The sequence below is a fragment of the Plecotus auritus genome, assembly GCF_963455305.1.
Source record: "Plecotus auritus genome assembly, chromosome: 3".
In the NCBI taxonomy this organism is placed as follows: domain Eukaryota; kingdom Metazoa; phylum Chordata; class Mammalia; order Chiroptera; family Vespertilionidae; genus Plecotus; species Plecotus auritus.
Genome location: NC_137772.1, coordinates 188,462,121 through 188,523,068, shown reverse-complemented (window position 1 = coordinate 188,523,068; position 60,948 = coordinate 188,462,121). Strand labels below are relative to the sequence as shown.

The 60,948-nt window shown below is 40.3% G+C and overlaps 1 protein-coding gene across 5 annotated transcripts; it reads right to left on the bottom strand.

The window, feature by feature from the left end:
* Positions 1-653: 653 nt before the first annotated feature.
* On the bottom strand, positions 654-41,717 carry CAPRIN2 (caprin family member 2). 5 transcript variants are annotated; one of them, XM_080660934.1, is made up of 19 exons: positions 41,533-41,717; positions 40,216-40,478; positions 37,965-38,027; positions 33,797-33,883; positions 28,717-28,955; positions 26,505-26,587; positions 24,348-24,509; positions 23,055-23,098; positions 21,449-22,126; positions 18,270-18,392; positions 17,001-17,082; positions 15,669-15,724; positions 12,713-12,817; positions 11,294-11,440; positions 7,930-8,098; positions 5,699-5,881; positions 4,840-4,940; positions 2,819-2,882; positions 654-1,575 (listed from the first exon to the last, which is right to left on the bottom strand). In XM_080660934.1, exons 2-19 carry the CDS (start codon positions 40,462-40,464, stop codon positions 1,007-1,009), a joined length of 3,204 nt encoding a protein of 1,067 aa, XP_080517060.1. In that variant the 5' UTR covers positions 40,465-40,478; positions 41,533-41,717; the 3' UTR covers positions 654-1,006. The 5 variants fall into 5 exon arrangements, with proteins under 5 accessions (XP_080517060.1, XP_080517063.1, XP_080517061.1 ...); XM_080660937.1 differs by having other exon boundaries at positions 4,840-4,924; XM_080660935.1 differs by having other exon boundaries at positions 5,699-5,878.
* Positions 41,718-60,948: the final 19,231 nt, after the last annotated feature.

The window sequence follows — 60,948 nt, the reverse complement described above, 5'->3', positions numbered from 1 at the left end:
CGGGTATCTTTCCCTTCCCAGGGTCTCCCCACACACTGGGGAATGCTGCCACTGCCCAAACAAATATTTTGCTCTTCAGATTGAGAATCCACTAGAAAGCATAAACCTACTAATGGTGGACCAGTAGTACCTGTGTATCTCCTGTTACATCTTAAATTATTATACATGTATTAGGTACTTGAAAATAACTAAAGGATAGCACATGCCCTACTGCAAGATAGCTTCAAGGAAAATACATTATTTAATCAATGGAAAACAGAAAAAAAAATTTTGATGACATGTACAATATCAGAGAAAAATAGCTCTAAAAGGAACTGTCATATATAAAAGGCTTCTTTTTAATTTTTTTTATTACTTTCAGAGAGGAAGGAAGAGGGAGAGAGACAGAAACATCAATGATGAGAGAGAATCATTGATCAGCTGCTTCCTGCACGCCCCACATTGGCGACCGAGTCCACAACCTGAGCATATGCCCTGACTGGGAATCGAACCATGACCTCCTGGTTCATAGGTCAATGCTCAATCACTGAGCATCATTTTCACATAATATGAACCCATAAATACCCTTATTCAAGAGTGACCAATGATGAATACTAAAAATTAAATATTTTACCTCTCAACTAAATGTTTAATCAAATAAGAACACCGAGGGTGCATGTAACTTTTTTATTGAGGCACAACAAGGCATTAGAACTTGCCAGAACTTGAGGCAGTCAGTTTAGTAAGCTGAACTTTAATACAGTTAAGGGCTAAGTGCAAACAAGATACATTCACAGCTTGACTAGCAAGGCTACATCACAATTTATAAAGTGCCAGATTAGTGCTAATTGTCCTTCAGCTTGAAACTTTTCACTTTGGGGAGGAAAACAAAAATAAAGACCTCCTCCTTCCTCTAGGAATGAAAACATCTCCCTAAACCAATTAGTCACAAGGTCAAGGACTACCTTTCCTTTAATCCCACTAATATTAGAACACCATTCTTTTGTTGTCAATTGTGCATTGACTTTCAATCTTGATAAAGAAGGTAGCCAGAAAATGTAGAATATTTCCAACTACTTCCATAAATGGCTCCCCTGTGCAAACGTAACCATATCTGGTCTCCCTGGAAGAGCTGAAGAATCGCGTGATTGCTAGCGGTTTCATGGTCTGGAGCACCGTCATTGGCATAGGCAGACACCAAGACCTCTTCGTTCTTCATGAGGTTAACATACAGTGGCACATTCACTGCCAGCTTTAGCATGTGAAAAATGAAAACATAAGTGCCATTCACCGGGCAATTAAATCTACCCAGCTGAAGATCAAACGTTTCTCCCAAGTTGTTCAGAAGAAGATCAAACACAATAGGTTGGTCTAAAGTTCCCGGGGCGAGATTAGAGGTCCTGGCTGCTGAGAAGGCAACACGCATCTGCTGAGGCAGGGGATAGACGTGTACCGGCAGTATGGTGGCGGCTGGATTTGTCACGGGCACGTCCACGGGGGTCATGCTGCGGGAGTCTCCTTGTCCAGAGTCACCACTGTTAAAGGTTTCGTTGTCTCTTTCTGGGCTGCTCACCTGAGAAGAATCGCTCCACCCTGCTGTTTTATTAGCAACAGTGAGTTTCACATAATGAAGCAGTTAGCTTTGAACACAGTATTTAACATTAGTCGGCTACTGAAACACAGAGATGGATACATTTTATAGTAAATTCCAAAACAAGAGCAATGAAGTATAGCTACAGTATGCTTTTCAAGGTTTTTCTGGCACTAGGCTTTTATACCACTAAGATTAAAAAAATATGGCTCCCTAAAGCTTGGATAACTTACCTAGTTAAGATTATTAGCAAAGTCTAAAACCTAGGTTTGAACATTCTCTTTGCTTCTTTATCTTTCTCTCATAATTCTCACTGTTCTAAATTCCTCAGTGATAAACCTACTCAACGTTTCTGATGTAGGAACACTCAAGAAAACTGAGATTGCATAAGAGAACCAACTTTTAGAACTACTAGCCATTCAAGGATATTTTGGTATGGTGCCATAATGAATGCTTGTTCTTTATTTCCAAGTTAATGTGGTATTGTGAAATGTTTTAAGCACTGTAAAAACACTGCTCACGTGTAAGGCAAAGGCAATGCAAATACTGGCTACTTTCTTTTTTTTTAAAAAAAAAAAAAAAAAAAAAAAAACTGTTTTCCTGTGACAAAGCCAGTTAATCTTTAGTAACTCTTGATTTTCTCGGTTACACTGAATCTTTAAATAGTACTGTCCACATTATTTAAAAGTATCACGAGTTTCCGCTTTTGTTTCAAGTCTTAATTATGTATCTTAATTTTAAGTTGCTTATTTCCTATCTTTACTCCTATCTATCAATGTAGTGGAACTAGAGTATTTGCAAGTGCCCATTATTACAAGAACCATCTTCCTGAATCATTCCATGAAACAATTTGAAGTCGGCACTGTGAATACACAGGATGGGACAGAAGTAAAGTTTACAGTTGTTTGTATGGAAAATGATACAATAAAATACCAAAATAAAATCTGTGTTTCTCATACTCACAACTGTAAACCTGCTTTTGCTCCACCCTGTATATCTAAGGTTAAATTATGCTCTGGTGTCAAGAAAACTGACACACACACACACACACACTTACACTTTTAATTAAATTGAAAACTGATTTCCACAGCCTTTCTAAGTAGTCTAATATCTCTCTCAGGTCTCCAGTACTACGACATAAGCAAACTGAAAACCACAAGATAAATGCTTTAAACAGTGTATTTGGGGAGAACGTGACGGAGGATGAGGTAGTTTGGGCAAATAAACTACTCAGTTAATTATCCTTACCTCTTGAATTTGCCCGAGGACCACCAGATGTCCCTCCGCGCTTGTAACACTGCTGGAAATTTTCCTAAAATGGCATCAAAAATGTAAGACAGTAATTAGCTATTACCCAGGATGACTGGCTGGTCATTCTCTAAGATTAAAGTCCTCTTAGCCCTTTATCTGGCCTTCTCCAGCAACCGAAGAGGCTCAGATGTCTCCAAACACAAAAAAATAAAAATAAAAAAGTAACAATGGCAACAGTAGAAATACTTGCTTCATCTGTTAATGAACCTGACCAATTGGATAAGTTATTACTTTTTTTAAAAAAAATTTTTTTTACTGATTTGAGGGGAGGAGGGAGGAAAAAGAGAAGCATCGATTTATTGTTCCTCTTATTTATGCATTCATTGGTTGATTCTTATATGTGCCCTGACCAGAGATTGAACCCACAACCTTGGCATATAGGATACTTATAGGTCCTCTATAAGTATCATAACCAACTGAGCTACCCAGCCAGGACCTACACTGAGTGGCCAGATTATTATGATCTCTGAACGCATAATAATCTGGCCACTCAGTGTGTGTGTGTATATATATAGAGAGAGAGAGGCCCGGTGCACGAATTTGTGCGTGGGTGGGGTCGAGCCAGCCTGGCCAGGGGGAGGGGACATGGGCGGTTGGCCAGCCTGCCTGCTGGTCGAACTCCTGGTCAAGGGGACAATTTGCATATTAGCCTTTTATTATATAGGATATACACTGAGTGGCCAGATTATTATGCATTTAGAGATCATAATAATCTGGCCACTCAGTGTAGATAGGCTAATACTTGCAAAAACTATAAAGCATCTAGAGAACGCTATTTAAAAGGTACAATGCTAGGTAATGAGAGAAATTAAAAAATATGGCATGGTCTGCCCTGGCTGGTGTGGCTCAGTTGGTTGGGCATTGTCCTGTACACCAAAAGGTTACTGGTTGAAGTCCTGGTCAGGGCACATGCCCAGGTTGCAGGCTCCATCCCCGGCTGGGGGCAATGCAGGGGCAGCCAATTGATGCTTTGTTCTCACATCAATGTTTTTTTTCTCACTCTCCCTTCCTCTCTAAAAAATCTTTATTTAAAAAAATATATGGTATGATCCTCTGTCCCTCATCTCAAAAAAAAAAAAAAAGAAGATAATAAAGGAATAACACAGACTATTTAAATCTTGCTCTATTTATAAAACAAACTGTAAAGGTAATTACAAAGTATGTTAGGGCTTTGTTTTGTCTTGACAGGTGAATTGATACGAATTATATTATATAAATGTATTAGTCCCTGAAATGTAATCTATTATCTTCAAGAAAAAAAAATGTTCAAGAGGCAACATTTCAAACTACCTAGGTATGGTAAAGTCTGCCTCCATACAACCCATAAAAAGAATACTTATGCCCTACCCAGTTTGGCTCTGTGGTTGAGCATCGACCTATGAACTAAGAGATCATGGTTCGATTCCCGGTCAGGACACACACCCAGGTTGCGGGTTCAATCCCCAGTGCGGGGAGGTGGCGGGAGGGGCGGGGGGCAGCTAATCAATGATTCTCTCTCATCATTGATGTTTCTATCTCTCTCTCTCCCTTCCTCTTGGAAATCAAATTTTTTTAAGACTTTGCTATACTTGATATCTAGAAAGTTAAATTTAAGGCCATATAGTAAAGTTAAAATCATGGGTTTCAGAGTTAAGAAATTTGCATTCTAATCTTAGTTCTACTGTTTACTCGCTGAGTGACCTTAGATGAGTTATTTAACTTGTTTCTGAACCCCCATTTCTCTGATAGGGTGGAAGAGTAAATGAGTTAATACAAACAACATGATTAATACAATCCTTCAAACATTCCAAGTTGACATTTATGGGTTATTAAGAAAGCTTCCAACTTAACTCGTAACACTACTTACAAGTTAAAACTAAGAGTGCCTTATACAAAAAATATTATGACTGCACTATAATTTAATCACCAGCTTAGCATCAACATCTGTACTACTATTCAACTATGACAACTATTCTTACCCTTTGGGAATAAGGTGCTCCAGGATACTCTCTAGCTTGGAATTGTAGCTGGCTATAATTTCCATTGGAAACTGAAGGAGGTCCTCTATAAGTATCAAAACCTAGTAAATAAACAACTTCCATAAAATTATGAGCAAACTTACACTAAACTTTTAAGTAGTCTAACTGTATACCATTTTAAAAGTAAAGCTGATCCTATAATGCCAACATTCAATTTATGCCTTCATTAAGCAAACTCTATTAATATTGCTTTCCACAATAAGACACACATTTATAAAACATCGCTGACTTCTAATAAGCCAACTGCAGAAATTTGCTATTGCTAGAATGCAGGTGGGGGTGGAAATAGTGGTAAGGTAAGTAGGTAGTTAAAGCTTCTGTGTAGAGTACTTTGCTAACACCAAGCATGACTGGAATACTTGGAACTACATCTACAACTAAAAAGAATATCACTTGTACAGTCTCAAAGTTTACGTTTTTATCTGTGGCATACTCTGATACACAAATCACTAGAAAATGGGCTTTGTCTAATTATGACACATTTTGAGCAATCAAATCAATTAACAGAAGAAAAAATTTTTCAAGTATGAAAATCAAAATTCATTCCTGCGGGGGGAAAAGATGCTCAACCTTGCACTTCAGTAAATAACAGGATGAATCTGCCTTTCGTACAAAAAGTTCTCTGCTATAGAGAATAGGGATATTAAATACTGTATTTTGCAGAAATAGGAACTTATTTACTAGTACTACATTATAAATAACAACTACAAAAAGAAACAGGTAAAGTAAAAAATAGTTTGAGTCAAGTAAATACATAGACAAAATAATTCAGTATAATTCAGTGTTATCCAGAGCATACCTTTATAACCTCCCGGGGACCGATACGTATTGGTTAGCAATCTCCCACCACGAGTGCATCCTCTAACAGATCCCCGGCTACTGACGAACGGCTGAGAGGGCCTGGGAAACACATTCGTCTGTGCTGGGTAAAAGGCAAGGCTACCATTGCTTACGTGAATAGTTCCATCAGGATAACTTGCTGCTTAAAGAGACAGTTTTAAAGTCCAAGGGTTAAACTGTAATAAAGATTCAATATTCTTTATACTAAAAAGTCACTATATATCAAAACCTTTAATACAATGTTCTCCCTTTAAAAAAAATGCAGGTGTTATGTATGTGTGAAATCTCTCTATATATACAGGGTGGGGCAAAGGTAGGTGCACAGTTGTTCATATGGAAAATACAATAATCAATAAATAATAATACAAGAATAAACTCTGTGTTTCATGTACGCACAACTGTAAACCTACTTTCCATATATATATATATATATATATATATATATATATATATATATATATATATATATATATATATATAAAAGGCTAAGCAACCATCCAACCATCCAACTGGTAGCTATGATGTGCAATGGCCATCAGGGGGCAGACGCTCCAATCGGTAGCTATGATGTGCACTGACCACCAGGGGGCAGATGCTCAATGCGGAGCTGCTGAGCTGTGGTGACTTGGCAGTGGTGGTTCTCGGGAGACACACCCCGGAACCAGAGAGGAGGGAGCCGGAGTTCGGGTGCATCACCCAAGGACCGCCCTCTCACAATCAGGGACCCCTAGGGGGATGTCAAAGAGCCAGTTTCGGCCTGATCCTCGCAGGCCAGGCCAAGGGACCCCACCTGCCGGAGGGACCCCGCTCACTCCACAGATGCCCTTCAAGCCGCAGCGCAGCCCCAGGTGCAGCCGAATGGGGAGGGACCAGGGAGGGACCATGGGAGGTTGGCTCCAGGGCATGTCCGGCCCGTCTAGCCCAGTCCCGCCCCTCCAGCCACCTTCTAATTAATTTCCTTTCAATGTGCGCAAATCTGTGCACCAGGGCACTAGTATTTAAATAGAACATTATTCAGCCTTAGAAAGGAAGGAAATTCTGACACATTCTACAACATGGAAGAACCTTGACATTATACTGAGTGAAACAGGCCAATCACAAAAAGACAAGTACAGTGATAGCACTTACATAAGGTAAGTACCCAGAGTAGTCAAATTCATACAACAGAGTAGAACGGTGGTTGCCAGCATTTGGAAGGAAAGGGGAATGATGAGTTAGTGTTAGATGAGTACAGAGTTTCAGTTGGAGAAGATGAAAGTCCTAGATATGAAAGATGGTGATGGCTGCACAACAATCTGAATGTACTTAATGCCACAGAACTCAATACATAAAAATGGTTAAAATGATAAATGTTATGTTATATATATATTTACCACAGTTAAAGAAAAAAAAAAAAAGCTAACTATTCCAGATCAGGGAGTAAAAGAAAATGAATGTTCATCACTATTGTAACTGAGAAGGCACATGACAAAAATATCCTCTCAGTAAATTACCTGCCCTATGTTTTCACAGTACAGGTGAGAACAGAATGAGGTCATTTGTGGCTAAGTCCAGGGATTTACATTTACTACCTCTGTGACCAGGTCCCCAAAAAACACAGTTCATCTGCTCAGGTTTAAGTTTTAGAAGACTCACCAGGGGTCTGAAATACCAACACTAAAAATTTATAAGTACTTCTTAAAATAGGAAATAACTACAAAGTTGCTTATTTTTTCATGATTTACAATAGCATGAAAGATCAAAATAATCTCTCATCTCTAAGCAAACAGTAGAATAAGCATACTAAGTTATATTGTCATATTAACCAATGCTTTTATTATAAGACAAAAGGAGAGAGAGAAGGCCAAATTTTTTTCTGTGCTAAAAGAGTCAACAGAATGGTTTCAAACCCTTCATAAAAACAACTGGACAATGCCCTCTCTACCTCAACCACTGTCTATGGCAACCAAAGCAATCAGATTTTAAAATATGAGCCTATATATTCAACTAAGTCAACTATCTAATTTTCACTTCTACAAAAGTTAAAAGGGTGAACTTAACAGAGGAAAAAGCATCAAATATTTGCCAACACTTGAACATGTAAAGTGATAATGCTTACTACTCGGGAAAGAACCGCTAAAGTATCACTACAGAGTTGCTTTCCAATTAGCTGTCATCTAAGTCTTCAAATACCATACACCAAGGTCTTACCAGTCTCTTGAGAAAGAACAGTTTGTTCCACGTGGATGGATGGCAGTTGGCACTGGAGTGGTGTTTGTGTACTTGCTGTAGTAAAACTTTGATTGTAGCCAGGTGAATAGGGGGATTCTTTTATTTCTTGTTCTTTCCGTGGAGGCAGAGGTGCATTAACATTAAATACCTTAAAAGACAGGGGTATGCTGAGTCATTTGTGAAGTGTCATAAAAAATAATTAAGAGTGGCATCCAGCAAAACTCTGCAACATTCAAAAGCTTCTAATTAATGGCAAAGGACTTGAATAAACATTTCTCCAAAGAAGATTCATGACCAATAAGCACATTAAAAAATGCTCAACATCATTAGTTATTAGGGAAATAGAAATCAAAATTACACTGAGATACTACTTCATCATACCCATTAGGATGGCTATTGTTTTTAAAAAATAGAAAATCCAAGTGTTGGCAAGGTTGTGGTCAAGTTGGAATCCTTGTGTGTTGCTAATAGGAATGTAAAATGGGGCGGCCACTGTAGAAAGCAGTATGGTGGTTCTTCAAAAAGCTAAACATAGAATTATCATGTGATCCAATAATTCTACTTCTAGACATATACCCAAAAGAATGGAAAGCAGAGGTTCAAGTAGATATTTGTACACCAATGTTCATAGCAGCACTATTTATAACTAGAGGCCCAGTGCACGAATTCATGCACCAGTGGGGTCCCTTGGCCTGGCCTGCAGGATTGGGCTGAAACTGGCTCTCCGACATCTTCGAGGGGTCCCAGATTGCGAGAGGGCACAGGCCAGGCTGAGGGACCCCACTGGTGCGTGATCAGGGCCAGAGAGGGACGCGGGAGGTTGGCTAGCTGGGGAGGGACCACGGGAGGGCTCTAGGGTGTGTCCAGCCTCAAGTCCCAATCAGCCAGACCCCAGCAGCAAGCTAACCTACTGGTCGGAGCGTCTGCCCCCTGGTGGTCAGTGCACATCATAGCGACTGGTCAACCAGACGACTGTCTGCCCCCTGGTGGTCAGTGCATGCCATAGTGAGCTGTTGAGCGGCCTTAGCATATCATTAGCATATTACACTTTGATTGGTTGAACGGACGACCAGACGACTGGACTCTTAGCATATTAGGCTTCTATTATATAGGAAGAATACCCAAAAGGTGGGAACAACCGGAGTGCCCATCAACAGATGAACTGATAAACAAAATGTGGTATATACAAACAGTGGAATATTATTTAGCCATAAAAATGAATGAAATTCTGATCCATGCTATAACATGGATGAACCTTGAAAGCATTATGCTAAGTGAAACAAGCAAGATACAAAGGACAAATATTGGGATTCTACTTATGTGAAGTGCCTAGAATAGGTAAATTCAGAGAAATAGAAAGTGGACTAGAGGTGACCAGGGGCTTGGAAGAGGGAGAAATAAGGCATTATTGAGTCTGTTTGGATGATGAAAAAATTCTAGAAATAGACAGTGATGATGGTTGTACAATACTATGGCTGTACTTAATGCCATTGAAGTATATACTTAAAAATGGTTAAAACAGTAAATTTTATGTCATGCATATTTTACCATAGTAAAAACAAAAACTTCTATTTGATTGCTGACAGAATTTAAACCCAAGTACAAAAGTTAATCTTCCTGCTACTATGCTATCATAATACTACTCACTGAGAATGAAAGCTATATAGGGGGAAAGTGGTACTCTTTCAAAAACTATAAAGATGAATGAAAAAAAATCTGCAATGTACTGAATTTCTATCATGTGGCAGGCCATGACCTATCCAGACTCTGACCATTGTCTTTAATAAATAGCACTTCTATTACTTTCTAGCCTCCTTATCCTGCTCCATTTTTCCTCACAACACATAGCACCTGATGCATATTATATATATACTTTTCTCTCCAGCCCCCCACCTTCTTAAAAAAACAAAACGAAATGTTAAGATTCTTGACCACAAAGACTTGTCTCTTTTTCATTGTTATAACCCCAGAAACTGGCTCCATAAAATACCTGTTTTTTAATGAATGAATGAGTGAACGAATGAACAAACGAATACCAATTTGTACTAGATAGAATTCAAACAGGTGGAGAAAACAGATTGGCATGAGCAAAAAGGTATTGTGGCAAGAATGTACAAGGCAAGCGCAGAGGACTAGTCTGACAGGTTATACCAGACTTCGGAAGTTATTGAGTGTCGGACAAAGGACTTTCCATTTCATTCTGTAATGGACCACTGTTTGCTTTTAATTAAGAATAGGAAAAAGTCTGTAAAACCAATGTGGCAATTCTATGCAAGATGGGCTGACAGGGAAAGAGAGAAAGCAAAGAAACTAAGCTGTTCTGAGTGGCCACGCAGGAAGTAATAAGATCAGTGAATTCAGGTCTCTGAATTCACCAGCCTATCTCCCTGCATTGTGCCTATTTTCCATTGCCACTCCACTGGCCCCACTACTGTCACTCAAAGTACCTGGAATGGGACATTAAGCACTATCAGGAAAGGTACTTACTGCCTACGACTTTTTGTGGGGGTTTTTTCTAAAACTGTTTTATACTACTCTGTGTTTAAAGAATATAGAAACCTAGTTGTAATGGTACTATAAAAATTTTTAGATCACAATTTGTAATTTGTGATCCAAAATACCACACATATCTGAATAATTCTCTAAAAACTTACACATGAGATCAAGATTAAATCAAATGAAAGTTTCAACAATGAGAGAACAACCAGGTATGTGTCCTCTGTGTCTGGTTTTGATGCAATGGAATATCACTAGTGTGATATTAGAAATAGTATAGGCCCGGCCAGTGTAGCTCAGTGGTTGAGCATCCATCCATCCATTGAACAGGTCACGGTTCAATTCCTGGTCAGGGCAATGACCAGAGTGCAGGCTCCATCCCTAGGAAAAGGCATGCAAGAGGCAGCCAATCAATGTCTCTCTCTCATCATTGATGTTTCTGTCTCTCTCTCCCTCTCACTTCCTCCCTCTGAAATCAATAAAAACATTTTTAAATAAAAATAAAAATATGTTTTAAAAAAAGAAATGGTTAATATTATTCAGATGTTCATACAAAATTATGTTTCTCACTCACACCGTTCATTTGTTTTCTAGGGGTCCTCAGCTTTGCCTGCTACTAATTTTCACACGGGGCAATGCTCCTATAAAACACGCATCAAAATTCTTGAGGTTTTCCTCTACCAACACAAACAATATTCCCACCGGACAAATATAAATTCTACCAGCTGGAATAAGAGTAACCCAATGGCAGATTTATTCACATGGTAACCAATAAGAGATGTAAGAGAAACAATGGCTTTTTAACAGGAATAATGAATTGCAATCATCATTCATGGTTCATACTCACTGTCTGCATGGCTTGAAAGGGCGCTGTACCAATGGTTACTGAGCTACTACTTGCGGGAGGTGACGGGAAGCCCTGTTCAGGGCCCTTTGACATGGGAGGGTTTGGAGAAGCCAGTGAAGATGGCTGTTTGCTTGGGGGAACTGCTGCCTGGGGAGGAGAAATGCAGCATCAGCCAATCACCTACCGTATAGCAAGCAGTTCACATACCCTAAACCCAGACTAGCGTAAGTCAGCAAGTTCTACAGGATGACAACTGGACACAGGAATGCAAAAGAATAGCTTCTGCTTACAATTTCAAACCTCATCTGCTGAGGATGCACAATAGCGTCTGCTTTACCCAGCTTGCTGACGAAGCGAAAGAGTCTCACCAATAATCAGTCTAACAGATGAGGGCTGAGCTTTTCAGGAGTATCTAGTCCTTTTCAAACCCTGAAATGGTATTTTCCATTAAGTTAAGAGTCTAAATTATATCAAATTCATACAGTAGAATTAGGCTTTAGAAAACCTTGGGTTACTTCCTGAGTTAGTTGTTAACATTTTCCTATTTAAAAATTATCTTTTTTAACACTAGCAATTTGGACAGCTGCCTAACAGAATCAAGCTTGAACTAATTTAAATAAATCTTATCTAAGGGAAGGCTTAAAAAATTACCAAAATTCAGTCCCAATGAGGTTCTGAAGCAGAAAGCTATGACTTGCTTGGTAACAAATACTTTCTCTTCTTAAAACGAGGAAGCAAGTAATTTCAATTTAGACGAAGTCAGTACCACAAAAACTAAAGTTCACCTATATTTTCTTATATTCTGTAAAAAATATACAGTCTTATATAATAGTTAAAAAACACATACACAATGAAACCTAAGAGTTGATATATTAATACAAACAAAAAAACCAAAATCTTGCTATATCTATTTTAAGGATTTACTGAAACTATTAGCAAAAAAAAAAAAAAAAAATTCACTTTAGAATTGAAAGCACAAATATTATAAAATACTTTAGACAAAATTAGGCAAGAGAATGTAAACCATTCCAAATGAATAAATGCTAATAGCATCACTATAAAGTTATTGAGTGTTCACAGTTTTATGAATAAAAATATTTTTCTTCTTTGAATTTCTTCAATATAAATATGGCGAGGAAACTTGACCTAATCCTAAAACTTTTCATCTTTTTTAACACTAGCAATTTGGACAAATTTATTGCATCTGATAAAGCAAGCCTCTAGTACACCTACTTTATAGCAAAGCCACAATAAAGTTACCTGTGTAAGTTTCAGGACCACAACATCTACAGAAAGCAATACGGTAGTACAGTATAAATGTTAAATTGTTCAATGGGTCGTGCCTGTAATTCACAAAATAAGCTGGTTCTGCTATTCTCCAAGACAGAAAAGAAATCAAGACAATTAGTCTCTCATTACCTCAGGGGTCTCTGAAGGCATAAACTCTGTTTCAGATCCCGAAGAAGCCTGATCGGTAGTAACCAAGCAAGCACTTGAGTTACTGGTAACCGGAGAAACAGCAGCCTGGACACAGGAAGACATAAAACTTTATAAAAAGGCACATTTTGTTCACATTATATTTCTTGGGCCTTGGGCTTCCTAATGTTATTGTTATTGAGAGCTCATTAATGCTAAATACTTCACACTCTCTAACATTTAATCCAACAGTAAGCTTTTAGTTTTGTTTGTTTACTATTCTTTTAGAGATCACCCAAGACTTTTAACATAAATCCTTGATTAAAATTTCAATATGAATAAGTACTTTTCCCACTTTCTGGATAGTGTGAGGACTTTGAACACTACTATCCTCATTTTATCAGGCAGAGGCAAAGAAAGATTAAGTCATTTACCCAAGATCACACAAAATTAAGTGGCAGAGCTGAGATTCAAACCCAAGCAGTCAGCTACATTGCCTCTCCAGGCCTCGTCACCAAAGGACACATCTAATCCCATCTTCACTTATCAAGATTCTTGGCCCTGGAAACTTGGGGCTAGATTTTCACTCTGGCACTCAATAGCAATTCACTGGAAGGTGAGCTCAGGGCGCATTTAACACTCTAGGCATAGCTCTGCCAGGGATCACAGTAACTATATTTTTACTCTGAGTACTCTCAGGGTCTTAAAGAGGTAGCTAGGAATATAAATAGAAAGGATAAACTCTGTATAAATCACAATGGCATCAAAATTCTTTTTTTTTTTTTAAATAAATCTTTATTCAGATTATTACAATTATTACATCAAAATTCTAACAAAAAATTAAAGCTAATAATATTTATAAAATAAAAATTAGGAAAAAGCATAGTAGCAACTAAGGCTGTGACAACTGTAACCAATAAAAAACTAATAGAGTGGCTAGGAATTCTATGGTACAACAGGTATTAGATATAATGGAGAGAGACCCACAAGGTCTTAAGTATCAGTGAATCCACTCTTTTTTTTTTTTTAATGTATTTTATTGATTTTTTACAGAGAGGAAAGGAGAGGGATAGAGAGCTAGAAACATCAATGAGAGAGAAACATCGATTCAGCTGCCTCTTGCACACTCCCCATTGGGGATGTGCCCACAACCAAGGCACATGCCCTTGACCGGAATCGAACCCGGGACCCTTGAGTCTGCAGGCTGACGCTCTATCCACTGAGCCAAACCGGTTAGGGCTCCACTCCTTTTATCTAAATGCATTGATGCAGTTCTCAGAAGCCCAAGCAATAAAATGAGTGAATTGGAAACTAATTAATGGTAACCAATATCAAACCATTTATGGTTCAGTGACCTTCTAGAAGGAGTCACCATGATATAACACTTCTTGTGAAGGAGATGGGGGCCAAGTTTACAAAAAACCTTACGGAAAAAAAGATTTAATATCCTTTACAACATTTTATATAACTAAATAAATAGGTACAATTCGGATCTGGCCAAAATATTAGAACTATTATGAGACTGGAGAGTTTCTAAAATGGGGCCATTCTTCTGGCCCTCTCCTAGAAACTGCCCTAAGTAAGTGGGACTGACTATGGTGGAGACATAACGAGGCTCTAGCCACAGAAAGATTCACAGATGCTAAGTGAAGGCGACTCACTTAGTTAAGATTTAAAAGACTCAAATTTTAGTTAAAATGTTCACTTAATAAAAAAGATAAACATTTTTGTATTAGTATTTATTTAGAAATTATGGCAATTCTTAATTCCAAATTATTGCTCTTTAAGTACACCAGCTGAAGGTCATTTTAAGTATTGATGAGTAAACATAATGTTACAGACCAGAATTATTACACCAGGCCAGTGGCTTTCCAAAAAAAAAAAAAAAAAGTAATTAATTTGTTAATTGGACCCTAATAGCTGAACAGATAAAATGGAGCTCATTAGTTACAGCAGCGACTGGGGTGAGAGACCTTGCCCAACAAACACATTTTGAAAATTGAGCCATACCTTATTAAAATAAATATAAACCACTGTAACACTGTAAGCAAATGATATTATTTTCTCAGAAGTTTTTGAGAAGAAAGACAATTATTGACCCACCTGGTTAAAATATTTAACATACTGTCAAAGTAGCTACTATCAAGAAAATTGCCAATAAGGCTTTCAGAGGGATCCAGAAAAAATATTTTTAACAGATAATGACCAGAAAACTTGAGCTTACCATTGATGGAAATGCAATGTGGCATTTACAGACCTCAGTGATCTGGTCCCTTTATATCTCTAAGTGTGTTCTGTTAAAATTAGTTCCTCAGAATGTTAACTATTTGGGGGAAGGAGCAATGGCTAGCCAAGAATTTTTAAAAATCAGTTTCTTTCTTTAGACCCTTTACTATGCTGATATATTAAGTTACTTAGGTAGCTCAGTAGCAAAGGAAAATGCCCAGACGAGGTACCTCTGGATTCTTCAGGTGTGCTCTTTCCTTACTAAGTCAACTAGCTTTCTCCATTATAATTTACCAGGAGCCCAGCGCATGATTCGAAATTGCGCGGCGCCACTCACCCTCAAGTCGGTGGTCTGGCCCTGCCTCCCTCTCCAGCCCTTGAAGCAGCCACAGCCACTGCCCTCCCCCAGCGCAGGTGCTCGGAGGCCCCTGCCACCCCACCCCCGATGCTGTGCGCACAACCTCCTCCTGTCTGGTTGACCCATTATGGTGTCCCAGTTAATTAGCATATTTCTCTATTTTATATATATATATACACATACATATGTATGTATATATGTATGTATATATGTCTTCCCATGGTCATTAGGGAATCTTTTGAGGACTAGTTGTACTTATCTAAAAACTAGACATGTATATTAGAATCACTAAGTCTGCTCACTCTTGCCAAAGTAAAAGTTTTTTTCCCTGAATAACAAAGAAGAGTAAATGAAAGATTAATTTGGAAAAGTTACCTGTAATGGCTCTTGAAGAAAATCATTTTGACTGGTTAGATTTTGTTCTGTAGTTGCTGCAGAGAGTGAAATCAACAGTAAACCACTGAGGGAGGAGAAAAGTTTATGCATATAAACTGGGTGGAAACTAAAGTTTATACTTTACAAAAAAACAAAAAAAATAAAAACAAAACAGTAGCTGAAAAGACTAGGTCTCAAGTCCATGAGTTTTCTATTAGGGCGCTACAAAGAGTCAGAGAAAATGTAGAGAAGGAGAATACTAGTTCTATCTATGATACATAATATTTCAAGGTTAAATGGGCAAAAGCAGCATATCAAAGCCTCCAAACGAACAGAAATACAACTTTTAAAAACAGTTGGCTCAGTGGTTGAGTGTCAACCTGTGAACCAGGAGGTCACGGTTCGATTTCCCATGGGTCAGTGCATATGCCCAGTGTGGGGCATGCAGGAGGCAGCCCATCAATGATTCTCTCTCATCACTGATGTTTCCATCTCTTTCTCCCTCTCTTCCTCTCTGAAATCAATAAAAAATATTTTTTAAAAAGAATGCTTATAAAAATAAATAAATAAATAAAAATAACAGGTAGTAGTAATCTGAAAAGATAAAATCTGAGCTATCATGAATAGTAATTAATTTATTCATGTAAGTTTCAAGTTTCAAAGTAAATCTTAGCTGGGTCATCTGTCTCTTGAGGGTTGTTGTTTTTTCCTCTTTGATCATGCATATTAATGTACTTTTCAGTTACCTGGTTTCAGTTTGGTTTTTCCTTGTTAATGTCCATCAGTTTTGTTAATTACTCTAGTTTTTCCTTACTTCAGCCAGGAATTGCTGTATAATCTTACTACAGCTGGGCCATGTCTTTGATTACATCACCCTTCCCCTGAGATAAACTAGTGTAGAGCAACAGGCCTAAAGTTGGAAGCATCAGACCAGATTCAAATCTAGGCTCCATCATTAATTACTACGTTACTCAGTATACTAATTATCACTGAGGCAAGTTCACTCATAGTCAGCACCCAAGAGCCTCAATGCTAGATTTATACAGTTGAAAGGAGTCAAGCAAGTTGTAGTGAGAATTCACTCCAAGAACAGAAAAAAACTGTAAAAACAGCTACTGTGCATTTCCATTCACCCATCTGGAGACTTCCTCTAAAATGCAAATATCCTAATGGGAATTTACCCATAAGTAACCAATAATATATGGATACTTAGAATAAATTAACACATGGACAGAGATTAACCCTTAAGATATCTAGAATAAAATTGCTTGTAAAAGAAATAAATGCTAGACCTACAGCTCTTTGTTCCAAGTCTCAAGAATGATTACATACCTGCTGGGCTCCCTGGCATAACAGAAGGTGGCTGTGAGGATGGAATTGCACTTGAAGGTTTGTCAAAATCCAGAACAGATTCCTAAAGCCAAGTTTTTAAATAATGAATAGAAACAAAGGTTATTCATTTAAGAGCTATTGCCATTAAATGATTCATGATGTTGTCCATAGCTTATTAGGTATAGGAATCTAGCTAATAACTATCTCAAAAGGTTAGTAACTTAAGACTTTACAGAAGCAGAAATTAAGAGTTAAAATGAAAAACTAAAGTAATTGTCAAACTTTAAAACTGTGTCAAGTTTTAAAACTACAAGAGTAATTCTAAGGCCTGCCTTGGAAAAAAAACTCCTGACTTGAGGTCTTAAACAAAGGCATTAATCCTATAGAGACCGAACCCTCATTTTTATTATACCCAAACAATTAGAGGGTCTAATTATTTTGTCTCAACCACTAAACTAGCTCCTGGCATTAAATACTTTCATGATGAGAAGCCATTCTCTCCTGCCATCTGCCTCTCTTGGTTCTCCTAGAAATGTTTCCAACATATTGAATACTTAAGTTACACACTTATAGTGATCATTTTAGTTCTTTAATTTATCTTTAGATAATATGAAGGATAAGCAATTCCCCCATTGTACAAATAAGTAGAGGGGTGGAAGCGAAATAACTTGCCATAGATTCTACAGCTGGTAAACTGGTAGAAGTGGGATTTAAACACGGACCTAATTCCAAGCTCAAGATCTTTTTACTGCACAAGACTACCTTATTTGTCTACTTCATCCCTCAGTAATATCACACTATTCTGAAATTCTGCAAGAGTCTGTATGACACAATTTAACATTTAACTATTGGCTTAACACATGTTCACATTCTTATACAATTGGCATCTAAACTCCTTAAAGGCAATGAATGTCTTATGATTTTCTCTACACAAGGGCTCTTACCAGAATACCAAGCATAGAGTAGGTTCTCACAATCTCAGTGGAAACTACTGGTGATCTATAGGTGTAAAAAGCACCGTACGCTTTTTACATGTTTAATTCATTTTGTAACAACAAACAGAAATAGAAACTATTATCCTTATTTTTTAAAGGAAACTGAGGCAGTAACTTGCCTAAACTCTCAGAGCTAGGAAGTGGCAGAGCCAGGATTCGTATTCATTCCCGAACACCAGAATCTCTGCTCTTAACAACTTGGTTATAATGCTGCGGGTCAGAAGTGAGTAGCCCCATGAATATAATTTAAGATTCATTCAATAATGACTCATACTTGCATAAAGTTACAGGTTCCTTGAATTTGGGTCATCAGATCCTGCAGTTTTTCTTTCCTCAATACTGGATCCTTTGGAAGGGGAGAGGAAGAACCTACAGGCTGATGCATGGGCTTAGGCACCTACAAGACAAACCCATAAAGTATTAAGAGTAAAATTCAACTTCGATAACCTAATTTAGGAATCTTGGCCTGTCATTACATCTAAATGAAATCAAAACACATAGCAATGCTCATTTATCATATTTATCTCAGGTAAAAAATTTCCACCTAAATGCATTTTCTAAATAATTTAATCAAACTTTAAACACTTCCCCCACCCCCTTCAGAATAACTTTAATGGAAATCTTTCTAAAACATCCTCTTCTTAAAGAGAAGACCCAAGGCCTGGCTGAGGTGGCTCAGTGGTTGAGCGTCAACCTGTGAACCAGGAGGGCACAGTTCGATTCCGGTCGAGGCACATGCCTGGGTTTTGGGCTCTATCCCCAGTGTGGGGTGTGCAGGAGGCAGCCGATCAATGATTCTCTCTCATCACTGATGTTTCTCTCTCTCCCTCTCCCTTCCTCTCTGAAATCAATAAAAATATTTAAAAATTAAAATAAAGAGAAGACCCAAAATAACAGGGCTTGATAGGAAGTTTCTTTCATTGTGGACTTCAGTTACTGTATGTCTTCTAGGCCAAGATGCCACTGGCTCTAAGACACACCAATGATTTTTCTCCTGTGGAAAAAATTACTACTACTACATTAAATATACATCCCATTTTTAAGATGTATCTGATTTCAGAAACACGAATATGTAAAAATATACACATATATCCTAGAATTGAGGAAATACACTATTATGTTTTGTTAAAAAGTAAGTATACTTTGAGGGGCTAATGGTGTTTATAAGGTGGTTAACCCTCATGCTAAATTGCTTCAGATTGCTGCACACCCTGAATTAAACCTGTTTATAGTTACTTCTTAGAGCTGTCAGCATGCCTCTCCCTTCCAGCACCCCTTCTCCAACTTTTAATGTATTCGGTAGTCACACAGCTCAAGTGATCAAAGTATCCCCTAAAATAAGAGTTAATAGACCCTAAGTGAATGAATGAAAAGCTCCTTTAGGAATCAAGTATGAGCATTAGTGTTTAATTTCATGTTATCTAGTCTTTTGTCTTTGAACCCTATTTTGCCCTTCACTGTACTTACTCATGTTCTAGACAGCTGAGCTTGCAAGACAGATACAGAGACAAATATTGAATTATACACAGAGGTGTCCTGTCAGCCACTGAGAGACCTTGCAACTTCAGTATAATGCTGTGCCATAAAAACAAATTAAATCAGTTCTGACCTTTACAATAAACACCCCTGATTTCAAATTATTCTGCAAATGTCATGGTATCAATATTCTGGTATGGTAAAGGCTCAGCACTGCTATATCCAGTGGAATTTTAAGTTGGGTGTTTTAAATCAGCATTGAGGTATAAAACTGGGGTTTTTTTTAATATATTTTTATTGATTTCAGAGAGAAAAGGAGAGGGAGAGAAAGACAGAAACATCAATGATGAGAGAGGATCATTGATCGGCTGCCTCCTGCACACCCCACAGTGGGGATTGAGCCTGCAACCCGGGCATGTGCCTTTGACCAGGAATCAAACCTGGACCTCCTGGTTCATAGGTTGACGCTCAACCACTGAGCCACGCTGGCTGGGGGAAAAAAACTGGGTTTTTAAATATAAGTTTCTCAAAATTACATATTACAATTACTGTGTGTGATATCTGGTTAGGGAAATAACACTATCAATCTTTTGCAAGGTCAGAAAGACGGGAAAATTAATATTAGCACCTGAAGAAAGAGGAAGAGAGGAGAGCAAAAGGAGACAAGTAAACTCTAAAATTTCCTTCACAGGTAGGACGGAGGTAGGGGTAATTTATTTATAGAATGCAATGCTTTGATTTCCCCAAGCAAAATGTTTTTCACACCATTGGAGGACCAAAGGTTTATCCGAAAACTTTTGGCTAAAATGGCACAAAGTGTAAGGAACACTACTAGAGAGGAAGAACACTGGGAGGATAAAACGTTCACACTGCTTAGCAAACAAGGTGGGACCAAGTTTGCATTTAAATAGTAGAACATAAATTATAATTTAATAAAAATATAACACTAACTAGCACTGTATAAAAGGATTATACATCGTAAGTCTTATTTTCCTTTCTCCAACTAGAGGATATCTCCAACCACCATGGACCTTCTTCAAAGAGTACGGACTAATCTGAGTGACTACAAATGAGTGAAAGAGAAACAAGAGAACACAGAAAAATATAACTTCTGTCAGAAAGTCACCCATGGACCAGGTCAGTGGTCGGCAAACTCATTAGTCAACAGAGCCAAATATCAACAGTACAACGATGAAATTTCTTTTGAGAGCCAAATTTTTTAAACTTAAACTTCTTCTAACGCCACTTCTTCAAAATAGACTCGCCCAGGCCATGGTATTTTGTGGAAGAGCCACACTCAAGAGGCCAAAAAGCCGCATGTGGCTCGCGAGCCGCAGTTTGCCGACCACGGGACCAAGTGAAAGATAACAGGTCTCCCACCTGGGACATGCATTTACATCTCTCACTTGTTCACATTATGGTCTTGTCTCAACTATCCACTATTTTGATGTCGTATCATGTCATTAAATTTTTGGCATTAAAACAGCATTTCCAGCCCTGGCTGGTTTGGCTCAGTGGATGGAGCATCTGCCTGTGGACTGAGGGGTCCTGGGTTCACTTCCGGTCAAGGGCATGTACCTTGGTTTCAGGCATATCCCCAGTGGGGGGTGTGCAGGAGGCTGCTGGTTGATGTTTCTCTCTCATCGATGTTTCTAACTCTCTATCCCTCTCCCTTCCTCTCTGTAAAAAATCAATAAAATATATATATTAAAAAAAAAATAAAACAAAACAGTATTTCCTCATTGTGGAAATTTCATCTCAGGTTAGGCTCAACAGACTGACTAGGTCTACTTCCAATTTTCAAGGGAAAACAATAAATTACACATTAAAGAGTTAAGTGAAATACTGTACACATTAATTTAACATGGGTTTTGTTGATTTTTCTTTTTTTTTTTTTAAGAAAACTGAAGTTATCATTACCACAACTCCTTATTTATGTCTACATTGCCAGGCACAGGCTGACAGAGATCAACTCACATCTTTGGGTTCTGCATTAAACTTCCTGGGCAGGAGCTGGTCATTTGGTCTGAGGCTTCCTGCAGCTACCCCCCAGGACTTTGGAGGAATCTGTGATTGTGGTGTTAAAGGGTGTTTTGGATGCTCCACATTGTTTTCCCAGGATTTGGGAGTCTCTGCCTGTCTTGCATCCTGTTCTTCACACATGGGAGTGGTCCATGACTTGCTGAGGTCCTGTTCACTCTGCAGGGAAGGTGTCCAAGACTTTGCAGTTTGCTTCTTTGGATCCTGTTCTTTCTGCAGTTGAACTGGCCAAGGCTTTGGTGTCTCCTGTTTCTTTTGTTCCTCTTGAACGTATCCTGTTTTGGGTTTGGGAGTTTCTTGCTTCCACTGGCTAGGAGTTAGCTTGGGTTTAGAGACATCCTGCTTCTTCTGTTCTTCCTGCAGAGTGGACCTGAGCTTGGCCATCTCTTGCTTCCTCTGTCCTGAGGAAACCGCAGGCCTTGCCAGCTCCTGCTGCTTAACAGAAGACTCCCAGGACTGGAAGGATTCCTGTTTCTTCTCCTCACCAGCTGGTTCAGTAAGCTTATCCCAACATTTGGGGAGATTTGGTTTTCTAGCATAATCTGCTTCCCAAGATTGCTCTTCATGCTGTTTGCTTGAATAATCTACTTCTGCGATGTAGCGTCTGTTAAGAAACTAGACCAGAGGAAAAAATGTGCTCAGTCACTAAATGTATATAAGACCTTGAGGGGAATAGTGAACTCTCTTAGTATCCCTATGTCCATTGGTCTGAACCACTCTATTTACAGGAAATTTCTATTCTTATTCTACTTGAAAAGACTGCCCTACTTTTTTGTCCATTCCTTTCCCGTCTCAATTAACAGGAATACAAACTCTGATATGTGAAAAGTAATCTATATTTGACTGGTAGAGTCAGAATAACCTTGATAAAAGAGCCTGAATCAAGTAAATGTGGCACCACAGTGTGCAGTTCTTAGCCGTCTTAGGTGAGTCAAATATAGATCGCTACTTTGGAAACATCAAAGTTTATATTTCTGACTACCCACCTGACACCCTTAAATATAAAGGCAGAGGACAGTCCAACTAAGCAAAGTTATATTGTTTAACCTTAAGCCTTATGTTTCTTAAATTACTAGACTTTTATTTTCATTATGTATCCATCAATACTGTGATGTTGCCTCTTCCATTCTTTCTAGTTTCTATGAATTTCAATGTCCCTTCGAAAAGAACAAATACCCTCTTCTATTACTAATCTGAGTAAATTTTGGAGAGAGCAAAATTCTACCCATTTTTAAATTCTAACACAAGGGCCAACAACAATAACAGCTAACACAAGCAGTTATTGTGTGCCAGGCCAAATTCTAAGTAACGTAGCTGACTCCTGTAATCCTCACAATAACCACATGAGGCAGGCATTACTAGCATCCCCACCTTATGCATAAGGATAACAGACATAAATATCTTGCCCAAAGTCACTAGGCTAGTAAACTGCAGAGCCAGAATTCAAGCTTAAGTAGTATACCTCCAGGGCAGGAATTTCCAACCACAATGCTACACAAAAGCTCAAAAACCAAAATCAGCAAATTACCTTTCACTACCTTACCTCTTGTGGTTGTATCTCTGGCTGTGTAAATTCCATAAGAGACTCTGGGAAGATAAAAGAAATATAGGTACACTATATGTTTTCAGACAGATTACAACTAGTTCATTCTAGCAACATATTTCAGAGGAGTTATTTAAAAAAAAGATAGTAAAATTAAGTATATTCATAGCAGGAGTAACTCTATTGTTTGTTAGTCAAAAGCTTCTGGTCCGAGGCTAGCTGAAGCTAATAGCTCGCCTCATTAAGGTCCTTTTCTAAAGTCAAGATACAGTTAAAAACGGATTTCTGATGGAAAACAAGACTATCTCCTCTTACCCACAAACACAGCTTATTTCAAGCTGGAATTACAGTTCCAGTATCCATGGGGTAATAATTAATCATCTCAGCTTGAAATATAGCCCTTAAAGGCCTCCTACAAGCCAGTTTAAGATCAGGAGGAGGGTGAGGGAGTGAAGATACTGAAGCACTGGATTTCATATTAGAAACTATGAGGAAGTGGCTTCCAGAACCCTGCCTGGACTACCTCCTTAGAGGTGATATTTCTTATATATATTTTTAATTGATTTTAGAGAGGAAGAGAGAGAGAGAAACAATAATGGTGAGAGAGAATCATTGAGTGATCGCCTGCTGCATGCCCCTTGCTGGGGATAGAGCCCGCAACCCCAGCATGTGCCCTGACCAGGAATCAGACCGTGACATCCAGGTTCATAGGTCGATGCTCAACCACTGAGTCACGCCAGCCAGGCAGAAGTGATATTTCTTAAATAAATCCAGCTTCAACAAACAAAAGCAAAAGTACCATTTACTCAAAGTATTTCTTTCCCAAGTAAAGTGGAATTTTGAAGAGCATATTTCCCTGATTGGAATTATTATATTTATTTGGGTACTTTTTTCCTTGATCAATATGTTAACCTTAGGTTATTTACACTCTTATTCTACTCCAGTATTGGATTGTACTATAACTTACATTTTAAACAATTTCAAATGAAATTATCCTACTACTAGTTTAACAAAGCGATTCAAACTTCATTATGTCTCATTTTAACAGTGCACGCTCTTGTAACAAAGTGTAACTTAACATTTCTAGTAAGGTTCACTCTTAATAGAAGGTAAATTATGGTAATAAAGCCTAGTGATATTTCCTAAAGTGAGGTTTATCCTGCAACAAGTAAAGATTTCCATGCATGTACACACTAACAAATTAAAACATGGCAATCATTTCACAGTGATTTGTCTCATATTTGGGCATTAAGGATGCAACCACTATACAGAATTTCAGAAAGCACAACAAACCTGACTCTCTGACAGATTCAGTCTTCAATAACTGTTTTCTCTTCTCTGATTTTATTTCTTCCTCCAGTGATACTTCTTTTTCCTGAGCATTTTTTGGAACTGGGATACTTTCAAAATAGCCCGAGTTCAGCAATTTAGACAGTAGATCTTTCATATGTTTGTCTAAGAAAAAGTGATGAAGATTTAGTTATCATATAACCTAAAAGGTCATGGGAAATTATTTGGAATAGAAATCCTAACATAATTTTATCCTATAGTGTCACTACAACATTCTACTTTAGAGGGGATTCATAGAACTAATCAGTACCATGAAAAATAAATATGCAGACCATCTTTATGTCAGGCTCAATCAATATAAATTTTAACAATCAGAATCCCAAAATTGAGCAAGTCACTTAAGTTTCTCTGGGTCTCCATTTCCACTATGTGAAAAATGACTGAAAATCAGAGGTCCTTATCAAAATCTCAAATATGTTCCAAAAATACACATTATTCCCTGAGCTTAAGGAAAAGTCATTTTCCCCATCTGCTTCCAAGATATCATAACTAGCAATTACTCTACCTTCCCCAAGTCATGAAGGCTTTATAGAAGTAAAAGCTCCTCAAACATAACCATTAGGAAACCCTATCTTGGACAATCTCTAAAAGATTTTTAAACTACAGAATTCCATGATTAAGACTTTACTCGAGTTGTGCTTTATGTCACTCCTAGCACATCACCCTTTGATGATCAAGAAAAATCTTAAAATGATGTTAAAGTCACTTCATTTTTAATACCCACTAAAATCGTAATTACCAAATTAAGCTGAGTTCCCATACTTGATTTGGGTCTATTATTCCTTTCATAGGAGTACTATGACATAGATTTTTGTCTTTCTTTAAAAGAAAATCAACTTTGAAATATAATTTACAAACAAAAAATTCATCCACTTGAAGTGCACAGAAAGTCATGTTATTTCTGGTATTTCCACCAGAACAATGATATAGAACATTTTTATCAACTCAAAAAGTTCCTTCATATCCCTCTTTTAATCAACCCCCTTCCCCGCTCCCTGGCAACCACTGACCTGCTCTCATTCTAGTTATGTCTTTTCTAGAATTTCATATAAATGGAATCATATAATATGTGCTCATTTTTTATCTGGCTTATTTCACTCAACATAATTATTCTTAGATTCACCCATGCTGTTGCATATATGAATACTTCATTTCACTTTTTATTGCTGAGTAGATTCCACTGTATGGATATGCCACATTTTGTTTATCAATTATCAGCTGATGTACATCTGGGCTGTGTTCAGTTTGGAGCTATTATGAATAAAGCTGGTATGAACATTCATGTACAAATACTTATGCGAACATGTTTTCCGTTCTCTTGGGTATTAAAAGTATAACTGCTTTGTTATATAGTAAGTGTATACTTAATTTTATTTTTAAAAACTGCCGATTTTTCAAAGTATTTGTATCATTTTGCATTCTAACCAAGAAATAAATTTCTGTGATCAAAACTTGCAAGGACTTAGAAAGTTTGTGACAGGTATACATACTTAAGAGTATTTTTAAAAAGGAAGCAACCACTATTAACAAAAATGTTTGCTAGCTTCGAATGAGTTTTCATTATCGTAAGCTAGGACTTCATGTCTGGCCATTTGTATTTGGGCATTGGGCCAACATCTATTTAAGAAGCCAAAAGAACTCTTTCTCTCCAGCTCATTTCCAGATCAATAGACAACAATACATCAGTAGACTATGTAGCCAAACCATTCATAGGCAAATCTGGTAGATAAGTCTTGATATTAACAATGTGTAGATTTAAAATTCTTAAATAGAACAGGTACAACTATTCAGAATAGAGAACCGAACTCCAAAAGGGTCAGGCTAGTGTTAAAGCTAGCACTAGACCCTGGTTAGCTCTTGTCCCCAAATCACAGTGACTTTCCACTTGAAAACTCTCCCTAGGTTTCGTTTTAATGAGTGCAATTATACAAAAGCTGCTTTTAGCAGAACTAAACAAAGAGATCATTCTCCCCATGAGTATAGTATTGCAGACAAGTAAGTTCTGATGGACTGACGCAGTTTCAGCCCTCAATATCATTCTAAACGTCTAGACATAAAGTTTAGAATTTACTGCAAAAGTCCAGAGTAGAGAAAACTCACATGTCGTTCCTACCACTGCTTTCTCACTACCTTCCAAAAGGTCCCAAAAGTACAAGGATGACTGCTCCATCTGGTCTTCAACACTGATAAGGAAAAGCAGCAGCAGAACAAAGTGGCTTTAGAGATACATATATATCCTATATAATAAAATGCTAATATGCAAATCAACCAAACGGCAGAATGACTGGTCACTATGACATGCACTGACCACCAGGGGGCAGACGCTCAATGCAGGATCTGCCCTTCAGTGGTCAGTGCGCTCCCACGGGGGGAGCACCGCTCAGCCAGAAGCCGGGCTCATGGCTAGCAAGCACAGCTGCGGTGGCGGGAGCCTCTCCAGCCTCCACAGCAGTGCTGAGCAGGCCTAAGCTGGCAGGCGGACATCCCCCGAGGGCTCCTGGACTGTGAGAGGACATAGGCCAGGCTGAGGGACCCCCCCCACAAGTGCATGAATGTCATGCACCGGCGTTCTAGTATATATATATGGAGCAGTGCAATTTATACAATTAACCCATAAACAGTCAAGACATTCACTGTGCGTTTTATCTTTTTACTCTTTGGAAAATGGAAACTTTACAAAAAATAACTAACTGCCCATTTATGGTTTTCTACTGTAAGTACTTTTCCTCAAAACAACCAAAATAAGGATTTTTACCAAATACAGCTATTAAGCAATAATCCAAAAAGAGCTTAAAATTGTCAATGCCATAGCATTCATTATCAAGCCTATGTCCTACATGAAAGAACATTGAAATAAAAATATTAAGAGCTGTATTTAGCCAAAACCGGTTTTGCTCAGTGGATAGAGCGTCAGCCTGCGGACTGAAAGGTCCCAGGTTCGATTCCGGTCAAGGGCATGTACCTTGGTTGTGGGCGCGTCCCCAGTGGGGGGTGTGCAGGAGGCAGCTGATTGATGTTTCTCTCTCATCAATGTTTCTAACTCTCTATCCCTCTCCCTTCCTCTCTGTAAAAAATCAATAAAATATATTTAAAAAAAAAAAAAGAGCTGTATTTAACTTTAAAGAGAGCAGCTTATATTTCAAATTATAATCACTTGCATTTCACATATTAAAGTAAGCTACGTTCCCTGAACCCACCAAAGTGAAGAAGGAGAAAGAAGACAACAAACAGGGAATGATGATGGAGTAGACTATCAGAATAGGAATAAAAATATATATATCTATGTGGCTGTCTATAGGTAATTGAGTTTTGTTAGGTTTCCTGATACAAGTTTGATTTCCAATAGCAGTTGAAATTTAACTCTTATTTAGATACAGACTATTCCAATGCTGTGTCTAGCTAGCACGGCTAACAGACACAACATTAGAATAGCCTATATCTAACAAAGAAAGGCTTAGAGAGCTGTTCATTAGCTAATTTACTCCTTCAAAGCAAGAATAGAAAATGGATAACTGTGGGGGGGCGGGGGACAGGGGTAGGAGGGGCGGAGACTGAGCGGCCTCCATTTGCTGGTTTAGGATTCTGAATTATCAGGTTTGTTTCTCAGTATTTATTCGCAGCACAAAAACACCAAATAATTCTCCCTTTAAAATGTTAATGATACTGGTCAAGTTAAATTTTATTTACCTCCACTTTAAGTAAAGCAGTAAAAAGGCAAAGACTCTCAGGTAATACAACAGCCTGAGATAATTACCAAAAAAAAATACCAAAAACAATTTTAAGAAAATGCAGAACTGCCCTGACCGGTTTGGCTCAGTGGACAGAGTGTCGGCCTGCGGACTGAAGGGTCCCAGGTTTGATTCTGGTCAAGGGCATGTACCTTGGTTGTGGGCACATCCCCAGTAGGGGGCGTGCAGGAGGAAGCTGATGGATGTTTCTCTCTCATGGATGTTTCTAACTCTCTATCCCTCTCCCTTCCTCTCTGCAAAAGAATCAATAAAATATATTTTAAGAAAAAGAATATGCAGAACTAGTATTATGGTTAACACTTGCACAAGGTTAAAACTTGGTGATTGGTCATTACTTTTTAAAATCCGTGTTACAATAAAGAAGTAGGTTAATAAGGTCATTCAAATTCACTTTCCTCCTAATAGTCTATCAACCCTGTCAGAGTCTAGGCAGGCCAACATTTCCCTTGTTCAATCAAATTAATGTTTTCCTAATTACTACATACATGTATTTTTTATATTTACAAAAGCTAGACTAACAGTGTTATGTGTTCTATTTCAGAAAAATATTTTCATTAGCTTACCTCAGACTTTCATTTCTTTCAGGGCAGGTCAGTTTTGAAAATTTAATGAGGTAGTCAAGTTCTTTTAAAGGCAAATACACTGCACCATTCAAGCCCTCCTTCAAGTCCTTCTGTACATGTTCCTGTGTCAAGTTCTGTAATACATACTGAACCTGGAGGATGGTGCAGAGTTTTTTCTTCTCAGCCTCAAGTTTTAGCATGTGCTCCCTTCTCTGGGCCTTCTTCTGAGCTTTAAGTAGCTGTTAAAACAAATGCTAATTAAAATTGACTATTCCCAGAGACTTGAGATTAGAAGATAAAACTCATATACAGGGTGGCAAAAGTAAGTTTATAGTTGTGAGTACCCAAAACACAGAGTTTATTCTTGTATTATTTATTTATATTACAACTACAAACCTATTTGTACCCAGCCGTGGATGTAACACTGACTGTGAAACTGATACATTCATTTAACCCTGCTTCCTCCTTCAGCTGAAGAAGTCCCAGAGTAATAAACTGGTTTGTCTCAGGTAGCCAGAGCCCAGGGAGTCCAGATTATCCGCCTCCAACTCCAGGCTCTATCTAGTACCTCCAATCTCACCATAATGAGAAGCAAGCACCCACCGCTGATATCCGCATCAATCCAAGGTTTTACTTTTCCATATTTGGTATTATCAAGCCTTCTTAGACCAAATATTTTAAGAAAATGCTTCACTCTGTTTTGGGTTATTTTTTTAATCTCATGTTCCAAGAGAAGAATATTTAAACTATAATAGTCAGTTTTCAACCAACCAAAGACAACCAACTGGCTAAAGCATGAGGAATTGAAAGCCAAACAGAAATAAAAGCCTACCAAATGTAATGGGGCGGGGGGGGGGGGGGGGGGGGAACAGCCACAGCCACAGCCAACAGGCTTGTTTTAAAAGTAAAGAGATATTTTCAGAATTGTGTGCCAGTCTTGATGGAGCTTGTATCTTCCAATATTTAGCTGACAAAACACATATGGAAAATTATTGTCTACTCTAAAGCTCAGAACTGCAACACCTTAAAGTCTGACATAATACATGGCTTCCCATTAAAAAAAAAAAATAACACAACAAACAATAAAAAGAACTATCTATTTCCACTAAGAAACCTGAAAGTTCTTTTCTTCCCATAGTTGTTTTTCTGGTTGTAATGTTTACTTCATGTTGGGTATTTTCCAAGATATGAAGATCAAGAGAACAACTAAAGTCTAAAAACTTTCTCCTATAGGTGGGTTAAATTATTTTGATATAGCATCAGTATTTAAAACTCTACAATAGAAATGTGTATGTTCATAAATCCTAACCGATAAAGACTGAGGAAAAAAACTCAGCAAAAGTATTCATCAGGGCATTATTAATTAACTTTCTAGAAGTTATGAAAGCAACTTAATAAACTTGACTTGTGCTACTCTCAGGGACAGGAGACAAGGGATGAAGATAAAAGTTTGAGAATGAGGCACAGGCTGGTTGGGGTTAATGGGTAAGGGCATTTTCTTCAGGATGGCAAAGGCTCAGAAAATCTTTCCCAAGACTTCAATTTGGACTCACTGCAATACTAATTAGCCAAACTACTACAGTAGTTTCCGTTTCTGCTTGAGAGGAGGAAAAAATATGGAGATGCAAGTCGAACTATCCAAGTCTCATGATGACACAGTCTCATGATGATGTAGGGAAAGGCAATTGATGCCAAGGGCATCTTCAAGATGGTATCACAAGATAACCTCAGATCTCTAGTTAGCCATCTCCCAAGGTTGGATTAGGTGTTCTTATGGGTTCATGCTCCCCTGAACTTCCTCTGTCCAAGTATCTATTACATTAAATGGTTATCTTTTTATTTATTTGCCATTCCCCCTCCCTCCCTTGGGCTTCAACTCCATGATTATATGTCCGCTGTTCACCAATATGTCACCAGTGCCCAGGACAGAGCTGGACACATGACAGACTTCATACATTTGCTGAGTCAATCAAGTATCAAGTAAGAAAGCATGTTGTCTCCTAGATTATAATCAGATGCTCCTGTCACAAACATCACTGACAACAGCCTATTTCTCCTTATTTATATAGAAGCTAAGAAGTCAGGTTACATCATCTTCTCTTCTTCCAGTGGGGGACTGGTTGGAAATATGAAGAAGTATAAACTGCTATCAACCAACAGACTTGAATAATCAAATTCATTTTCTGAACCATGATGCAAAAAGATAAATCCCCAGCAAGGGACAGAGCTCCTATCACGCAGACTAAGAGAGGTGTGGCTGGGCTGAAGGGAACGAAGAAAATGTTACACAAGCTGCAAAACTGGCTATCACAGAAGAGATTTGACCAAAGAAACACTTTAGTAAAAGAAGAGCCCAATAATTATTGGGCTGGAAGGTACTGACAAGCACTTCTAGGGTCATGATTCATTAAGGCACACTCCCAAGTACTTTTTAGCACCTCACCCATAGTGCAAATAAAGAAAAATAATCTCACACATAACAAAATCTGGCGGTTTGGAAGCAAGCCGTGGGCAAACTATGACCCGCGGGCCAGATCCGGCCCGTTCGGCTGTTCTATCCGGCCCACGGAGCCGAAAGAGCGGAAGGTTCTCTTGCTCTCCCCTCCGCTCCTTCACCAGCAGCAGTGTTAACATGGCAACGTCAGGAAACACGGCCGCAGCTCCTTCTTCTGAGTGGGCGGATTTATATCTGCCCATTCAGTAGAAGGAACAACCTCTCAATCTTCCAGAGGCTCCTTGTAATGCCCGCAGACGCGTCCCCCGACATCACCCTGGGAATGCGTAGACACGTTATCGTGGTGATGTAGGGAGACACGCCCCTGGAGAGCACAGTATCAGAGCATTAGCTAAAAAGGAGACCAACAACACTGTTCCCACTGAAGTTGATGTTTTAAAGACCAAAAACCTTTCAACCCAGTCTACATTGCCATCTACATCTACGTCCCGGGCATAATTTGGAAGTTGCACTAAAGAAAATGTTTAATTTACTGTTTACACATTTTGTTCTTTTCTATTTGTTTTAGTTTTAAATTATTTTATTATATTTAAGTTTAATTTGAAAGGCTTTTGTACCTTTCCTTTGTTAGGCAATTTTATTTTGCCTTTTCCATCTTCAATATAAGGTATGTTATTGTGCTATGATTCCTCCATTTTTTTGAAGTTTCAAATTATAATAATTAGTGTTTACATTCTTCTTGTTAAAATGTTTGAAATGAATAAAACTATTGAAATAAAAAAAAAAAGACCGTACCCTTTTATGTAATGATGTTTACTTTGAATTTATATTAGTTCACACAAACACTCCATCCATGCTTTTGTTCCGGCCCTCCGGTCCAGTTTAAGAACGCATTGTGGCCCTCGAGTCAAAAAGTTTGCCCACCCCTGCTCTAGACCATAGCAGCGGAAAAACAAGTGAATATACAGGTACCATATCTACAAAAGTAAAGAACACAGTTTTTAAGAGTGAAAAGTATTAGAGCTTTACCTTCACTCTACCACTTCCTGGCCATATGACTTTGAAGAAGTTCCTTTTGTTCTGATTCTCAGATTTCTTATCTGAAAAATGGGGGCAACTTATATCTACTTCCCGGGTTGCTGTAAAAACAAGTGGATTTTTGTAGGTGCCTGGCACATGGAAAGTGTTTTTTTAAAAAAAGATTTATATCTAAAAACAAAAAACCATATATTGAAAAAATAAACTCCTGTATGGAAAATTAAAATTTGATAGGGTAACTCTGAGTAAAGAGTGTCAATGGAGAATTTTTAAGTATTAAAAGTACACTTCCAACCATCCAAACAGAAGGTTGATATGAATGATCGTTTTAGAGTAAAATGGACCAAAACTAAATAAACCTAACATATTTGGGGGTGGAGGGAGTGGAGAATCGATCATACAAGAAAACAAATTGACTTAAAAGTATTGTATCTAAAATAGACTATAAATATTTAATAACTGTGGAATTAACAGTAATTACTAAAATGAAGTGACTCATGAGTAACAATGAGTTAAAATATGTTGTGGTTGACAAAAAGAGCTAATATCATCTTAGGCTTACATTAACAGAAATATCCAGAAAACAGAAGGTAGTGGCTCTACACTAGGCTATTTTAGACTTACACACTACCTCTGAGAGTTAATGAAGGTAGACATCCAGAAGAGAGAACTCCGGACTATGTTACAAGGATTTAGATGGTAGATGTCTTCAGCCTCGAAAGTATGCTTTGGGGTTTTGGCAGGTTTTTTTCTGGAGGGGCAGGGTATGCTGGTAGTTGATGCCAGAGAAATGGAGAAGAGAATTTCAGTTCACCGTACAAGAAGAAAATAACCAAAAATAGAAGAGACTATCTTATGCGGTATGCTCCCCAACACAGAAATGAATTTAAAAAAAAAAAAATTTCAATTGTTAGAACATGATCTTACAAGTGCCTTTTCACTAAGATTCTAAAACAATGAAGAATACTCCATTAATGAATGCTTAAGATTTCACATTAATTACTGATTCAATTTGCCAGAGATAAAAGAGAGAAACTAACAGGTGAGACCAGACTAACTCTAACATGAATCTTAAGTCTTCCTGATAATAACTGCCCTGGTCTCCAGAAAAGGCTATCAATTCCATGTTTCCTAATACATTAAGTAATGCTGACCTTAAAAGTCTATCATGTATAAATGTACAGGCCTATATTCTAAAATATATTTAATAAATGTACCCATAAAAATAGTTTTTATTCCCTTCTCAGTGATTTCTATGGTTCCACAGTGAAATAATACACATTAATTAGATAACTAATACTTTATCCACAGTGTCTCACATTCAGATGTCATTATGTTCTCTGGAGCAGCGGTCACCAACCTTTCGGACCTCACAGACCACCAGTGATCCGCGGACCACCAGTTGGCAACCACTGCTCCAGAGGCTCCAGAAATCTGAAAACACGAGTTCTGGAGTAGCTATGCTCAACCCACATCCACACTAAAATATCAGCAGGAATGAGATGGATGGTAACGAAGTACCATCAGCAGACCCTGACATTTCTTCCAGATCAGTGGTGGAACTGGTTTTAAGGAAAACATACTCACATCTTGGCTCAGTCCCGAGAAGGTTTTCTGAAGCTCCTTGGCAAATTCTAAGTTATGTAGCACTTCTTCATATTTCTCAACTGCTTCCTACCAAATAGGAGAAGAAAACACCAATTCTGTGAACTTCTGCGTACACATATGTCAAAATAAGTGTTCCTTAAAAACATAAGAGGAGATTTAAGGCTTTATGGATTAGACATTTACTATATCTAATTTAAAAAGTAGAAAGAGTATTTAGAAGGTATATAAAGTTAAATTTAAAAATTCAAATTTTATACTAGAAATCTGAGCCATAATAATAATGTTGATGATATCTATAAAGTCAGAGAGACTTGGGGTTTTAAGAGCACTGAGCCAACAGGATTCCTGTCAATATTCATTTTACTACTCAAATATATTACACAAGTAGCAAAACTAGGATCACACAGATAAATAAGAAACTTCAAGGAATGTATATTATGGTAGAAGAGACTTGTAAACAATTACCTATGACAGGCAAAATTAAGTAAGATTGTTACAGAAATACTGCAAATTAAAAGAGACAATTTTCTTAAAGATTTCACAGATGAATAAAGATGCTAATTAGAGGAGGTTTTTCATAGGACTTAAACTTAAATCCATATGGAAAAACTAAGAGCCAATATGAAACAGAAAAAGAAATATGTCCGACCAGAGAAAGATCTATAATAATAAGAGCATAATATGCTAATTAGACCAGACAGCCTAATGACCTTCCAGACGTCATTCCGGATGTCCTTCCGGATAAAGCTGCGGTGACGGGGGCTGAGGCAGAGGTGGTTAGGGGCGATCCGGCAGGCAGGCAAGCAGTTAAAGGCGATCAGGCAGGCAGGCGAGTGGTTAGGGGCAATCAGGCAGGCAGAGTGGTTAGGGGCAATCAAGCAGGCAGGCAGAGTGGTTAGAGGCAATCAGGCAGGCAGGCAGGCAGGTGAGTGGTTAGGAGCCAGCGGTCCCAGATTGCAAGAGGGTGCAGGCTGGGCTGAGGGACCTCTCCCATTCTCCCCCCCGATGCACGAATTTCGTGCACCAGGCCTCTAGTATATTATAAAGCCTCCATAATCAAAATAGCATAGTACTCCCTTTCTAGATATGTATCTAAAAGAAATGAAGACATTATGTCCACATAAAGATGTATATGCAAATTTATATAGCAGCATTATTTATTATAGCCCAAAATAAAACTAATCCAAATATCCAGCAACTGGTAAGTGAATAAACAAAAATGTGGTATAAAACATACAAAGAAATACTCGTCAGCAATTTTAAAAAAATGAAAATACAGGCTCTAACATGGATGAACCTCAAAAACATAATGCTAAGAGAAATATCAATGTGAGGGAGAAACATGGATTGCTTGCCTCCTGTAAGTGCCCTGACCAGGGGTCGAGCCCACAGCCTGCCATATGCCCTGACCGGGAATCAAACCTACAAACCTTTCAGTGCATGAGATGACACTCAACCAATTGAGCCACACTGGCCAGCGCATAAACATAGGTTTAATTATAATAAATTATAATTATAATAAATGTGCTACTCAAGTAAGGAAATGTTGATAGTGAAGGAGGCTGTGCAAACATGGGGTCAGGGGTATATGAATTTCTCTATACTTTCTGCTCAATTTTATTATGAGCCTATAACTGCTCAAAAAACAGTCTATTTTTTTTAAGGAAGAAGCAAAAATAAAGGCCCCGTAAGTATTTATATTAAACTAAGTTATATAGAAAATGGATAAAGAGAAGGCAGGAAGAAGAACATGTGTTTGTTTACATAGGCTTAAAGGAACTCTGAAGAGACATATAAGAATCTATTAGCAGTTATTATTTTATAAAATGAAAACTGAACAGAGGAAGGACAGGGTGAATAAAAACTGCATCTTTTTTTAATCTTTCCTAATTTCTGAACTATGTAAATTAGTACCAATTTTAAAACCTAAACTTAGAGCTTCTTAATACTACACTACTGACAGCTATTTTCTGAGAGGTCAGATTATAGGTTTTTCTTCTTCTGACTTACCTGCATTTTCTAAATCTCTACCTTAAATATACAATGCTTGTATGAGATATTATTTCTCAAAAGTAACACAAGTCATATGCTTAATCACATCTAGAAACCTAATATTCAATCATCTTATATTTAGTAAATCTATCTATAATAATAAAAGTGTAATATGCTAATTAGGCCGGATGTCTTTCGGATGTCATTCCGGACGTCCTTCCTGACCAAGCCAGGGCCGGAGGGAAGCCAGCCTGGGTCCTGGGTGCCTGCCGGCAGCCAGAGGATGGAAGCCCAGGTCCCGGGTGCCGGAGGGAAGCCGGTGCCAGCAGCCGGGGGAAGGAAGGCCTACTCTTGCATCAATTTTCATGCATCGGGCCTCTAGTATGTAATAATCCACATGCCTACATGCCTACTATATTCTACACACTATCCTAAGTACTAGGAAAACAGCAGTGAACAGACAAAATTTCTAATGGAAATTACACTGTAAGGGAAGGGCAGACAAACAAAACTTTACAGCCTGTCAGAGAAGTACCTCTATGAAGAAAACTTAAGAAAGGAAAGTAGCTAAGGAATGTGAATGGGAAAACAGAGGTATCGTGTTGTCAAGACAGGCTTACTGGATGACCTTCCAACCAAAAGCAGAGGAGGGTGGGAACTGAGCTCCCCATCCTTACCCCCAATAGTTAGACATCTGGGCGGGGGGTTGGGGGGAATATCCCAGGAAGAAGGAACAACACATGGAAAAGCCCTGAGGCCGATGGGTGCCTGGGATGTCTGAGGAACAGCAAGAAGGCCGGTGTAACTGGGTTGAAGGTAACAAGGGAGAGAAGGATGGGAAATGCAATAGATGTAAAAGGAAGCAGGGAGCCTATTTTATAGGGCTTTGCAGGCCACAGCAAGGACACGCTGACACCCTGATGGGAACCAATGGGGACTTTTGAGCAGAGGAATGACCATCTGACCTGCATGTGAACAGGATTACTGGAGCTATGATACTGAGAAGAGACTTGGAGAGAGAGGGCAGGACAGAAAAACCTGTAAGGAAGCTATTACAGTAATGCAGCTGAAAGATGGTGTGGTTTGGACCAGGATAACAGAAGCAGAATTTATGAAAAATGGTCATTCCCTAAATTTATTTTGAAGAACTGATCAAACTTGCTAATGGGCTAGATGTAAAATATAAAGAGAAAGATGAAAAATTCTCCAGGGTTTTCTGGCAACTCCATCCTTCTAGTCCATCAAGCCATTAACTGACACAGCTAAGATAAAGGAGATCTGGATTTTGGCGGGCAGGGTAAAATCCGATGTCAAATAGGCAACTGGACAAAGAAATCTAGAGTTCACAAAACTAATCTATTGGCAAATATAAAATTGGCAGTTGGCAGCATACTTCTCAAAAGAGAAATCAAAGTTAATATTATAGAACAACAAGTGGTTATAAAGATGGTAAGAATTATTGCAATTCAAGTTTGTCTGGCTGGAGCTCTGAAATATAGCCATGTCCTTGATATTGTTTAGAGAGCTATCATGAGAACCACCATCCTTACCCCCAATACTTCCCCCAAATCAACAATCCTACCTTATCAGAACACGTTCTTTACGGATATTTACACGAAGAAAAAGTTTATCACTCTAAACGTTATTGAACATACTATGACTACTTAAACAAACCCATGTTGAGATGCTGGATGTCCAGCTAAGTCCTCTCACCAGCTATAGTATATGAGCACATCATTGTCAGAACTCACACAATTCAAATCTGTGCCTCTTCGTTGAGAAGATAAAAGACAATAGATGTACAAGCTAGATCAAATAACTTTTAGATTAATTTGTCCCTTCTTATCCAGGAGATGTGATCAAGTCAAAATGGTAAACATCAATGAAACATTTTTTTATTTCCATATTGCAAAAAGTCTCCTCCTCTAAATTAGATAAAACTTGCAATTACCAGGTATACCATGGACAAGTTAAACATTTATAACATTTTAAAAAGTTATAAATAGTCTAATATTTATAGTTAGGTTAAAAAAAAAAAGCCAGATTTCACTGATCTTTTTTGGCCTATCAAATGTTTGGTCTCATGAAGTATATCTACAGTTTTATTTAGAAAGGAAACCAGTAAGTCTGACCAAAGTATCATAAAATCGCTTACCAATTGGTCTGGATTAAGTTGCTCTCCATTTTTCAGGCGATCCTTGTAATCTTCCAATTTGAGCTACAAAAGAGAAACTTGCATCTATTATAGTCTGATATAAAATTCTCAAGAAAATAAATACTAGACTTTGTTTCTTATGAAAACAGTTACTAAAGTAATCCATCAATCTGCAAAAGTATCATTTTACCACAAAGCACGCAGCAACTGAGTACATGAGTTCTAGTTAGGGGAAAAAATATCACACACAAATGAACATTTGTCTGGTATTACAAAAGTTAATAAAAGTTTTTTCTCTTAATAGCTCTCTACATATTTAGACTACAGAGACTTAACTAGTCAATCATATGCCCTTAACCAAGTGGTGCTTAATCAGGGGCAATATGTCCCCCAGGCATATCTGGCAATGTCTGGACATACTTTTGGTTATCACAACTTGGGGAATGGCCGAAAGGTAGAGCATGCTACTGGCATTTTGTGGGTAGACGCCAGAGATGTTGCTAAACATCCTACAATGCAGAGGACAGCCCCACACAACAAAGAATTATCCAGCGTCAAAAGTCAACAGTGACCCTAGCTGGTTTCGCTCGGTGGATGGAGCGTCAGCCTGCGGACTGAAGGGTCCCAGATTCGATTCCAGTCAGGGGCACATGCCCAGGTTGTGGGCTCAATCCCCAGTGTGGGGTGTGCAGGAGGCAGCTGATCAATGATTCTCTCTCATCGTTGATGTTTCTATCTCTCTCTCCCTCTCCCTTCCCCTCTGAAATCAATAAAAGTATATTTTTTAAAAAAAAAAAAAACAAAAAAAAAAACCTCAACAGTGCTAAGGCTGAGAAACCCTGCTCGAACCTCATGCTTAAACCGTTAGTCACCTGTTGAGTTTTGTGGTATTTGTCGGATAAGAAACTTCCTAATGGAAGTATAGAAATGTAAAAGATTTCTTTTCTAGCATTATAGTAGCCTCAAACTGAAGCTATTTTATATTAAATTGATATTTAAGTAAACACACAAATAAATTGCATTTATTGTCCCCATAAAAATTACATGGCCCACGATGGTATTCAAAAAGCAACATTTAGACTCCTCCCATTTGGCTTGATAGCTTTAAAATGTTTTCTCAGAAGCTTGAAACAAAAGCTTTGGTACTGTCAGATAGGTATTCAAAGAGGTGGTATCATGAAGCCAGAGAGGATAAGTATACCTACACACATAGTTCCTCCACCTGGGAGAAGAACTAACGCATCTCCATCAGTAGATCCTGCTTTGAGTAGGTCCTGCCTTGACTAGTTTCCAACAGTGGCAGGGAATTTGTGCTGACCCAGGCACGCTCACCTTATCACACTGGGGATCAACTCTATGCATTCAAAAGACAACTGGCAAGAGCTAGGGCTACAGAGAAGCTACTCATAACTGGCCCTTCTTCACTAGGTTCCTGGGTATATTTTTTTAAATAAAAAACATTTTTTAGAAGAAACAGAGTCAATCAGACTCTTTTTAAAAAAAAAAAAAAAATCTCTTCTCACTCCTCCATTACGAACAACTTTCCTAAGGTGTAACTAGGTCTTGGCATAAAAATATTGATGCCAAGGTCAGAGAGTGGATGACTCACCTTATCATCACGAGCAAAGAGAATCATGATACAACAAAGCAACTGTTCCACAGGCTACATGACTCAGGAAATGAGGATGTGGAGACCTTTACATCAGCATCTATTGTAACGTTAGGCTGAGTATAACCTCAGAGTCCCTTTGCAAGACTCTCTACAATGCTTTCACCTACCAGTCTTAAAGGATCACCTAGCAACACAAAAATTAGTGCTGAGACATTTTCTGGCTCCTCCATCGTTAAAGCTTCCAATGACTGCAGCATCTATACTGCAATATCCACTGCTGCGGAAAGTCACACGGGAACCGAGCTGAAAAAATCAGGCGATCTCTGAAAAGAAACATTACTACTCAAGGAATTAATCTGACTTAAAGTAGCTAGCTCTTCCAATATTTCAACAGTAGCATGCATCATTTTACTATGAAGAATATTTGTATTCAGTCATGCTGACAAATCAAACAGAACATGTTTAATATATCCAATATTTAGCCTGCTTGTATGTTTTCAGCCAGCTAAATCCCAAGGTTAAATCTCTGGGAAGTAATCTATGAGCCCTGATTAAAAGTCAAAATGTCAGTTCCTTAACCCTTACCTGAAATGGTGCATATGCCTGGCTAGGAGGAAGAAAGAGAAGAAAAAAAGTTACCTTCTTTTTCTCGATGTTTCTAATTTTGTGTTTAAGGCATATGAGTCCATTATCAATGTAGGTTTCATATGCTTGAGACGGAGAGGCCACGGACCGGAGAGGAGACTGCAAGGGGCTCAGAGCCCGCTGGCTTTCCCCAAGGCTGTGGTTCACTTGGGGCTTGGCCGACTTCATAGTCCCCACCCTTCCCTCCTCCGAATGGCCCGAAGGTGACTGGTAACCAAAAGGCGACGAAGAGAACTGCACCATTGAAACAGCTGATCCTGAAGGAGGGAAGGGGAAAAGTTAAGTATCGCAGTAACTTAGGACTAGAGGGGCAGATCGGGGCCAGACCCACTCCCTCGAAATCCTCCTCCACAGAAGCGAGCTCAACGCCAGTGATGCTTCAGAGGCCGCGCCTCCACCTCCCTGCGCCCACGGCAATCAGCGCCAAGGACCCGCACCTTTTGACTAGGCAAAATCGACAACACGGGGAATGTTTCCAGAAACTCAGTTTTCCACGCACGAGGAAGAACTGCTACTCAAGCAAGGGCTCCCCTTCTCATGACAGCAGTCTGCATTCTGAAGACTTTCTAATGACACAAATAGGCTTTCCCCTCTTCACATTACCCATTGACAACATTTAAAAAGAAAGAAAACACCGAAAAACAAAACAAACAAAATACAGAGCACACCATTTTTTTAGAGCTCTCACTCACTAACTGAAAAGCAGCTTCTTGAACAAGGCTAGCTTCCCTTTGCTTGCTCTGGGCCAGCAAGGCAAGTCCGCCGCCACTGCACCTTTGTAGCGAGGTACTTACTCTCTCGGGCTACGAGTGCCCTAAACTGGTTTTCTGTTTTGTTGAAACTAACCCATAACTACACCCAACCTCCGCTTTAAGGGGTCATCCTGGGGAGCCTGACACGGCCCGGGTCAGTGGCCTTCGCACACGCCTCATCCCGCGCATCGGAGTGTCCCTCCCACCCCCAGGAGCAACCCCAAACTAAGGGCACAGCCAGCCCCATGCATGTCAGCGCTGATCCCAAACCCCCGCAGGGGCCCGCGCGAGACGCTGCTCCACCCGCCGCCACTAGGCGCCCCGGGGACACCGACCCCCGCCCTTCCCCCCAGGTCTCGGGACGCCCAGGCACCAGCCCGGGCCACTTCTGCAGGCGCCCCACAAGGGGAGCACCCGGAGAAAAACCCAGGACCACCGCCTAGAGGGCCCCGCCCGGGGGATGCCGAGCCGCCCCCTACCTCACCGCGGCTGGAGCCGACCAGCCCTGCCCTGCCCACCCTGCCCACCCTGCCAGGCCAGCCGCCCAGCCCGGCTTCACCTCCGCAGGCCGCTGCGGGTGCCGCAGCCCGGGCCGGCCTTCGAAGACGGGCGGGAGCCAGGAGAGGTCTGTAGGTGGACCGGCGCCACCCGCCCCGGCGTCTCCTACCGGCTCCCTCCTCTCCGCTCCCGGGCCAGCTGGCGGCGTCTGCAGCGCCGGGCGCTCGCCGACTCAGCGCTCCCTCCCAGGCCGGCGCGCTGAGCCGCGCGTGGCTTATGTAGGCGCGCGCCCCCCACGTGCCCGCGCGCGCAGCCCCGTGCGGTCCGACACCACCTCCTCTGGTGCCTCCGCCGCGGCCGCAGCAGCAGCAGCAGAAACAGCAGCAGCCGCCGCCTGGGGGAGGTGGGGGGAGGGGGGCGTGGGTTCCAGGTCCAGCCGCGGCGGGGACGCGATCGCGAGAGGGCGCGGTCTCCCCGCGTTTGCGCAGGTTTCAGGGCGCGAGGTAGAGTGGGTATGAAGCCAAGAGCCGACCCGCCGTAGACCCCCCCACCCCCGCAAGGTCCTGTGGGACCTGTCTGATTGCAAACAGGAATAATTGCATGTGCGACCTTGAACAGGTGATTTCGATCACTCGATAAAGGCCGCAGGCCCTTTGAGGAATTGCCATTTAAACCTAGCTGGAGCCTCTGGTGGTGTAGGTAGGCACTCTTGAAACGCAAGGGTGCCTTTGCCCCCACCTCTGACCCCCCTCAAGCCGCCCCCTCCCCCCCCCCCGCCCCTGCCGTCAGTCCATCCTTGACAGTAGGATGGGGGAAAGCCACGTGTCCAAAGAAAAGACTCAGCCTCTAAGAGCAGAATGCCCCAATATTGCCATAAACACAGAGTGGGAGGCCATTTCATTTGCTGCTTTGAAACAGAGGAATTGGCACTCAGAGAAGAAAAAAATGATAAAAATCTTGTTAAGGTTGCATAAAATTAAGAGAAAGTCTGGAAATAAATCAGTGTTTCTGAAGGAAGGGATGGTGTTTCTCATTGCCAATGAATAAGAGGGGGTGGAAGCACCACCCAGCAATACTTGGGCCCCAATATGTGTCCAGCTATTACACCAAATAGAATTGTTTTGGTTCTGTCCCTGAGGCTGTTAAAAATAGTTTAGACTAGCAAGAGAAGGACAGAGAAAACTCAGAACTATAATCAAGGAAACAAAGGTCCAAGTTTCAAAAGTGTTGGCTGAGCCCACACAAAAATCATCATGACTTTTAACATTTCTTGATACGGTATTTTTCCAGTTATTATCTATGTTCTTTTCAGCCCCTAGTGATATAATGTACCTTAATGTTGCATTTTTGCTTTGAATCTCTGAATCCCATATGTGTCCTTGAGGGCCAGGCAAATATTAGATTGTTGATTTGTTTCATTGTTTATAACCAGAGAAAGAAGTGAAGATAATGAGAACGAGGGCATGAAAGCTGTACTCTGACCCTTGAGGAAAACCAAAACAGTGGCATAGCTTAAAAAAAAAAAATTAAAATGTGAAGGACAACTTTCTCATCAATGAGTAAGCACAAAGTCACAGCACAGGTTATATCTATTGTAGCCTGATTTATTAATGACTCTAAAGCAGTCAAACTGCGGCTCTCGAGCCACATGTGGCTCTTTGGCCCCTTGAGTGTACCTCAATCAGATTGAGGACATTTTTAGCAAAGGCCAGCTTAGGAGTACCCTTATTAAGTTAATAACAATGTACCTACCTATATTGTTTAAGTTTAAAAAATTTGGCTCTCAAAAGAAATTTCATCGTTGTACTGTTGATATTTGGCTCTGTTGACTAATGAGTTTGCCGACCACTGCTCTAAAGAATGTATTTCAGTCATATTAATCATGAAATGTTTGCCTTCTGGTTGACCCAGAAAAACTATCCCTTGGCTCATATAGATCTAGCCATAGACCCTAATAATTCCACTATATAGAATAATTCTGAATAAATCTATACAGATTTATTTCCAGACATGGATTCAGAAAATGAATCAAGAAAGACCGGCCTGTATGGCTCAGTGATTGAGTGCCCACCCTTGAACCAAGAGGTGCCCCCAAATGATGGATCCATGTTCTGATCAGGGCACGTACTCTGGTTATGGGCTGGATCCCCACTAGGGGGCGTGCAGGAGGCAGCCAAACAATGTTTCTCTCTCACTGATGTTTCTATCTCTTCTCTCTCCCTTCCTCTCTCTCTAAAAAATCAATAAAAGCATATTTTTTAAAAAAAGAAAGAATGCAAAAGCAAAAATAATTAAATTTTAAGCCCAATAAGGTGCAATCTGTATAAGCATAGCATAACATTTGTAGGAGATTGTGTCTCAGTAGATCATGTTGCTCTCCTTCCCCCTCGTAGCCATCCCCGCAAAACTGAGGAAATCAAGGACTTTCTGCTTGCAGCCAAGCGAAAGGATGCCAAGTCTTTTGAGATTAAGAAAAATAAGAATAATGTGAAGTTTAAAGCTGAATGCAGCAGATACTTTTATATCTTGGTCATCTCAGACAAGGAGAAGACTGAGGAACTGAAGCATCTCGCCCTCCCTTCCCCGCCCCCACCCCCAGGCAGTGAAGGAGTTGAGATGGGCCAGGCGTGTTGCTTTGCACTGTATTAAACACACACACACACACACACACACACACACACACACCTTTTTAAAAAAGCTGACAATGTCCTCTTTTTTCTTAAAAATAATTACTACTCATTTAATTTTAAAAGTACTTTTGAGTTAGATAACATGCTTTTCCATGTTGCTTATGTAGACCAAATTTTTCTTTCTAAGTCTGATAAATTTAAAAGTAGCAATTATTGCCCAGTCAGTGTGGTTCAGTAGTTAAGTGTCAACCTATGAACCAGGAGGTCATGGTTCAATTCCTGGTCAGGGCATATGCTAGGGCCATGGGCTCAATCCCCAGTGTGGGGTGTGCAGGAGGCAGCAGATCAATGGAACTCTCATCATTGATGTTTCTCTCTCTCTCTCTCTCTCTCTCTCTCTCCCCCTCGCTCCCTCACTCTCCCTTCCTTTCTGAAATCAGCAAAATAAAAAATAAAAGTAGCAATTATTCAAATAAACTTATTGACCTGCTAAAACTAAATAAGGCGACATCTGCCCTGCTATATAATACAGTAAAATAGCAAGTGAAAAAGTAGCACTAACAGTGTACTTATTTCATGTACTAAATTACTTAATGCTCATGACAACTATGTATTAGTTACTATTGTTATCCCCATTTTATAGGAAAATAAATTAAGACTCACAGAGGTTAAATAATATCCCTATAGTCATACAGCTATTATGTGATGCCTATTGGTTTTGTTCTTTTTGTTTGTTTGTTTGTTTGTTTTGGTTTGGGGTTTTTTTTTGTAAACATGGCTTTTAAAAAACATCTCATTCTTTCTTTGTAAATGCAACAGCTTTTTATCACTTTGAGGCCAAGAGTTATAGGTCTTCATTTTTCTGATTCCTCTATGTCTCAGTTTCCTTCAAAGCCTTCTATCTCTATTTTTTCCATGCCAAAGACTTTCCCCAAATGTCTGGCAAATCTTGCTTATTCATTTACATTTAAGAGTGAGGCACTAAAACCTAGTAAGAAGCCCTGTGTGTAGACATGATTGCAGAATGATTGGGCAAGGCCCAGCCATTCCCTAGGAGGCGCCTCCCACATCTCTAGGTCTGTTTTCCTGGGGTGGTCCTTTTCCCCGGGGAGAGATCTGCCTCCGGTTCCTTGCCTTGGTGGGTGGCAACCTGGTTGCCAGCATTCTGGGAGCCACGTGAGGGAAAGCGTCTCAGGATCTCACTTGGCGAGATATCGACTTCCACTTAATCCCCACTTTCTGCAGAGCTCCCTGCCTTCTCCCTGCGCCTGACCTCGGAGTCCCTCAATTCAACACCCTCCCATGTCCTTCTGGAGTGGCTTCTTGCTGGCCTGTTGTGTGGAAAGCGATACAGGGCCCAACTTCTTCATTTACAGGATTTCAACCCATCTTTCCGGTGTGGGTACGCCTTTAGCGATAACTGGCACCGCAGTTCCTGCGATCTCCCAGGCTCTAAAGCAGCGTTTCACTTCTTGGCTTCCCTCTCGGCAAGCAGTATGGTTTCAGCTTTCCCTGGTCTGCTCGATCAGTTAGCAACTGCCCATCTGCTATTTGGCTTCCAAAATTTGATTGACATCTCTCAACGGCTCTCGTACTCCCTACTGTTGTCTGCCCTCATGTTCTCTTCTTCCTCAGAGCTTTATGTTTGATCCCCGAATAAGACTCAGGGTGGAGATTCGAGAAAAAGCCGAGCTAAATGCAAGTATCCAGTCTGCCAGGTGGAGTGAGAAGCCTGTGCTTTGGCCTCGCTGCTGTGCTGCCTCTGCGCATAAGCCTGCATGCCTGTCCTCCACATACATTATGATTTTCCCACGCCCCTAGGAAAATAAAAGTAAATTAAAAAGTTCCCACACTCCTCAGAAAAGATGAAATCTTCTGTAGTTATGGCAACAAGGAACCACCAGAACCAGTTCTAAACTGGTTTGATGGATCAATGACAGCTTGCCTAAGGGGAACACACTTCTGAAAAGTCAGCCTGAAACAGCCCCGTGCTTTTGAAAGTCAGCCAATGCACATCCTTCTCATCTAAACAACCAGGTTTCCACAGCTGACCTCACCCCACTACTGCCTCTGAACGTCCACCAACCACTCCCTCAGCTCCGTACTTCCCAAACCCTAATTAATCAGCTCCTTGCTTTCCTGGGGGAGACTGTGCTCCGGCTAAGTATTAAATTCAGCTGTTTGTAGAAGTATTGCATGCTGGTCTTTTCCTTTGACAGAGCTCAGCAACTACCACCTGTCTGGTGCATGGGAGACTCAGTGGGCAGATCAGGGGAGGTGCCAGGGCAACTGCGCCTGAAATAAAAGGGCCTGGGCTGTTTGCCCAAGTGAGCCTTGTGCCAAGGTGCAAAGCAGGTTCATACAACATTCACTCATCGCTCCAAATTTATGGGTACCTGAGAGATGAGGGATGTAAGTATCCGCCTGCAGAAGCATGTTCCCTGCCACTTTTGATTCTGCATGGTTAACAGTATGTAACCTAAGCAATGACTAGGTTTTAGCCCTGGCCGGTTTGGCTCAGTGGATAGAGCATCAGCCTAAGGACTGAAGGGTCCTGGGTTCGATTCCGGCCAGGGGGACATGCCCAGGTTGTGGGCTCAGTCCCCAGTGGGGGGCGTCCAGGAGGCAGGCAATCAATGATTCTCTCTCATCATTGATGTTTCTATCTCTCTCTCCCTCTCCCTTCCTCTCTGAAATGAATAAAAATATTTTTTAATAAAACACAAAAAACAGTGACTAGGTTTGGGGTTTTTTTTGTTTGTTTTACTACACTATATTTCCAACCATGTTTTCTTTATCCTACCTAGATTAAAGAAGGAAGGGAGAATTCTCTCTCAACCGAGATCACATTTTCAGTAGCCAAACTGATTCTAACAAATGTTACACAAAGAATACCCTATATGGAACCGAGTTTATTGCAGGCAGAAACAATCCAAATGCTCATCAATGGAAACATGCTGAAACATATTGTGGCACATACATATAATGGAATATAATGTAATAACATAAATTCAGGGAGTACTGATGCATGCTACACCTGGGATGAAATCTGCAAACATTATGCTAAGAAAAAAGCAGACACAAAAGGTCTGCTTGAGTGAAGGATTCCTTTTTTTATCCTATATCCAGAATAGGCACACCCACAGAGGCAAAAAGCACAGTAGTGGTTATCAGGGGATGAGAGGAGGGGACGGTGAATACTTAATGATGGGTGTTTCTCTGAGGTGATAAAAAAGCATTGAAGCTAGAGAGAAGTGGTAGTTATACAGCATTGTGAATACACTAAATGCCACTGACTTGTAGACTCTGCAGTGATTAATTCTGTTATATGTGAATTTCACCTCGATAAAAAATAAATACATAAAACAATGCTACATCCTGCCTTCTGCTTGGGAGAGGAGTTACTTTTGCAAACGTGTAAGCAGTTCGGATCTCATTTACTTATCTTAGCAATGAAACAGGGGTTTGGGTGCAATTCACGGCCAAACTCGTGGCATGAGCAAGTGTTTGTTTCAAAAGGGGAAATGGTTCTAACTCTTTTAATGACCTCTCTTGGGGCAAAAATTATAGCTGTGGTAACACTGGGTTGTAATTCTAGTACTTGAGTTACACAGGAATAGGCCTGATGGGAGGGTTTTCTTTGACAGCAACATGAAATAACAAAAAAGAATAATTTCCGGATAAAGAACGATTTCTCTTAGATTTTTGGCAAAATTTACTTTGTTCTTATCTCATTTTGCATATCTCAATATGCATGATTTGTCTTATAGAAGAATAGACCACGCACATCTCACTGGGTAAGATACATCAGGACTGATTTTCTGGGCTCAGTGACCTTTTTTCCCCCCAGGTAACTTTAGACCCAGCCACTGCCCTTCTGTTTCCAGTGTCTGGCACAGACACCCCCAAAGAAACCCTGCCTAAACTTTTGAGGAGCGGAAGTTGGAGATGTTTGCAGGGGTTTCCCGGTGTGTCCGTTAGCTTTTGCAGCATCCCAGACAACCCCAAAGCTCAGTGGCTTAAAATAACACCCAGTTATCCAGCTTACAATCTGTGGATCAGCAATTTGGGCTCCGTGGGCAGTTCCTCTATGGCCCTGCTCATGCATTGGCAGTCAGCTCCTGGATATGCAGTCAGCTGGTCTGCAAAAGGTTTGGCTGGTCCTCAGTGGCCTCACTTGAATGTCTGATAGGTAGCAGCTGGCTGTGGGTTAGGGTACCTCGGTCCTTCTCCAAACGTCTCTCATCTTCCACCAGGCTAGCCCAGGCCTGCTCAGAGCTCACATGGCATCACTTCAATCACATCCTTTTCAGCAAAGAAACTCATAAGACCGGCCCAGATTCAAGGGGTAGGGGAAGAGATACTACCTCTTCTTAGTGGGAGATGTATTGTGACCATTTTTGCAATCTATTACAACTGAAGTCTCTGTTCCTGTTATAGTCACCCAGTCCTCCCTATACTGTTGCCCCTGGGCCCCCTCCCAGTTTTGCCAGCCTCCAGGCATGAGGCCCACTTGGTTACTGATTCTTTATGATCACACACTTCCTTACATCAGTCATGTTCTGGGTTACTAGTTCCCTCTCCCATCAGATTCCACATGTGTTCGTTCTCAGAAAATTCTCAGTGTCTGATCCACTGAGAATTTCTTTCTTCTTCTTTTCTAATTTTTTTTAGCATGACACTGTGCCCCTAGAGTAGTGTAACCATATGGTTTCTCATCTAAATTAGATCTCTGAGAATGAAATGGGGCACCATGCATAATTATGTTGGTACAGCAGCATAAACTGAGATGTCCCTATTCAAAGCCCCAGTGGTTAGAAGCACAGGCTCTTAGATCCGCCTTGCTTAGATTTGAATACCAGCTCTGACAATTATTTGTGTTACTTAGTAACAGTTTCCTCACCTATTCAAAGGAGATGACAATAGTACTTTATTGGGGTTTTGTGAGGTTTAAATTAGTTAACTTATATAAAATACTTAACTTATTATTATATTACTAGAGGCCCAGTACATGAAATTCGTGCACTGGTAGGGTCCCTAGCCGCTGGTGGCAGCCAGCCAAGGCCTCCCGCCCTTCCCCTGGCTGGTCCCACCCCCTGGTTGAACTCCCGGAAGAACTCCCGGTAGAGGGGACAATTTGCATACTACGCTTTTATTATATAGGACTTGTAACCTCTGCCATGGATAGAGGGATTTGCCATCTTCATTTAATGTTATATTTTATGCATGTGTAATAAAATTATTTCAATATCTTTGTTCCTTTCAGTGTGTGTTTTTAATTTTTCAATTGACTTTTTTAGAGAGAGAGAAACACCTATTCCTTGTTTCACTTAGCGGTGCATTCATTGGTTGATTCTTGTATGTGCCCTGACAGGGAATTGAACCAGTGACATCTTGGTACATAACCACTGAACCACACTGGCTGGGCTGTATCTATCAGTTTTAATGGCTATAATTTCATTGATAAGTTTCTATAAATTACCTAAAATGTCCTGTATTATTAAATATTTAGATAGTTTTTCATTTTCCGCTAATATAAATGATAAAACAAACTTTATTGTAGATAATTTGTATAATTAATTATTTCCTTATATTAGTCTAGAAGTAAAAATGTTATACTAAAGAATATGAGTATTTTAAGAATGTATTGTCAAATTGCTTTACCAAAGAATTACATTAACACTTGCATAAGCAACATCAGGAAGTGTTCACTTTAATACAACCTTACTAACATTGAGATTGTCAGTAAAAAATAAAATCTGTAAATTTGTTGTATTTGTTATGAACATATTCTAACAAACTTGTTTTCAGTGTTCCCAGCCTTCCCAAATTAAAACAAAAAATTACAAGCAAGGTAAGAATATTTTTTAAAAGATGCTTGGATATGTTTGAGGATAAGAGGAAAGACAAAAGTAAATAAATACAAGAAAAAAATCCTAGACATCCCAGATTATTTAATGTACAAACATGTCTTCAGACTTCAATAGTCCATGATATTACTGTTTGTTGTAATATATAACAGTTAATGTTCATTATAGTAACACTAACTAATGAAGAAAAAACAGAATGTGCTGAACAAAGTTTGTGTTTGGTTTATTTCCATTAAAAAGTGAAACAAGCCCGGCCAGCAGAGCTCAGTGGTTGAGCATTGACCTATGAACCAGGAGGTCAAGGTTCAATTACTGGTCAGGGCATATGGTATGCATGGGTTGCGGGCTTAATCCCCAGTGTGGGGTGTGCAGGAGGCAGCCGATCAATGATTGTCTCTCATCGCTGATGTTTCTCTCTCTCTCTCCCTCTCCCTTCCTCTCTGAAATCAATAAAATTATATTTTAAAAAACAAAAACAGATTCCTGGGAGCCTCGTGCCAGGACCTACCAAGGAGAATCTTCAGAAGAGGAACCAAAGGAATCTGTTGGTTTATTTTATAAAACTCCCCCTGAGATCTTGGTGTTCAGCAGGTGTGCCGTCCACAGCCCCATATCACCCACAAACGTGCTGAGAACTAGTCAATGTTTCATAAGGCCTTAACTGGTAGACTGATTGAGACCCAGAGAGCAATGTCCCCAGCTAAGTGAATCCTTTAGAATGCTGATTTTACTTGACTGGCGATGATGGTAATCTTTGGAGAATATCTGTGTTGGACTCTTAGCCACATAAAAATGAGCACTTTTGTTAAGCAAGTTTTTACAATTCTAATAGACAAATTTCTTAGATTTAGCCACGTAAATCACCAGAATATGTCCATGGCAGCAATATGATGACTTTTTTTTAATGGCCAAATAGAGCTATTGTGAGATTCTCTCAGATTTATCCCTTAGAAATAGTTGTGTGTCTGTTTTTTAATCAGAATATCCTAGCAGTTGTGGATGAAAAGAGACCACATGCTAAACCTGATAAGCTCAGGGGAGGCCTGCAAGGCAGTCTTACAAACTCGGAGACCTGAAATAACCAGAAAGAATGGTCTGCAATAAAAACCTTTTAACTAAAAGCAGTTTATGGTGGGTAGTCACGTACTCGGCTAGAATCTTCCCTGAAAAAGGTCATTTTCACCTTACTTAAGCCTGTCTGTTATCTTTCTGCATCTAGGATAACATACTGTTGTAATGTCAAAGTAATTTCCTTTTTCCAGACCCCTCAAAACACAGGCACCACAACAGAGCAGAGACCACAAATCCTCTCATTGTTGACTCTTAACTATCCTGCACCCACCTATGTTAAAGATGTATATGTCTATTGTTAAATCTGATCAAATAATTGGATCAACACCCCCTCCCCTGGGAACTGACCTTTAGACCACTTCACAACCAACATTCCCTTTTGCTTAGACCACATTCCACTTGCTAAAACCACATTCCACTTGCTAAGACCATTATCTTTTCCTTCCAGACCTGCCCAGAGAACTCTCCACCCAGAAAAAAAGCCCACATAGAGTCCTTTAAAATCTCTGACTCTCCATCCCTGGGTGCTGGTGCCATTTTGGTGCTCAGCCCATCTGGTGATGACCTAATAAATGTATCTATCATTCCTTTTGGCCTCGTGTGTTCCTCCTTAGGCAACCCTAACATCTATCATTTTACTTTCTATCCAATCCCCATCTTTGCTTTCTCTCACCTCCCTGATCTATCAATCTATCACCAATGGATTTCCTGTAACCCACTTACATCTTCTCTTTTTATTGTAATGTATAAAATAAGGTGCAAAACTGCCATTCTCTAGAGCATTGGCTCAAATAAACTCACAAAAATTCTCTACAGGTTTGAATGTTTCTTACATTGGCACAGTATAACAAAATTGGTAGCTCATATTGGAATTAAAATTGTAATAGGTTAGATTTTCCCAGGTAGCTCTTTCTTTCTTGATATTAACCATAGGCTGGTTTTTACAAAATACTTTTCTTGGTAATAGTCTAAATATTCAGCAGAAAGCAGCACAATTATTTCCCCATTGCTTTTAAGTCTTTTATTAAGTAAAAAGCAGGGTTGCCACTTCAATTATCTCCTACTATAAATTGGAGATTGGATAATGTTGGTTTAAACTGGGCAATTTCACCCTAGCTGGTTTGGCTCATTGGATAGAGTGTCGACCTGCAGACCAAAGGGTCCCGGGTTCAATTCTGGTCAAGGGCATGGTCAAGGGCATGTACCTTGGTTGCAGGCTCCTTCCTGGCCCAGGCCAACCAATTGATGTGTTTCTCTCACATCAATGTTTCTCTCTGTCTTTCCCTCTCTTTTCCACTCTCTCTAAAAGATCAATGGAAAAATATCCTTGGGTGAGGATTAACAAAAAAATAATAATCCTATATAATAAAAGCCTGATATGCTAAGTGTCTGGTCATCTGGTTGGCCATTCAACCAATCAAAGCATAATATGCTAATGATATGCTAAGGCCGCTCAACCACTCGCTATGATGTGCACTGACCACCAGGGGGCAGACGGTTGACTGGTTGACCAGTCACTATGATGTGCACTGACCACCAGGGGGCAGACGGTTGACTGGTTGACCAGTCACTATGATGTGCACTGACCACCAGGGGGCAGATGCTCTGATGGGTGGGTTAGCTTGCTGCTGGGGTCTGGCCAATCAGGACTGAGTAAGACAGGCTGGATATGCCCTGGAGCCCTCCCACGTTCCCTCCCCAGCTGACCAACCTCCCGCATCCCTCCCAGCCCCCATCGTGTACTGGTGGGGTCCCTCAGCCTGGCCTGTGCCCTCTCGCAATCTGGGACCCCTCGGGGGATGTTGGAGAGCCAGTTTTGGCCCCATCCCTCAGGTTAAGCTGAGGGACCCCACTGATGCACGAATTCGTGCATCAGGCCTCTAGTAATAAAATAAAAATAAGCTGTACAATTTCATCTCTTCTTCATTTCTGTGATGGCCTATCTTGGTTATGGGTCAAACTTCTTGATAATGAGCTTCTAAATTCTCTCCAACCTATTTAGTTGAAGTTTTGGCTTGTTTGGGATTGCTACAAATGTAGAAAAATTGGCATGTGGGCTTTAACTCTGAATTGTGGTTCATTTGGAGAAGTTGGTTACTTAATAATTTGTAGAATGAGTATTGAACTCATTTCTGAAATTAGATAATAGTGAGCTATTAGTGACCCAAATGGAAAAGCACACCCCATATTCATTAATAATATGTAAAACAGAATCTTATCATTCTACATGCGATGACAAAGAACACAAAAGCAATGTGAAAATTAACTTAATTGGAAATATTGTAAAATTATTTTCAACATCATATGTTAAATTAAGGATTTGCTTAATAATAGAGGAAGCCAAAGTAGCAAGCCCAGTTCGAACCTGTGTAAGTGCTTTACAAATGGCTTATTTTCTAGTCCTGTCACAACACGTAATGATGCTACATTTCATAGGAAGACAATTCAAGTTGAAGTAGATGACAGTTCAGTAGATGATTTCAGGAAAAACTACAGTTGTTTAAGAATGTCTCAAAATGATACATCTTTTGTATTCAGAGAGCTAAAAATATATTCTCCAGGATCTAGTACTTTCCCCAGCACACAGTTGGCAGTCAGAATTTATGGAAGGAAGAAAGGAGGGAGGGAGGGAGGGAGGGAGGGAGGGAGGGAGGGAGGGAGGGAAGGAAGGAAGGAAGGAAGGAAGGAAGGAAGGAAGGAAGGAAGGAAGGGAGGGAGGAAGGGAGGAAGGGAGGAAGGAAGGAAGGGAGGAAGGAGAGAGGGAGAAAGATAAGGAGGGAGGGAGGGGTAACGGGAAAAAAAGCTTTATTTTTTTTTATTTTAATAAATCTTTATTCAGATTATTACAATTGTTTCTCCTTTTCCCCCCCATAGCTCCCCTCCACCCAGTTCCCACCCCACCTTCTGCCCTTACCTCCCCCACACTGTCCTCATCCATAGGTGTATAATTTTTGTCCAGTCTCTTCATGAACCCCCCATACCCCTTTCCCCCTGAGAATTATCAGTCCACTCCCTTTCTATGCCCCTGATTCTATTATATTCACCAGATTATTCTGTTCCTCAGGTTTTTAATTCACTTGATTTTTAGGTTCACTTGTTGATAGATATGTATTTGTTGTTCATAATTTTTCTCTTTACTTTTTCTTCTTCCTCTTCTTTAAGAATACCTTTCAGCATTTCATATAATACTGGTTTGGTGGTGATGAACTCCTTCAGCTTTTTCTTATCTGTGAAGCTCTTTATCTGCCCTTCAATTCTGAATGATAGCTTTGCTGGGTAGAGTAATCTTGGTTGTAGGTTCTTGCTATTCATCACATTGAAAATTTCTTGCCACTCCCGTCTGGCCTGCATAGTTTCTGTTGAGAAATCAGCTGACAGTTGTATGGGTGCTCCCTTGTAGGTAACTAACTGTTTTTCTCTTGCTGCTTTTAATATTCTCTCTTTGTCTTTTGCTCTTGGCATTTTAATTATGATGTGTCTTGGTGTGGTCCTCTTTGGATTCCTTTTGTTTGGGGTTCTGTGGGCTTCCTGGACTTGTAAGTCTATTTCTTTCACCAGGTGGGGGAAGTTTTCGGTCATTATTTCTTCAAATAGGTTTTCAGTATCTTGCTCTCTCTCTTCTTCTGGCACCCCCATAATTCTGATGTTGGTACGCTTGAAGTTGTCCCAGAGTCTTCTTACACTATCTTCAACTTTTTGGATTTTTTTTTTTGCTTTTTGCTTTTTCGGTTGAGTGTTTTTTGCTTCTTTGTATTTCAATTCTTTGACTTGATTCTTGTGTTCCTCTAGTCTGTTTTTGGGTCTCTGTATAATATTTTTTATTTCAGTCAGTGTATGTTTAATTTCTAGTTGGTCCTTTTTCATATCTTCGAGGGTCTCGTTATATTTATCGGCCTTTTCTAGGATATTCTTGAAAAGCCTTATAACCGTGGTTTTGAATTCTATATCCAGTCGTTTGTTTTCCTCCATTTCTTTCGTTTGTGATCTGTTTCTTTGACCCCGCATTTTCACTGCTTCCCTGAGTTGGTAGGGTAAATTTGTGTGCTAGGTTTCCTATATGGCCCAGTAGGTCGGCCTCCCCAGTTAACCTGAGGTGGACACTCTTGGTGCACCCCTTTGTGGACTGTGTGTACAGCCTTGTTGTAGTTAAGTCTTGATTGTTGTTGGTATCACTGGGAGGAATTGACCTCCAGGCCAGTTGGCTGTAAGGATCAGCTGAGTCTATGCTGGCAGAAGTTCGGTGCTGGAGACAGCCTTATAGGATTAGACTTGCCAAATTGCAATAGCCTCTGTGCTCGGCTTGGATGGGGTGGAGTCTCAGGGCGGAGCAGACAGTCTTGGCTTCCAGTCAGCCTTGCCCTTGCGCGCACACGCAGACCTCTGTCTTCCCCGGCTCCCGAGTCTCCGCCCAAGAGTCCAGACTCCCCCCACAAGAGCGTGGGTCCCCAGGGGCTCGCCTGGAACTGGGGTCCAGTGCAGTCAGAACTGGGGCTCAGTGCAGTCAGGAGCCTCTGACTCCCTTCCACTAGGGAAAGCCTGTGGCAACCTCCGCAGCCTTTGTGCGCACTGGCGCGCGCGCCTTCAGACTTCTGCCTTCCCCAGCTCCCGAGTCTCCGCCAGAGAGTCCAGACTCCCCCCACAAGAGCGTGGGTCCCCAGGGGCTCGCCCGGAACTGGGGTTCAGTGCAGTCAGAACTGGGGTTCAGTGCGGTTGGGGGCTTCCTTCCCCCTTCCGCCAGAGAAAGTCAGCCAGGCTCTCAGCCACCCTTCCTCTCTGCGCACACAAAGACCCTTTGCCGTACCTCCAATTCTCTGTGAGCTTTCCTCTTTCCTTCTAGTTGTAGAATTTTCACTCAGCCAGCTTTCCTGTGGTTCTGGATGGTGTCCGTTCTGTCTTTTAGTTGTAGTTTTGAAATTGTTGTGCGAGGCAGCAGTTTAGGTGCTTACCTATGCCGCCATTTTGGTTTCTCTCAGAAAAAAAGTTTTAAATCTATTTTTTTCTTACCTCCTTTGTAGGGGGCACCTGAGCAGACACTTATACTCCTTGGCACTGGAGGAGTCGGGGTGCCAGAGAGAAAAAAACTGGAAATCAGATGCGATTCTTATTTTAGGATTAGAGCATTCATCTTTCCATCTCTTTGGCCAGCCCAATCCTCCCCCAAGAAGTCTAGACTCCAGCTCATGACACCTCCACTTCAGGCAGTGCTGCCAACTAGTTAAGACAGATGCTGAAATCAGACAGCCTGGGTTCAAATCTCTGTCCCCCACTGACTTCAGCTCTGTGACCTCAGGCAACTCACTTTACTTACCGGCACCTCATCTGTGAAATGGAGACGATAATAGCATGTCTATCGTAAGGTGTGTTGTAAGGACTAAATTAAAATGTGCAGGGCATTTAGAATAGTGCCTGTAGTAGGCAGCTTCTGGCATAGCTCCCGGTGATCCCCAACTGTTGCTTTTCAGTTCTGTGGTAATTCCTTCCCCTTAAGAGTGGGCTGGACCTAAAGACTTGTTTCTTGAAACAAATAAAGTATGGCCAAAGTGGTTGACTATAACTTCTGTGATTAGGTTACAAAAGATGGACTCCTCTCTAGCCAGCACTCTCTAAAGCCAGCTGTGAGATGCTCTGTGGAGAGGCCCAGAGGCAGGGAACTGAGAGACACCTCTGGCTAAGAGTTTGTGAAGAAATAAAGCCCCAGTCAAACAACCTGCAAGAAAATGGATTTTGCCAGCAAGCACCAGAGTCAGCTGGGAAGAGGATCCTTCCCAGGTGAGTCCTGAGACACCTGTAGCTGTGTGAGAGCCAGAGGGCTCAGCTAAGCCACAACCAGATTCCTGACCTACAGACACTGTGAGAACATAAACATTCATTGTTTTAAGCCACCATGTGCGGGGATAATTTGTTATGCAGCAATAGCTAACGAATACAGCCCTCAAGCACTCTATTAATGTAAGCTAATAATAGACATCTCAAATCTCCTCTCTCCTCCCCCAGTCCACCCATCCAAGCTGATCAAACCAAAATTCTACCCCCAAAAAATCATCTTAATTATTCTCTTTTTCTCAACTCCTCCTCCCTAAATAAACTAGCTTTATGAATAGCTGAGTAAGAGTATCTTAGGAATAGAAAGTTCAAGAGTCTTAAGACAAAAATAATCTTCTGTTATTTTAAAACAAGGGAGTGGAGAGGTGAGCAAACCCATGTGGCTAGAGCTACCAGCAAGGGAAAGAATGATATGAAATACAACTCAAGCAGAAAGCAAGCGGCCAGATCACTTAGGCAACTGAAGGTAGAAAGGAGGTTGGGTTTTTCTTTCGAGTGTAATTGGAAGGAAATAAAAGGTAGTAGGCAGAGCTATGACAGTCTCACCATTTAGTCCTAGTCTTAGTCGGAGTAAAACGCTTTGGTGGCTGTGTGGAATAATGATTATGAGAAGGCAAAAGGGAAGCACAAAGACAAATTAGTGAAATACTCTTGTATTCTAGGTGAAGTATGATAATAAACCTTTAGACAAGGTTGTGAAAGCACCGATGATGAAGAGCAATAAACAAACAGAGATACATTTGGGAGGTAGGGACTATAGAACTGACTGAATAATTGGATGAAGAAAACAGAGCTACCAAGGATGGCTCATAGTTGTTTAGCTTGACCCACTGAGGAAGACAGGAGGACGAAAATGTCTAAGGTTAAAAATCAAGATTTCTCTTTTGAATAGTAAGCCTGAGATGAAATTAGACATCTAGGTGGAAATGTCAAGATATACCCAACTGGAGTTCTGGGGAGAAGTTTTCCCTGAGGATTGAGGGGAAATCAACATAAAGATAATACTTAGCATTGCAGAGGAGGACAAAATATTTTTCATTCTTCCCAACTTCTCAGCTGTGGCCTCTGTAACAAAAGACAGATTAACAGAAGTTTATTAGCATGTATATCTCATAGAAACAGAGACAAGTGAAAGTAACTCAACGAGGTAGCTTAGAACTCTGACTTACAGACATCTTCAACAAAGAGCAAAAAATTTGTAGAGAAATGACAGGACAAAGGAAGGTGATGTTAGGCTCCCAAAGGCAGCATACGGGAGGAAACTGATGGAGTAAGGTTTGCTTGCGATCCCTCTGCTACTTCTCTGGCTGTGAGTCTAGACTAATCGTCTCCAATGAAGGAAAACTTACATCCTGCCTGTAGGCAGAGAGAAGGAGGATAGAGAGCTTTTCCTGCATTTGCCAATTCCTAATTGCCTTTACTTCAAAATAATTCTTATGTCAAAGAGGCATATTTTAAGGTGACATATTCTGGTTTCCTTCAGCATCCAAGAATTGCAAGAGATTATCTATGGAGAGAGCGTACATGGGGAAGAGACCCCTGGGCTAGGCCCAAAATGTAGGGTCCAGCAAAGGAGGCTGAGAAGCAATGTCCAGAGAAACCAGAGGAGTAACCCCCACCCTGGGAAATGAACTTGAACAAACCCCCATGGGGGTGGGAGCAATAGCGAGCCCTGGAGATGACTGAAATTTAGCTTCAGACTTGGGCAGAATTAGAGCTTAAAGTCAGGAATTTTCCTTTCATAGAAAATTTTTTTAAACTTTTACTTCTTGTATACCTGAGTTTGGGGACTGAGAATCATATTCACTAATAATAATAATTACATACAAGGGTTTAATCTCCAACATTTACAGGGAACTCATGCAGCTTAACAAAAAGAAGATAAACAACCCAATCAAAAAATGGGCAACTGATCTAAATAGACACTTTTCGAAAGAAGACAGAAGGAAGGCCAAGAGACATATGAAAACCTGCTCAAAGTCACTAATCATCAGAGAGATGCAAATCAAAACAACAATGCGGTACCATCTCACACCTGTCAGAATGGCTATATCAACAAATCAACAAATGACAAGTGCTGGCAAGGATGTGGAGAAAAAGGAACCCTCGTGCACTGCTGGTGGGAATGCAGACTGGTGAAGCCACTGTGGAGAAGAGTATGGAGTTTCCTCAAAAAACTGAAAATGGAACTCCCATTTGACCCAGTAATCCCACTTCTAGGAATATATCCCAAGAAACTAGAAACACCAATCAGAAAGGATATATGTTCATAGCAGCACAATTCACCATAGTTAAGATTTGGAAACAGCCTAAGTGCCCATCAGCAGATGAGTGGATTAGAAAACTGTGGTACATCTACACAATGGAATACTACACTGCGGTAAAAAAGAAGGAGTTCTTACCATTTGCAACAACATGAATGGAAATGGAGAGCATTATGCTAAGTGAAATAAGCCAGGCAGAGAAAGATAAATATCACATGATCTCACTCATTTGTGGAATATAATGAACAACATAAACTGATGAACAAAAATAGATCCAGAGACAGAGAAACATCAATCAGAACGTCAAACCTCAGGGAAGGTAGGGGATGGTGGGGGTAAGGGGGAGAGATCAACCAAAGGACTTATATGCATGCATATAAGCCTAATCAATGGACACAGACAACAGGGGGGTGGGGGCATGAATGGGAGGTGGGGGGTAATGGGGGAATAAGGACACATATGTAATACCTTAATCAATAAAGAATTAAAATAATAATAATAATAATTACAAACAGTTTTATATTGACATAATTAACTAGATTATTTCTATGTGTTGACATAAATATTACAAAATAATTAGTGCTCTGAAGGCGAAGAAAAGACTGGGGAAAAGAAAGAGAAGGGGATCCCTAGAGATGGGCCTGCAGGCAAAGCTTCTGCAAAGAGAAGTTCAAAGAGTGGGTTCTAGTGATGGGAAAGGAAGGAAAAATTTTTGCTGAAGGATGAGAAAATAGAGATGAAAGCTACTGAAAGGATAACGGCCAGTTCAAAACTTGAGAAACAGAAGGCATGTGAGAATGGCCCAAACCCCCTTGGTGAATTCATCATTGTTTGAAACGGTGAAGAAACCCCAGCCCCTGCCAGCTCCATTGGTTAGAGCATCATCCTGAGGTTTCAGGTTCAATCTGTGGTAAGGGCACATACAAGAATCTCTCTCTCTCTCTCTCTCTCTCTCTCTCTCTCTCTCTCTCTCAAATCAATCAATAAATTTAAAAAAGAAAATGTGAAAAAAAGTCAAAGATATAGGTAGACTTCAGCTTTTCTCACCTGGAATTCTTCACCTGAACCTCAGAGCACATCACCTCATCTGAGGGACTGCGCCTCAGTTCTCACCAGAAGGGTCAATCTAGAATCTGGAGTGGGTGGCACTGTTCTGGATGCAGGGGCTGGTGGGGGCGGGGGGAGGAGTTAGTGAGTTCCATAGGGCTCTGGAACTTAATTGCTCTTAGGATCCTGGTGGAGAAAGGCCTCCGACAGGTAAAGGCATGTGTTTGAAAGAAACCCAGTGACAGTCACAGAAATAAGAATGAGAGCCAAACAGTTAAAACAAAAGTGGAGACCTCCCCGAGCGGAACCTCAGGCCTCACTGAGCCCACAAGCTGTGATTCTGCAGCCGGGTGTGAGAGCTTCCTCACCCTGTACCTTGTCCTTCTGTGCCGACAGCCAATGGGCTCTCAGCTGCTCCTTACGATCACTGCACCCACCTTGCCTATGGCAGTGAGGTCAGCCACCCAGCCTCTATTATTTCAGAACCCTCTGCTCCTGGTTACTCTCAGCGAGCCCAGTCTGTGGATTAAACTGGGCCCAGTCTGTGACAGCATCCCCCACCAGCAGCCCAGGCCTTCAGAGCTCCGGGCACAAGTGGCCAGAGCTCCCCGGCAACACCGCCCCCTTCTCACAGGCCATAATGACCGCCAGGGCGCCTGGAGAGCCCTCGGTGTTCCGTGGGTTTTCTGGCCTATGGAGCGTGTTCACTCTGGCATGTCCCCTTCTCTGGACGTTGCCATTCCTTCTTTCATCGTTTGCCACGGCAGTGTTT

Coding starts and splice junctions, on each gene's coding strand:
- CAPRIN2 (XM_080660934.1), bottom strand. CDS start 40,464: ATGGTGCAGTTCTCTTCGTCGCCTTTTGGTTACCAGTCACCTTCGGGC. Junction 17,083..18,269: donor GAACCTGTAACTTTATGCAA/GTATGAGTCATT, acceptor ACTTGGCTTTAG/GAATCTGTTCTGGATTTTGA. Junction 11,441..12,712: donor TGCCTTCAGAGACCCCTGAG/GTAATGAGAGAC, acceptor TCTCCTCCCCAG/GCAGCAGTTCCCCCAAGCAA.